The sequence below is a fragment of the Microcebus murinus genome, chromosome 24 (assembly GCF_040939455.1).
Source record: "Microcebus murinus isolate Inina chromosome 24, M.murinus_Inina_mat1.0, whole genome shotgun sequence".
Classification (NCBI taxonomy): domain Eukaryota; kingdom Metazoa; phylum Chordata; class Mammalia; order Primates; family Cheirogaleidae; genus Microcebus; species Microcebus murinus.
The window spans coordinates 25,564,975-25,635,334 of NC_134127.1; the positions used below are offsets into that span (position 1 = coordinate 25,564,975).

Sequence of the window (70,360 nt, forward strand, 5' to 3'; positions counted from 1 at the left end):
TCACACAGGAAAGCAAACTTGTACTTTGCATGGTGTTTCTGAACCTAATTTTTACTATAAAGCCCACTCTCCTGTTCCTTGAAACACAGTGTAGAAAATACTGTTATAACCCACTGGATCCAAAATCTCTCCAATATCCTGTGAATCTAGATGCTCCAGTCAGTGTGTGAGCATGTGCCTCTCTGCTGCCTATCTGTTCAGACCATATCCTGCAGCCAGCTGGCTTCAGCAACTCCTTACAGCACAGATTGTCCCATGTGTAATCTAAATCCTTTTCCCTTCCTTGTTATCTAAGTCATTTCTGCTTTCCTCATATTTATACATCTTACACTTAGATATGTACATTAGATATGTCTTGTACCTTAGATATCTCTTTTATGTGTAAAAAGGGCCAATTCTTTTGACCTTAGCCTATGTATTTGTCACCCTGGGCTGCCATAACAAAATACTACAGACTGAGTGGCTTCAACAACAGTTACTTTCTCACAGTTCTAAGGAGGCTGGAAGTCCAAGACGAAGGTGCTGGCAGGGTGGTTTTCTCCTGAGGCCTCCCTCCTTAGCTTGTAGACATCCATCTGCTTGCTGTGTCCTCACATAGTGTTATCTCTGTAAATCACACTCTGGTGTCTCTTCTTCTTATAGGGTCACTAATCTTACTGTGTCTCTATGACTTCATTTAACCTTAATGACTTCTTTAAAGGGCCTTTCTCTAAATATAGTCACACTGAGGGTTAGGGCTTCACATATGAATTTTATGGGGACACAATTCAGTCTGTGATAGGCTACAAAGGAGGTTTGAAGAAAATCTTGAACTTCTCAGAGGCCATCTCCCTCTACCCTTAAAAAAAAAACTTACATTAACTTATAATCCCACTTCCAGGCCAGGTGATGTGAAAATATTAATAGATTGTTATATTTAGAAGAGTATATTGTGCACACTTATGTATATATACGCATATATAAAATACATAATAGATAACAGTATGTGTGTATACGTGCATGTTCGATATGTATGTTCAAATTCATTGTTCTAACCCATCTGAGAGGATGTGAGAGTAAAATGCCAGGCATGAGCTGGGACAAAGCTGGTGCCAAGACCATTTTCCATGGGCCGATGTCTGCAGGACAGGGGGTCCACAGTCCCCAGACACTGGGGAGGCCTGGGTGCCCCAATCAGGATTGGTGGAGAGGAAAAGGCTGTTGCAGTGTCCAGAAAGTTGTCAGAAAAGAGTCTTGGAAGTGGAAAGCCGGCTGGGGGTGGGGGTGGGGGTATGTGAGGCCCTTGCTGTGATGGCTGTGATGGGGCCTGTGTGCTGTCAGCCCTGGAGGCCTGTGGAGCTCAGGAGCCTGGGCTGTGGGGATGACCTCATTAGGGAGCACCCTGGGCCCCAGAAGTACAGGCTGGGCTTAAGGCACAGGCCAGGCAGCTTTCCTCACCCCAGGAGGTTAACAGGGGTGGTCATGAAGCAGGATGAAGGCCACAAGGAAGCCCTGGAGAAAGTCTGTTTTAGCAGGGAGAGAAAGAGAAGCCAGTCAGTGCACAGAGCTCAGGTAAAAGTCCCTCCTCCAAGGGGTAGCGGGTGGCCCTTAAGGTGAGTCATGCAGAGAAGAAGGACATTGCAGAAGAGGCCCTTTGGATGTGGCAGGTGGCCACATCTGAGTTCATGATGACCTTCAAGAGAGCAGCGTTGTGGCAGTGAAAGGAGACTAATGCATGCCGAGGGGGTGGAGCCATGCAGGTGGCATTGGAGGAAATGAGGCAGAGAAGGCAAGGAGGAGATGCACCTTGAGGATCTGTGTCCCATTAGTTGAGGGGAAAAACCTGGAGGGCAGGAGATTCAGAGAAGAGAGATCGTGCTTACTGGTACCAGTGCTTACAGAAGACTGGGCTGGCCTGGGAGGAGAAAAAACAGATCCAGGGAAGATTTGCTGAAAGTGAACATTGTCATTGTTGAGTTTACATTCACTCTAGCAAGGGGAAAGAGATAAGTAAATTACTATTATATTAGAATGTGATAAATACTATTAAAAAGATTAAAGCAGGGCTGGGTGAGGTGGCTCTTGCCTGTAATCCTAGCACTCTGGGAGGCCGAGGCTGGCAGATTGTTTGAGCTCAAGAGTTTGAGACCAGCCTGAGCAAGAGCTAGACCCGTCTCTACTAAAAAATATATAGAAAGAAATTAATTGGATAACTAATATATATATTATAATATATATACATATATATATATATATATATATATAAAATTAGCCGGGCATGGCGCATGCCTGTAGTTCCAGCTACTCTGGAGGCTGAGGGGGGAAGACAGCTGAGGCCAGGAGTTTGAGGTTGCTGTGAGCTAGGCTGACGCCAAGGCACTTTACCTAGGGTGATGGAGTGAGACTCTGTCTCACAAAAAAAAAAAAAAAAAAAAGATTAAAGCAGGATGGTGGGATCAACAGTGTTGGATGTGGGGGAGGAGGTACACTGCAATATAAAATAAGGGTGATCAGGGTGGGCCTACAAGAGAAGGTAAGATGTGAGCACAGACTTGAAGGAGGTGAAGGAGTTAGACAAGCAGATATGGGGGGGGGCGGCAGTGAACTATTGCAGTGAAGAGCTAGACAAAAAGCCCCAAGGCCTGAGGAGAATGTCCTCAAAAAGACGGCCTGGCCAGTGTGGTGGCAATTTTGTGAGGTAAACTAAATATATATAGAAAAAATTAGCCGGGCATGGTGGCACATGGTTGTAGTCCCAGCTACTCGGGAGGCTGAGGCAGGAGGATAGCTTGAGCCCAGGAGTTGGAGGTTGCTGTGAGCTAGGCTGACGCCATGGCACTCTAGCCCGGGCAACAGAGTGAGATCTGTCTCAAAACAACCGATGGCCTGAGGAGAATGTCCTCAAAAAGATGGAGGTCAGAGAGGTAATGGGAGTGGAAAGCTACTCATGCCATTTTGGAGACCCTTGTAGGGACTTTGGCTTTTCTGTCAATCTGCTGAAGCAGAGGGGGAAACATTTCTTTTTTACCCTTTAAAAACTCCACAGCTTTTCCTGAATTGCCTGGCATTTCCACGCCCTCCTTTTCTCTCTTTTTCTATCCCTCCCTCTTTCCCTTCCCTCCCTCCCTCCCTTCTTTCCTCAGGAAGTAAATAAACGTGTTACTTTTATATACCCTAATCTCAGTGAGAAATCTCCCTCCAGCCAAGGCGGAGTCCCTACTGAGCTTCCTGGACTTTGGCTTTTGCTGAGTGAAGTAGAGAAGCTGTGGCGATTTTGTGAGGTAAACCCATTTAAAATTTTAAAAGGATTACTGGTTGCCGTTTTAAAATACACTGAGGGGGCCTGGCGTGGTGGCTCAGGCCTGTCATCCCAGCACTTTGGGAGGCCGAGGCGGGACGCTTGAGGTCAGGAGTTCAAGACCAGCCGGAGCAACAATACAGCAAGACCCCGTTTCTACAAATAAATAAAAAAGTAGCCGGGTGTGGTGGCCTGCTCTTGCACTCCCGGCTACTCGAGAGGCTGAGTCGGGAGGACGGCTTGAGGCCAGGAGTTTGAGGTTGCTGTGGTAAACTGACGCCGCTGCCCTCAGCCCCAGTACCAAAGCGAGACCCTGTCACACACACACACACAAAGGATTCGGTATTTCCGAGGCTTGAGAGAGCTAGGATGAGAGAAATTTCCAAACACGTCGTATTAGGGCTTCAAACCCTCACGCAGCGGGGGCCCCAGGAGCGCCGGCGCCGCCGGGGGACTTGCTTAGGGCGCTGTCGGCCACACAGACCCACAACTTAGCGGTGGGTCTGCCGGTCAAAGGTCTTCCGCTCCGGCTCTGAGCCGAGCGTGCCAGGGAGCAAACAAAGCTGAGCATGTGGGCAGCCTGTTGACGAAACCGCGGCGGACCCCTGAAAAAGCGGCCCCAGACAACGCTGGGGTCACGCCTGGGCCTCAGCGCCTCAGTGATCCCGGTTGCCAGACTGCGACCCCGCCGCGCGCGCGCTCCCAGTGAGGAGCAAGCCCAGGTAAACCCAGACGCGGCCCATTAGGTGACCAATCCCGCTCGTCGACCTCTTTCTCGCTCTCCAATGAGCTTCTAGGGTGGCATCACGCCAGGCCCATCCCACCGCCGATTGGCCGGTGTCTCCTGGTGAGAGCGGTCCTGGCCAATCGGCGCCCGTCAGTCCACCCCGCGAGCCCGCGAGCTGCGGCGCGAGCTCCTGAGGCCCGTTGTGGAGGCGGGGTGATGGGCGGGGACGACGCCGTGCCGGGTCCGCCTCTGCCCCCGCCCCGCTCGCCACGCTGCCCGTCCGCCCTCTCCTACCGGCCGGTGGGAACCGGAGGGACCGGAGAGGTTCGCTGCGAGGCCCCGCAGACCGCCGCCGCGATGGAGTTTGTGAAGTGCCTGGGGCACCCCGAAGAGTTCTACAACCTGCTGCGCTTCCGGATCGGGGGCCGGTGGAAGGTGATGCCCAAAGTAGATCAGGTGGGCCGAGCATCCTGCATCCCGGCGGGCGGCGAGCTGCGCGCGGCGGCGGCCTCCAGGGCCTGGGCGGCCGGGCCGGGCCGAGGGGCGTCCTGTGCCGTCGGGAGGGCCTCGCCCGCCCTGGGTCCTCAGCCCCAGCCGCTCCAGGCCCAGGTGGCGCGGCCCTCCCCACAGGCCTTCGCCCCTCAGGTGGTCTTGGTGCTTGACACGCTTCTGCTTCTTCCAGCCTTGGTTTTCAGGGGGTTTTGCTTCACATTTCATTGTCTCAGAGATTGTCGGTGTTTATCTGTGCTCCAGTCGGTCGGTTACAAAACTGAGATTATGGGAGAGGACGAGTGAGAGAATTTTTTTGTGAACATAATGAACACACGAATACCTTTTCTGGAATGAAACCCTACTCATCCGTCCAGTTTCCGCTTACACCACCGCCTCCCTAAGTTTCCCTCACCTTCTTGCTGTCAGTCGCCTCATCCTCCATGCTGCCTGCGTTTTTTGATAACATTCCAACTCTTCCACGAGCTTATTAGTTACCTGTATATGTCCATTAGCTGGATTGCTAGTTGCCTGAGGGCTAGGATTTGGTTTTATTTACCTTTCATCTGCCTCACTCCTGTACTTTTTATTAAAGGAATGCTTAGGAAGGTATTTATTCCAACAAGAAAATTGTTCTTACATAATTATTGAATGAATAGACACGTTCAGCTGAATTAGTAGGCTGCCTCAAAAGCTTTTGATATTTTTCTACAATGGAAATATCACAAATACTGTACTTTATTTAATGTACTCTTAATTGGTTTTCTTTATTAAAACACTTTAATTTTCCATCAGAAAAAAATTTTCCCCCATTATCTCATAACTCAGAATCCTCATCCTTCAAGCTCTAGCTGCAATGAGTGCCAACTCTATAGACCATTCAGCAGACGTTTATTGAACACCTGTTCCCACGCTAGGAAGTATATTGGGTGCAGCATGGCAGGATGGTATGTATAGACAAACAAGGCACTTGAAGAGCTCACCATCTTGTCAGGGCAATAAAATGTGATAAAATTTTTCATAGAATACTTAGGAAGGCATACTTTTCTTGTTACCTGTGAACCTCAACCATTTTCTCTTGCACTGTTTCGCCTTATAGCACCCCATAGGCTTGTGTTGTAGTTACTTGTATATTGATTTTATGGTCCCAAAGTCTCTTTCAGATTTAAGATTCTGTATTTGATTCTGGATTTTAAGCTATTTAAAAATAGGAATCTTATTTGATGTGACATTTCTTTAGTGCCTCAAACATAATAGTTTGTCAGTACATGTGGACATGAATTAATGCACAAAGGGTGAGTGCCCTGCCCTCAATTTTTTAAACAAGGTAAACTTAAGTAAATGTGGCAGAATATAGTAAATGCCATAGGAAATCACAGAAAGGGGCAGAATCACTTCTGGGATGGGGTTTAGTCTTTCAGGGATACTGAAAGGAAATATAGCTTTAAATTGCTCCTGTGCCTTGCTGAGATTCTTACTAAGATTTCTTACTTGGGACTCCTTTGAAATTATTTGAAAATATTTGTTATTGTGCACTTGTGCGTTTTGGGGATAGAGGGGAAATGGTCTCTAATGAGATTCTTCCAGGGGTCTCTGACCTAAAACAAAGAATTACTTTTTTATAATCCAGGTTGTACAGTTTCCTAAACACCTCCAGTGACAGGTAATTCATTACCTTTGGAGACTGCCTAGGCCTTTTCCAGAAGTTTCTGTGTTTTAGGAAGTATTACCTTACAGTGGGCTGACTTTCACTCTTTGTTTTCCCTCTAGAGCCACAGAGTCCAGTCGGTGTTTTGTAATGCAGCACTTGAATTATTTTAAGAGAACTCTCATATTCTCTCTAAGAATATTGACACAGAAGCCAAATGTTCTTCTGTATTCTTCCTTTAGTTATTCATCATATGTTACTTTTTCCAGAGACCAGATCTCTTTAAAGTCTAGCATCCATCACTGTGCAGTTGTTTAGGTGCTGTCTGGCCATTTGAGAACTTGAAATTCCTTTCTTATGGATGCTGCTATTTCAAATTGACGTAGTTTAAGGTTCTCTAACTTAAAAAGTGAATTTTTAATTACAAAATATTTCAAACAAATAATGGTACAGATAATATATTTGTGTCCATCTCCAAGATTAAATATAATTTTTTTGTTATATTTGCATCATTGTTTTTTTCTTAAGAGATAAAATGTCTTGCTACAACTAAAGCCCTTTTCCTCATCTCACCCCCCTCCCCCAGTCAGTGTTCATTGACTTTTTCAGTCAGTCTCACTGTGGACTAAGTCACACTGTGGATTTAGCATTGGGGACAGTTCAGATCCCTAACTGCATGTGTTTAGGACCTGTTCTTCCATCATGGTGCCCAGCTGAAAGACTTTTAAAACCTAGATTTTTATTTTTTATATGAAGGGTATCTATATGAAAGGTATTTTTATATGAAGGCCATAATAATAATGACTAACATTTATTTAGCTCTTATTATATGCCAGGCACTATTTTAAACACCTTACATCTATTATTTAAACCGTCAGTAACCCTAATAGGAAGTACTATTATTTTTCCTATTTTGTAGATGAGGAAACAGGCACAGAGCAATTAAGTAATTGCCTAAGGCTAAGCAGCTTTTAAGTGACTGAGCCAGGTGGGGGTTTTTTGTTGTTTTTTTTTTGAGACTGAGTCTCACTTTGTTGCCCAGGCTAGAGTGCCATGGCATCAGCTTAGCTCACAGCAACCTCAGAGTCCTGGGCTCAAGCAATCCTACTGCCTCAGCCTCCCGAGTAGCTGGGACTACAGGCACGCGCCACCATGCCCAGCTAATTTTTTCTATATATTTTTAGATGGCCAATTAATTTCTTTCTATTTTTAGTAGAGACGGGTCTCGGGTCTTGCTCTTGCTCCCGCTGATTTTGAACTCCTGACCTTGGGTATTCTGCCTCTGTCGGCCTCCCAGAGTGCTAGGGTTACAGGCATGAGCCACCACTTCCGGCCTCAGAGCCAGGTTTTGACCCTTGCAGTCTAACTCAAAGCCCCACTATGCTGCTTATAATTAAGATGATGGACCACAGAGATATATTAAGCAGAAGATTGTCAAGATACAGTTAGAAGTTGAACATTTTAGTATGAGGGACACAATGTGGAAAATACCTATCCTAAGCATGCTCACAGTCTAACAGGACAGTGTACAAAAGTAAGATGATCTAGGAACTGTCAAGTAATCTTAAGTAAGTTTTGATTGCAGGAAATTTTAGTGAAGTGGAAGTGTTTTAGAGGGAAAGGTTTTCAGAAAACATGAGAAAAGTACTTTGTAGGGCATTTGACCTTGAAGAGGCATTCGGTTGAGATTAGTGGGGAGGATACTCCATGCAAAAAGCCAAATCCTATAGAAAGGACTGAGTAGGAGTTGTGTGTGGAATGATAAGGGAGCCACGTGAAGAACGTAGGTTAGAAGCAGAAAGCTCAGTCAGTATGTTGGCTTTTGAAAACTGGGCTGTATTCAGTCAAGTAGGTTATAGTCAAAAGCAGAGCTATGACATGATGAAGGCAATATTTTTGGAACATTAACTTGGCAGGGGAGGGGGAAGAGATTATATTGAGGGCTAGAATAACTGAATTAATAATAATAATAGTATTTATTGAGTCCTTATTGCTTGTGAGGCACTGGGGTAAGCTCTGAGGCTATCTGAATGCATCAGTTAGCTTTTATTGAGTAACGAGCTGCCCCAAAACTTGGTGACATAATTCTGGAGATTGTGCAACAGTGTGAACGTACTTAACACAACTGAGCTGACTGAGGCTGTATACGCATTTTATTGCCTGCTTTCTGAAACACTAAAATTTCTAAATTCTGCTCCAGATCCAGCCACGGAGATTTCAGGTGGATTGTGGGTCTGTAAGACCTTTCTGAAAGATTAAAGGTAATGAGTATGTTGTGCTTGGCATGGAGTAGCTGCCTAATGAAGGGGTTTTTAATCTTGTTATTATGTAAGTTCACTTCTCAAAGTTTGTGGTTTTTGTTTTTTCCCCTCCTGAAGAGGCTCCAGGGAGGGCTGGTGTTCCCATGTGGAACTGCTGTTCACATGAGGCTGGAGCCTTCTGGCCACCCTACACCTTCCTCTAAATGCCCTTCATCCTTGTTTTCTCCTGGTGGAGAGTTCTTGGTAGTGCAGATCTCAGACAGCAACAGAAAACATTGAGAGCCTCAGGGGACAGGCAGCAGCAGCCTGAGCTCCCCCTCAGCTCCTGGGAATCAAGCAGTGGAAATTTTTACATTGAGTAGTGTTTTCCATAGCTTAATAGTTGCATCTTCCTGCATGATTCTCGGTAATTTGGGAGGGAAGTTACCTAGCATACTCCCTGTCTGTGTGGAGGGCTGTGTTGGGAAGGAGGGGTAGTGTTCTTGAAGATGATTGCTTTTCAAAGCCATTGGGGCTGTACCTTTGCATTTGTTGAAACTTCTGGGTAGACATCAGCCCCCAAAACCATTAGTTGGAGCTGAAGATGAAAACACTTTGCAGTGCAGTGTAAGGAAGAGTTGTGGCCTGATAGCAGCCAGGTTATGTGGAGAGCTGGTCTGCAGCTCAGTCCAGAGTTGTTATTTTCTTTTTTCTCTCCTCTCCTCTCCTCTCCTCTCTTCTCTTCTCCTCTCTCTCTCTCCCCTCCCTCCCTTCCTTCCTTCCTTCCTTCCTTCCTTCCTTCCTCCCTCCCTCCCTCCCTCCCTCCCTCCCTCCCTCCCTCCCTCCCTCCCTCCCTCCCTCCCTCCCTCCCTCCCTTCCTTCCTTCCTTCCTTCCTTCCTTCCTTCCTTCCTTCCTTCCTTCCTTCCTTCCTTCTTTCGTCTTGGTCTGTTCCTGGGCTAGAGTACAGTGGCGTCATCATAGCTCACCTCAACATCCAACTCCTGGGCTCAAGCCATCCTCCCACCTCCGCCTCCCAAGTAGCTCCTGTGTCCAGCTAACTTTTCTATTTTTTGTAGAGATGGGGTCTTGCTTGTTGCCCAGGCTGGTCTTGAACTCCTGGCTTCAAGTGATCCTCCCACCCTGGCCTCCCAAAGTGCTGGGATTACAGGTGTCTGCTATCGTACCCAGCTTCTTTACTGAATATTTTTGTGTGCTTGACACTGTATTTTGCTAATGTATGGTACTCAGTAAATATTAATATTAGCTTTTACTAATAATTTTCAATTGGAAATGGCAGTAAAATGAAATTCTCAGGATTATGTGATTTTTTTTATAAAAAGCTTTATTCTTTTGACAAAATAATGTGCATCTATGGTAAGAAATAAAGGAAATATATATAAATAGAAAGAACATAGTTCACCTGAACCCCCCACCAGGATCCAGGGTTCATTGTTAACATTCTGAGGTGGCTTTATGTAATTACCTACTAGTGGATATGTCATTTTTTTTTTAACCACTCATCTATTAGCTATTTCAAATGTTTCCCATTTCTCTCTTAAAAAGAATGTGGAGAGACTATGTGTGTGTGCGGGGAGAAGGAGGTACATGGGAGCTCTCTGTACTTGGTGCTCAATTTCCCTGTGAACCTAAAAGTGTTCTTAAAAAAAGTCTATATAAAATATACACAAACAGTAATTCTTTCTGAAATGCTTGCATTGAAAATAAGGCTTTTTTTAGGCCGGGCGCTGTGGCTCACGCCTGTAATCCTAGCTCTTGGGAGGCCGAGGCGGGCGGATTGCTCAAGGTCAGGAGTTCAAAACCAGCCTGAGCGAGACCCCGTCTCTACTATAAATAGAAAGAAATTAATTGGCCAACTGATATATATATAAAAAATTAGCCGGGCATGGTGGCGCATGCCTGTAGTCCCAGCTACTCGGGAGGCTGAGGCAGAAGGATCACTCGAGCCCAGGAGTTTGAGGTTGCTGTGAGCTAGGCTGACGCCACGGCACTCACTCTAGCCTGGGCAACAAAACGAGACTCTGTCTCAAAAAAAAAAAAAAAAAAAAAAAAAGAAAATAAGGCTTTTTCTCCCTCTGGACAAACACAGTCCTTACTTGTTTTCCTTAGGGATGAGTAAAGTTCATGAAACAGCTTCCCATGTTTCACTAATTTCAAAGGAAAAGATGAGGCGCTGGCTTTCCAGAGGACAGTAGAGGCTTAACAGGTGTTAAAAGAAAAACCAGAGCTGGATAGTAGTAGTCAAAGCAGTAAAAACAGAGTTTATTCAGAAAAATGATTGCAATGGGGGGAAAAGACCTTGGTATAGAACTGGGCTCAATTCCAAATACAAGGAAAAGTAGGAATTTATAGAGGGGGTGGGGCGGGTTGTGTGGATGGGAAATTATTAGGAGGAAACTTGGGCAAGGGGGGATTCCTGCTGAAGGTAGGCCAAGGTGACGTCATCACCGGGCGGTGATGGGGAGGAGGGACAGGGTCTGGTGATCCCATGAGGTTGGGATTCTGGTTAAACCACCTTAACAAGAGTCTGGCTAAAATTGGGCTATGCAAAGACAGCCGCGTTTAAGTACCCAAGTCCCGGCCTAGTTGGGAAGAGGACTGCCCGGAGCCCAACTGCAGTTGGTCTATGAGAGACTGTCATGAGGAGCAAGAGCAGCCTTCTCAAAGCGGCCTGGGCTTTGGTAGCAGCAGCCTGTTGGTGCCGGTGACAAGGGCCAGCCAGACCAGAAGGTGGGGAAGGGGTTCGGGGCGGGGGCGGGGCTTCCGGGGGCGGGGCCAGCTGCAGGGGGGCGGGGGCCTCCACATGTGTGGCCTGCGGGACGCTCCGCCCGCCCAGCGGGAGTTGGAGCCGAGGGGAGCCCGTCCCGCCCCTCTGTGGGCACCTCCCAGCTCTGCTCGGGTCTATGGAGGAAACACTCCGCTGGGTCTGCGGATTCCTATGGCCGCAGCAGCCGCCTGCGGCACCAAGGCCATGTCCTTCTTCAAGCGCACCTGGGTGCTGAGCCCCGCCGCAGCGCCCAGGGGCCCGGGTGCGGGCACCCCGCCGCGGGGCTGCCCCCTGATCCCCTCCGCCTGGCCCTGCAAGGACTGGCCTCGCGGGGAGGGCGGCTGCCCCAGGCTGTGGAGCTGCCTGCCCCACTCCCAGTCGCACTCCTGCTCCTCGACGTCTTCCACCGCCTTGTGTCTTCTCTGCCCCCAGGACTCGCTCAGCAGCAGCTTGAAAACTTGTTACAAGTATCTGAACCAGACCAGCCGCAGTTTCGCAGCAGTTATCGAGGCGCTGGATGGGGAAATGCGGTGAGTGGCAAGGCAGCGCCTCTGGCTTGGGGGAGGGAAGCTTTTCCAGGGGCCTTTGGGTCACTGCAAGCTACTTTTTTAACATTGCACTTAGCATTGAGTGAAAGCGATATTCAGGTTGCAAAGTCCATGTGTTTACTTTAGAATGCCTTTCCAGGCACTTTGCCATCTAATAATTTCCCTGCAGGCCCGGCTCTTTCAGAGAAGTATAGGGGGATGGTGATGTTTATTAACTTTTTTTAGTCATGGCAGCTGAGCCTGTCCGAGCAGGTTATGCATTTTCCTTGGCTTCCTTATACTACTTGGCTTTTCTGACATATTGACTTAATTCTTTTGAGGCTGTCCCTGCACATGAATTACACACACTTGCTTCTTTTTATTTTCCAAAATATTAAGGGAGTACAAATATTTTTGGTACATAGATACATTTATAGTGCCAGAGTCAGGGCTTTTAGTGTGCCCATCACCAGAAGAGTGTTCATTGTGCCAATAGGTAAGTTTTTATCCCTCACCCCACCCAACCCTTTCCCCTTCTTAGCTTCCAATTTCCTGTACATCTCTTTGTCCAATTGCCTTTATGTGTGGTAGTATTTATACTGAGAAGTTATTGTGTCTTTTGACTTTCTTTTCTAGTTGCTAAATATTAATTTGGGTGCTCATTTCAGCAGCACATATACTAAAATATTAATTTGGTCTTTTGGTCTCTGTGTAATTGTTCCACATTAGTTAAATGTAACTTACTAGCATAAGTTTCCTTAAGTATGAAGCACTTTGGATACCCTTATAGTTCTATAGAGTTAAGGCTTAGGCCTGACACAAATTAATATATGTTTCCTTTTGTAAAGGAATGCCGTATGCATATTTTATCTGGTTCTCCGAGCTCTGGACACTCTGGAAGATGACATGACCATCAGTGTGGAGAAGAAGGTCCCATTGTTACACAACTTTCACTCTTTTCTTTACGAACCCGACTGGCGGTTCATGGAGAGCAAGGAGAAGGATCGACAGGTGCTGGAGGATTTCCCAACGGTTAGTGCAATTACAAATCTCTTCTGCATACCTTTGTGTTTGTAATTGGCAAGTAGTTGTCAGCTAGCCCTCAGACTTGTAGAGAGAGTAAGATAAGCAGGCCAATGGTTAAGAACTCTGGTAGCCAAGACTGAAGCCAGACTGCCTGCTTAGTACCTAGTGGGCAGTTCCATAGCCTCTCTGCACCTCAGCCATGGGAATGTGTTTGCCCAGACCTTCTGCACCACCCCCTCTAGATTATGTTCTGGACATCTGGAATTCCTTACCCCTAATCCCCTGAGCTCATGTCCAGGGTCTGCACAGTCTATTTCCTTAGGTACATCTCCTCCAGGATGGATCATGCCATCGGTGATGTTGCCCTCAGGCCTGAGGGGTGGGGACCAAGGGCTGTGTTTGGAAGGGTAGTGGAAGAAACCTAGCCCAGTGGGCTGGGCATCCTTACGCACCAGCGTGAGATCCCTCCCAGTGCTGGACAGAGCAGGGAGCGGCAGAAGGGGAGGGGTGTGGGCTTGGAGCTGGGGGCCACAGTCTTTGGCCTACTTCATTTTGGAACAAAACTCTGAGGGACCAAGAATTTGAAATCAAACTGGAATCATCTAGATTATTATGAAGATATGATAGTCAAGACAGGAGGAAAGAATGTGTTTTATTTAACAAGTTATTAGCTCAATTGATAAGTTTTAAATTTTTAGCCACATATGGTATGTGGCCTCCATTTGTACTCTTGTCTCAGGCCCCACAGAATTTAGGAATAAGCCCAAGTGGAGTGTTCTAACCGAGTGAGCTCTACCTCAGTGTACCATCAGTGTGTGTTAATGATTGAGAAATGTTCTGAGAAATGTGTTGTCGGGTGATTTCCTCATGTGAACAATAGAGTGTCCTTACAGAAATCCATATGGGATAGCCTACTGCACAGCTAGACCATATGGTACTGCCTGTTGCTCCTGTCCTACAAACCTGTATAGCATGTACTGTACTGAATACTGTAGATAACTGTAACCCAGTGAAAGTATTTGTGTATCTAAAGGTACATTAAGAACACAGTATTAGAATCTTAGGGGACCACCATCGTGTGCACAGTCTGTTCTTGACTGAAACGTCATTATGTGGCACTTTGACTGTACATCTTTCTAATCTGGTGCTAGTGGAAAGCTAGAAGTCTTAGAGCTCTAGCTCTAAACATAGCTTAAGGAATAACACAGGGTTATTTTTAAATGATAATAGCAATAATGGAATACAGTTACTGAACAATTTACTATGAATCAGTTACTACATATATTTCCTTGTTAATTTACTGTTATTTGATCTATAATGTAGTTTAACAGGCAACTAGGGTATGTGATGTACTATTACTATCCACATTTCATATAGATGAGGAAACTGAGGCATGGAGAAATTAAGTGCCTTCCCTAAGATCACTTGTGAGGTTTAGTGGCAGAATCAGGATTCAGATCCAGAGGGTCTGGCCCCAGAATTCTTGTGCTTAATCACTGGCAAACTTTCCTGTCTCTTTAAAAAAATGCTTAAAAATAACAAAGCAAACAGAAAAAACTTTAAGTATAGATGAATGTAGACTCACCCAGTGTTTTGATCATAATATTCGTGAGGTTTATATGGTAATAATTAGGGGGATTTGTATTTACAAGGTAATGGAAGTACCCTGCCACCCTTGCCCATTGGGATCTGACCTTTCTCCATCATGCCGATGGACTCACCATGGGAGCCTTCCTTCATGTACTTGGCATCACCAGAAAGTGATCTGAGAAGCTAGAAATCCACCATGGTTGTGGAACAGAGTTAGTTGAAGGGGGGAGGTGAGCTCTGGCTCACTTTACGCAGCAGAGCTTGTGCCCAGAGAACATGCGAAACAGGGCTTGGGGTGTGGAGTTGGCAAAGCTCTTATTCCCCTGGGTTTCTGGGAAAACATAAGGTTCTTCATTGTCACCTATTTCTGGATATTTTTGTTTTCACTTTTTGAATTACATAATAATGTATTAAGTACAAAAAGCTGTTGAAGGGGATAGGTTAGATTCAGAAGTGAAAGTGTTTATTTTAGAGGGTTTGTTTTTCAGTCTAAGCTCCTCCTCCTCCCTGCCCTCATTCCCTCCCCTCTCTTATAAATAGAACTGGTCTGGCCAAGGATCTGTTGAAGGAACAGTTCGGGCGAGAGTCAGGGATTTTAATAACCCCTGGTAGAGTTGCTAGTTTGTTTCAATCCACAATAGGAATTACCTGTTGGCTTTGGGTTGAACCGTAGTTTTGGAAAGAATAGCCTTTTGGAAAGAACTGAGTTCCGGAAAGACAAAATTGATTTTATGGGTTTTTTTGGGTTTAAGAGTTGATGTGCATCAGAGAAGTCATAAATTATCTTAGGGTCCTGAATTCCTATTGTGCTCTGCATCCAGCTGGTTTCCTCTCAGGCCCTTAATTTTAGATATTTCCTGAGAAAGTTTTTCTAACCTTTCTGTAAGCACAAACCAAGTATATCTCACATTTAAAGTCTGTTCACTGTTTTCAGTAGTGTGTGTAGGCACTTTTAATGTTCTAACACTTTAAGAATTTTCATGGTGTTTTTATATTGTATTTTGATAACCTATAAAATTTTTTTTTTTTTTGAGACAGAGTCTCACTTTGTTGCCCAGGCTAGAGTGAGTGCTGTGGGGTCAGCCTAGCTCGCAGCAACCTCAAACTCCTGGGCTCAAGCAATCCTGCTGCCTCAGCCTCCCAAGTAGCTGGGACTACAGGCATGCGCCACCATGCCCGGCTAATTTTTTCTATATATATTAGCTGGCCAGTTAATTTCTTTCTATTTATAGTAGAGACGGGGTCTCGCTCTTGCTCAGGCTGGTTTCGAACTCCTGACCTCGAGTAATCCACCCGCCTCGGCCTCCTAGAGTGCTAGGATTACAGGTGTGAGCCACTGCACCCGGCCTATAATACTTCTTTCAATTGAAACAAGATATTTGTGCAATAATAATACATTTTAAAAACCTCAGTACTACTCTTCTGCATTAGGGCTTGGGCTGTGAAAAAATATTGGGCAGCATGCCTCAGATTGAGTTGAGTTGTTTAAGAAATTAAAAAGTATAGCCCTTACCATCAGAAGGATAGAAAAGAAAAAATAAAATAATAAAAAAAGTATAGCCTTACAGTGAGGGGAACACTACAGCTTCAGGATATAATTTGGGGAACTGATGGGAGAAAATGGTTGGCTAATCTCACTAGGATGTAAGTTCTTCAAGGGCGTGCATTTCTGTTGCCCTAATTTACCAGCCCTGGTGCCTAGCAATGCTTGCTACCTAGAAAGTACTTGATTCACGTTTGCACAAATGAGTATTTGCCTTAATAAGGTTTGTCTGAAACAAGCCATTTTCCCTAAAATTCTTACCCTTATGCTGAGCTTTATGTTGAAGCATCTCATTTATTATATATTAGAAAGATGAATGTATACTGAGACTTTGAATCTTCTTTTGAGTCTAGAAACATTGGCATTTTTAGACTCTTCTATCTTAATATTTATAAAATTTGCTGAGCCTATTATTCAATATGTAGAAAGCTAGCATGACCTAGATGAGGCTTGCAGATGAACCATTTGGAAGTCATAAATAATGAGTTCCACCATTGCCTTGCCATCTGGTCTTTGGTGTCATGCACAGTTTCATTTTTTATGGTCTCCGTTTCAGATCTCCGTCGAATTTAGAAACCTGGCAAAGAAATATCAAACGGTGATTGCTGACATTTGCCGGAAAATGGGAATTGGGATGGCAGAATTTTTGGATAAACACGTGACCTCTGAACAGGAGTGGAACAAGGTTAGTGTCTCTGTAAAACATTGTTCTAGTATGGTGAATACAGCAGAGCTGAGGTCCATCATAAAGTTTAGAATGAGGAAAAGTTGTCCACCAGTGCCAGGTTTTCTGGTTTTACAATTCATCCATTTAGGTTGAATGTCTCATCATAAACACTTTATAGGACTTAAAGTGTTTAATATTCCATGAATGAAATTACCCATGTCCTAGACAGCTTACCACTAAACGAGGCCAAAGTAGGTAGAACTTGTCTTAAAGGTCCCAGGCATTAAGTTTATAAAACTGTCTCTGACTGGCCATGAAATGTTAGGTAAATGGCCAAATTATTTTACATAATATAGAAATAGTAGTAGTTTTCAAATTTTAAAAAATGTTTATTTTCTTCTTTCCCATTACTGGGTATGTGTGGTACATGTACATACCTTAGTATCTGAGTTATTTCCAATCCCATCTTATTATAGATTACTTTTGAAGTCAGTGCCAGCTTGGCCTCATTTGTTTCTGAGATGTAGGTATCAGTTAAGCTGTTAAGTTATATTATTTATGGCCAGGCGCGGTGGCTCATGGCTATAATCCTAGTACTCTAGGAGGCCGAGGCGGGTGGATTGCTTGAGGTCAGGAGTTCGAAACCAGCCTGAGCAAGAGCGAGACCTTGTCTCTACTATAAATAGAAAGAAATTAACTGGCCAGCTAATATATATAGAAAAAATTAGCCGGGCATGGTGGTACATGCCTGTAGTCCCAGCTACTTGGGAGGCTGAGGCAGCAGGATTGCTTGAGCCCAGGAGTTTGAGGTTGCTGTGAGCTAGGCTGACGCCACGGCACTCACTCTAGCCTGGGCAATAAAGTGAGACTCTGTCTCAAAAATAAATAAATAAATTATATTATTTATCTGTTTCTTTAGAAACAAGACCTTTATAAGAATCCAAAGGTATTAATTTTGGATTGTGGGTACATTATGCTGAGGCATGAGTACTTCTCTAGTACCTTTATTTCTTTCTTTCTCATCATCTTCTTACATAAATAAGACACTTTGAGGTGCTTCCAAGTTTCTTCATGCCCTCCCCCCAGTTTGTGTGATCATTATTGTCTTAGTTCATTTTTGTTGCTACAACAGAATACCAGAGACTGTAATTTATAAAGAAAATAAATTTATTTTGTACATTTTTGGAGGCTGGTAAGTCCAATATCAAGGTGCTGACATCATGTGAGGGCCTTCTTGCTGTGTCATTCTTTGGCAAAAGGGCAAAGAAAGGGTGAGAGAGAGCAAGGGATCAAACTTGCAGGCTCACGCCCTTTATAATCGACATTAATCCACTCACTCAGGTGGAGCCCTCATGGCCTAATTATGTCTCAGAAGTCTCAACTCTTAGCACTGTTGCATTGGGGATGAACTTTCCAATACATGCTTTTTTGGAGACACATTCAAGCCATAGGTAGTTATAGATGAATATATGTCGGGATGAGCTTCAAGAGACCCCACATGGGTAAGGTGCCTCTTCCTCAGGACAGAAGAAACTAGAAAAGGCTCTGAGAGGAGACAATCTAATAAGTAATATTATAATGGCTTTTATTTGGTCAGAGTTTATACCAGAAGAGCTTATCTAGACAAAGGGACTTAATGAACTGTGGGAACTAAACTAAATGTAAAAATACAAGGTAGGAGGCCAGGCTCAGTGGCTCATGCCTATAATCCCAGCACTTTGGGAGGCTGAGGTGGGAGGATTGCTGGAGGCCAGGAGTTCAAGACCAGCCTGGGCAACCCCGTTTCTTTCTTTCTTTTTTTTTTAAAGCATGAAATGAAGTTTATTGAGGAAGGGCAAGATACATTTGCCACAGAACAGCAAACAGACGACCCCTCTGTTGTAATAAAAGGGCCAAGACCCCATTTCTTTAAAAAATAAATAAATAAAAAGAAGATGATTTACTGTACTAGTTTCTTTTTTAAATAACCTTTTATCATAGAAGCAATACATGTGCCTTGTAGACATTTAGAAAATACAAGTAAAAAATAAAGACATCACATTCCCATCAGCCAGAGATTACTGTTAAACATTTGTGCACATCCTTCTTGGTATTTTAAATCCTTGTATGTGCATGTTGGTATATTTGTTTTTTAATCGAAATGAGATCTTATGCATTCTATTTGGAACCTGCTTTTTTTTGTAGCTACTGATCTCTAGTGTGTCCATTTTAGTAGATTCCATTACTAAAGCGCTTTAAAAATTGTGTTTTACAGTACTGCCACTACGTTGCTGGGCTGGTGGGAATCGGCCTTTCCCGTCTTTTCTCGGCCTCAGAATTCGAAGACCCCTTAGTAGGTGAAGATGAAGAACGTGCCAACTCGATGGGCCTGTTTCTTCAGAAAACAAACATCATTCGGGATTATCTGGAAGACCAGCAAGAGGGAAGAGAGTTTTGGCCTCAAGAGGTAACAAATTCAGGGTGTTTGGGGGAAAATAATCTTAGACATGTGTACAAGAAAGGTTCCTTATCTTTGGGGAATTCAGAAGGAAGTATTTGTGGATGAAATGATACATCAAGGCTTTACTTTAAAGTAATCCAGGAGTAGGTGTAGCTGGAACAAGACTGGCCATGTGTCAGTGTTGAAGCTGGATAAGTGCATGGAGGTTCGTTAACTGTTTTCTCCAGGTTCTGCAGAACAATCTAGTACCATTAATTTGGGTGGGTTTAGGTGCAAATTAAGAATGGTTAACAAATTCAACTTTCATTAGAATCTTGTCCTTTTAGGCCTGGCCATTTATTTTGAGGAATGTGTAAAGTTACAATAGGCATTATTTTTTAGGAAACTTAAAAATTACCCGAGAATAAGTTATTTGCAAACTTCAGAGAATCCTCTAAATCAAGTGTCCTCAAACTACTGCCCGAGGGCCATATGCAGCCCGCCTAGGACATTTATCCAGCCCGCCAGGTGTTTTTGCTGCGGCTGCCTGTGACAGGTCCCGAGCCCACAGTGCGCACATGTGGAATGTGCGCTGCACTCTCCAACGGCCCTCCAACGGTCTGAGGGACAGTGAACTGGCCCCCTGTTAATCATCAAACAAAATCCCACTCTTGGAATTGAGGGTGTTATTTTATGTTTGTGTTACGAGGATCCAAGGAGGTAATGGACTCACAGGTTCGGCTCATTTTCCCAGATGTGCTTGCTCAGCAACATTCTTATCAGAATTGGGGATGTAATATTAATCATTAATTATTTTGAGACCTGGCCATTTTGAAAATATTTAATATTTAACCCGCAGTACTGTTGTGGCTGATTTTGTATATGGCTGGCTGTTTTTTCAGGTGTAGACTAATGCCTCTAACTAGCAGACCTCTTTTTTAAATTTTTATTTATTTATTTATTTATTTATTTGAGACAGAGTCTCACTCTCTTGCCTAGGCTATAGTGCCTTGGCTTCAGTCTAGCTCACAGCAACCTCACACTCCTGGGCTCAAGTGATCCTCCTGCCTTAGCCTCCCAGGTAGCTGGGACTACAGGCATGTGCCACCATGCCCAGCTAATTTTTTCTATTTTTAGTTGTTTGGTTAATTTCTTTCTATTTATAGTAGAGACAGGGTCTGGCTCTTGGTCAAGGCTGGTCTTGAACTTCTGAGCTCAAGCAATCCTTCTGCCTTGGCCTCCCAGAGTGCTAGGATTACAGGTGTGAGCCACCACGCCCAGCCTGCAAGAGACCTCTTTAGTCTGAGGTCATCAAAGTATTGCTTAGTACCTGCTACACTAATTGTCCCTCAGGGACACTTTCTCTAAATACTTAACTCACTCCTAGGTTGCTATTGGACCCTACTGGTAATCAAAATAGCTATTGCATGGAGCTTAAAATGGATGTAATCTTGGTGAAGGATGAGTCAGCAGCTAAGAGAGATGTTACTATATATCATAGTTCTTATCCACAACTATCCTTTAATATGTAAATTAAAGGATTAAAATGTAAATTCTCCCCCATGCACATGTTGACTTGTTCTTTAATCTTCTTATCTGTTTAGTTTTGGGGCAGGTATGTTAAGAAGTTGGGGGATTTTGCTAAACCAGAGAATATTGACTTGGCTGTCCAGTGCCTGAATGAACTTATCACCAATGCCCTACACCACATCCCAGATGTCATCACCTACCTTTCAAGGCTTAGAAACCAGAGCGTGTTTAACTTCTGTGCTATTCCACAGGTATGGTACGGGGCTCCTCTTGGTATATGTGTGAAATAGGGCCTAGGGAAACAAAGTGATGGTAAGGGAGAATTTTGCTCTGCTGTATTTGAGGATATGAGTTCTTAAAGAGATGATTCCAGTTTATCTTCCTGTGCTGGGGATTTTAGGACACACCCCTTCCCTCCCAGCCACCACACTCTGCTCAGCCTCAAGCTTAAGTCTGCTCCTTTCCAGAGCCTTCCTCCTCGATTTACTCTTCTTTCCACACTATTCTGAACTACTTAGATCCTTCCTGAATCATATCATGGTAAATAAATAAATAAATAAGTAAACTACTTAGATCCTTATCTTCACAATTAAGTTGAGGGCTTTGGGCCGGGCATGGTGGCTCATGCCTATAATCCTAGCACTCTGGGAGGCCAAGGCAGGAGGATCGCTCGAGGTCAGGAGTTCGAAACCAGCCTGAGCAAGAGCGAGACCCCATCTCTACTATAAATAGAAAGAAATTAATTGGCCAACTAATATATATAGAAAAAATTAGCCGGGCATGGTGGCGCATGCCTGTAGTCCCAGCCACTCAGGAGGCTGAGGCATAAGGATTGCTTGAGCCCAGGAGTTTGAGGTTGCTGTGAGCTAGGCTGACGCCACAGCACTCTAGCCCAGGCAACAAAGTGAGTGAGACTGTCTCAAAAAAAAAAAAAAAAAAAATTGAGCACTTTGGCCTAGATTTATGGGGAGCGCTGGGTAAAACTTAGGTGAAGCTGTTATCCTATAAAAGTCTAAGCACCCAATTATTGTTGTCTTTTTCATAAACTCAGGTAACAGAACCTGATCCTGTGAACCTAGCCCCTTGATATTCTAGGAGCTTACACTTTTAATCACCTTTACCAATTATTTCAGATATTAAATAAGTGAAGAAAATCACAGGGTTTAACTGATTTGGAAACTTGGTTCCATCTTGTTCTAGTGAACAATTTTGAATGATGATTGAAACTAAAATCTGTATGCCTGTCTTAGGTTTCCATTTATCCTAGAAATAATTTACCTTTGAACATAGGAAATCACCCCCCTGCTGGTGCCCCCTCCCCGCATTATTTTATTTTTTTTTTTTTTTGAGACAGTGTCTCACTTTGCCCAGGCTAGAATGAGTGCCATGGCATCAGCCTAGCTCACAGCAACCTCAAACTCCTGGGTTCAAGTGATCCTACTGCCTCAGCCTCCCGAGTAGCTGGGACTACAGGCATGCACCACCATCCCCGGCTAGTTTTTTCTATATATATATTAGTTGGCCAATTAATTTCTTTCTATTTATAGTAGAGACGGGGTCTTGCTCTTGCTCTTGCTCAGGCTGGTTTCGAACTCCTGACCTTGAGCAATCCGCCCGCCTCGGCCTCCCAGAGTGCTAGGATTACAGGCGTGAGCCACCGCGCCCGGCCCCCGCATTATTTTTTAATGTACAATGAATTACATTCATTGTAAAGAAAATAGAAAATTCTTTCCAGATGTTATTTTGAAATATGTTTTTCAGATCTAATCACCCATTGCTTTAGCATGGGAAATGTTGGATCTACTTGTGTTTGTTCTTTTTAAATAAAAAGGAACTTTTGTGGCTAAACTACAGAATTGTTTAAGGCTCTCTCCTTGTTACCTGTAGGTAATGGCCATTGCTACTCTGGCTGCCTGTTACAATAACCAGCAGGTGTTCAAAGGGGTGGTGAAGATTCGGAAAGGGCAAGCAGTGACTCTAATGATGGATGCCACCAATATGCCAGCTGTGAAAGCTATAATATACCAGTACATGGAAGAGGTGGGTTTTCATTTAACTACCTGGATAATTTGTAGCTGCCTTTATTCTTTAAAGAATGTCGGTATTTAAACATATCATATTTGGATATTAGGTATTTAAACATATATGGTATATATATGGTAAATATATACCATATATCCAAATATGGTATATATTTGGATATTAGGTGACCCTAAAAACTGGCTATGCTATGACCTAAACAGACAGGAATTGGTATCCTTTGTTAGGAAAAAGTGTGAGCACAGGAGCTGAGCCGATTTTCCAGAGCTGCATAGTGCATAGTACATAGTACATAGCACTAGAACAATCTCTGGTGAGAAGAGACAAGCAAGGCTATAGGGTGGAGCTTTTGATAAAATCATGTTTTTTGAGCTGGTAGATGATGTTAGAGGCCAGCCGAGCTTCTCGTTCACATGTGAGAAACATGGTGTTGAGGCTTACGTGTATTGATGCAGCACATGACCACGTGGGTCTCAGACTCCAATCTGGGGATCCTGACCCCTGGTCTAGTACTTTCCATCACACCACAGGCTGCCATTGAGAAACCACAATCGGGAATTTAGGCAAAGGAAAGCCATCAAGTTGTAATTATTTCTAAGCTTTTTTCTGCAAATTTCATTTCAAATGCCAGAGTGACCCTATAAAACAAAACATACCTGCTCAAGTTAAGTCTCCAAATGTGGAGGGGTTTGACTAGGTTCAAAAACTTATTTCTTAGAGGCTAGAACTCTCTCTAACCTGGCCCCAGAGCAGTGGTTCCCAAATGGAAGTGATTTGCCCACTCCCCACAAAGCACATTGGGCAATATCTGGAGACATTTTTGGTTGTCATAACTGGCAGGGGTGGTGGCTACTGTCATCAAGGGAGTGGAGGCTGGGATGGGCTGTGGCCCTCAAGTATGCTCTTGCTGGGATTGAGATACTACTGAGTCTATGAAAACATAAAAGGCCTTGTTCCTCTGCAGCCTGTGCTCCCTCCACAGAAGTGACCGCTGCCCATGGTTCTGTGTGTCCCTCCAGTCTCCTTGTCATATGTTTACAGGCATTTGATATGCAACAATGTTTTCCTCTAAACATAATTCTTCAAAACAACTATTTCTTCTAATTTTTCTTGCATATTGCATATTCTCCTTGTATTTGTTCCCTGCTTTCTATCTGACAACTTGTGGACATCAGCGTTTCTGTCAGAGGCACCTACAGAAGGTCTAAGAGAAGACCAAATCTTTAGAAAAATCCTAAAATTCATTTAATACTAGATGAAAGTGTTCATCCATCGACCAAAAGATTGCTACCAGTGAGACTCTCCAGGTCACCGTATAGCTGGCACTTTTGAGCTTACTGTGCCTGGCGTGGCAGGTGGGTGGGTTCCAGTAATCTCGGGGAGATGTGAGGCTCCAACCTCATGACTAGACCCATCATTTGGACCCTGGTTTGCCTGACATCAGAGCCTGTTCTGTTAACCTCTATTCCAAGGGGTTCAGCTACCCTTTCTAAATCGAATATGGAATAGTACCATTTAAGGCACTATTTCTTCATCTTACATAAATTAGAAACATTTTATATAGTATGTAATTCAGATAATGTTTTGGTTTTACAGTTTTATTCTGATCACTAGTTTTAGAAAACCATTTTTTTTTTTTTTTTTTTTTTGAGATAGAGTCTCACTCTGTCACCCAGGCTGGAGTGCAATGGCACAATCATAGCTCACTGCAGCCCCACACTCCTGGGCTCATGTGATCCTCCTGCCACAGCCTCCTGAGGAGCTGGGACTATAGACATGTGCCACCACGCCCAGCTAATTTTTTTTTTTTTTTTTTTTTTTTTTTTTTGGTAGAGACTGGGTCTGACTATGTTGCTCAGGCTTAGAAAACCATTTTTTTAAAAAATTTTGTGGTCAGTACCATATTAAAACTGAGGTTTTATTTGGCTTTTCCTTAACTATTGGAATTAAATCCTAGTTGTGATTCACAGTTTGATTGAGGGCAAGGGTGGGCAAAGCACAGTTGGCCGGCCTCCTGTGTATGTAAATACATTTTACTGGAATAGGCACAGCCATTTGTTTACGTGTTGTCTGTGGCTGCTTTGGTGATACAATGGCCAAGTTAAGTAGCTGCAACAGAGAGTGGCCTGTAAAGCTAAAAATATTTTTTGGCCCTTTAATAACAAGGGAGGAATGAAGGGCATCTGATTTAGGGCATCAGTTGTCTGAAGTTACACTAGTGAAATTCAAGGAAGGTATTTTGGAGGAAATGTTAATATTAAACTTACTTGATTTGATTCAGAAAAATCTCTGAAGATTTCTAAGTCTCAAGCAATAGAATCTGATACTAGTTTTAATGTCAACACTAAGGACATTTTGCAAATGAAGTTTTAAATAAAAACTTTTTGTATGAGGTCACAAGTGGTCTGGCCTTTTGCAGGGGTCCAGATATTAACACTGATCCTATTTCTCCTCCCTGACCAAGTCATTTGCAGTAAGAAAGGAAGACACATTCATTCTGTCCGGTTTCTGGACTGACTGGTTGTGGCAAGAATGCACCTAGAAGGGACTTATAAGAAGACCTCCTCCTGCACCCCCAGTGCTTAAATGAGGAGTGGGCCTACAGCCCCAAGCCCTCCTGAGCAGGTGGACACTGCTCTGTCCTTAGCTGCAAATCAGCCTGGATACCTGTCAGCTGGGAGAAGATCTACCTGCTATTTTGGGATAGAAATAAATGCTCAGGCAGACAGCCAGAAACCTTCATTCCTCCCTGCCAAAGATAATTCCTTGGAGAGGGCCTTCTTGTTTGTGTCTCTGAATGCTGCCTGCCCCCTCCCTCTGGTTAGGCTAGAGCATGGCCAGGCTCTGCCGGCCCTTTTTCCTCTGCACTGCCCAAGTGTGTGCCTCGGGCAGCAGCTGCCTTACCCTGGGAGTGCGTTAGAATCTTAGGCCCTGCTCAAACCTACTGAATCAGAATCTGCCTTTGGTTTTTTGGTTTTTTAATATTTTTGCTATAAAAGCCTCACAGATGAGACTTCTAAGTTATTATCAGCTGCTTCCATATTCCACTGTGGAACGTGACCTGCTGAGACCTGGAAGTGCTGCTGGGACTCAGAGGAGCTGCTGTAGAGCAGTGTTGCACAGGGCTTATCCCTGCCCAGGGAGACATTTACAGTAGCTTTGTGTCCTCTGTCTAACCAGCAGGTGTTTATTGGGCTTCGATGATATGCCAGGTATGTAGATGAAAATTCTGTCACAGCCTGCCCTTGAGAAGCAGATGTAATTTCTTGACCAAGACTGGCAGGTCCCTGAAAAACTGAATAATTTTATGATTTACGAGGGAATTAAGACCTGAATGATTCAGTTTGTAAAACCTACTGTGTGCCTTCAGCTTAATGGGGTGTGGGGATGGGGTGAAGCAAAGAAGCGCCTGAAAGGTCACTTGGCCCTTCTGGCTCTGCCTGAGGGAGTCCACCTTGGATGCGATGCTGTAGCTTCACAGTGACAAACACTGTCCTGCATGTGTGTTAGAGTTGGCCATCAGGAGGGCGCAAAGTGCCACTAATTGTATTACCAGGGATGGTCACAACTGTGATTTCTCTTCATTTGTTCACCTTATTTACCTCGTGGGAGGGAATATTAAAATGCTTTTAGAGTTTTCCAAAAAGGTTCTTTTTTTTTTTTTTAATTTACTGTGTTTATTCACTTGCGTACCAGTAATTGGTTCCAAATAAACCTTTATCCCAGAAAGATATAAGGTAGCTTATGGTTATACACGAAATACAAAAGGATAACAAACTGAAAGTAGGTGAGAAAGTAAAATGAAAAAACAAGGTTAGGAGATACAAAATAACCCAGGAATGGGGCTAGTACAGAAATTTCAACTTGGTACTGATCTTATCATCTGATGTTTGTACATTGCTTGTACAGTTGCTCTGAGAGGTTACATCGGATGTATTTTCAAATAATGATGTGAAGTTTGAGGGTGTTTCAAGTGTTCTGACTTAACAAATTAGGTTAGTAAGCTCCTGTTTGATGAGTAGGTTGTAACCTTACATTTTATGCTGTCACATATAAATTTACAGAAAAAGAAACGGTGCCCTAGTATTTACTGCCTCTTTCTTTTCCTTGGGCATCCAATCATTTCTCCTCTGTATTTCCTCTCTGTTATCTGGCCTTGTCCTTTCCCTCTCTGCTTTCTGCATTCCCACTACCTATACCAGTGGTTCTAAAACTTTAGGTTTTATGAGAATCACCTGGTGGATTGCTGGAAAATGCAGATTCCCAGCCCTTTCCCAGAGATTGATAAACACAGGCCAGGGGATGGGGCCAGAAGTCTGCATTTTTAACAAGGAGCCCAGGTGATTTTGATGCAAGTGGCCCAAAGTCCAGAGTTAGGGGAACGCTGGTTTAGCTTCTCTCCTGAAGCCTTGTTAAAACATCCCGGTTTAATTTGGAGTTCTTAATTAATCTCTAGTCACTTTTCATTGCTTACATTGCTTTTGGCTTCCTACCAAGTGGTAGTAGCTGCAGGAAATGCTTGGCACTTGGCACACACAATGGTACACGCAACACAGAAAGGGAGGTTGCCCCTCACCTCCTTACAGGCACATTGCATAAGGCTCCTTGGAGGCTCTTCAAGGTGGAGCCCCACTGCCTACGTGGGACTTTCCCTCCTCGTTTCGTCTCCACTCCTGCTTGCAAGGAAACTGCTGTGTGTAAGCCTAAGACAGGCAGTGACACTGACAGGTAGGGGGATGGCTTCTAAGATAATTCTCTCATCACCATGTCTCACTTTATGAACGCTTATGTGAAAAAAGTCTTTTTTGGCTTAAATCACTGCTGGCTAGAATAAAATAGACTAATTCTATTAAATATAAAACAACTGAAAACACATTCAGAATTGTGTTTTCTAAAAACTACAGAGTTATTTCACAGATTTAATTAATATTTTATGCAGCACTGTAGCCACGTAGACCTTTTAACATTCAGCCTCACTTTAAAAGGCTAAATCACATATATCACATGTACCAATAGGTCACCGGCCTCATCATAAAAATCTTTTCCATTAACTTTAATTCAAAATAAGGCTTTATCTTTCCATTCTGAATCTTAAATATACCAATTCTAAACTGTCCCACTAACTTTTCTCTTGCCCTTTGCAACTCATAGTTTTCTCACTTAAAGCTAGTTTGGTGGTTGTTTTGTTTTGTTTTGCTTTTTACTGGAGCAAATGATAGTCCCCCATGATACAATGTTTTCTGAGATAAATCTACCTGGGAATTTTGCTGCATACTTGGGTTGGTTTTGCTTCACAGATACGCAGCTGTCCTCACAGGTATTACCTCCCATAATACTGTTTTAATCGTGATCCCTTGGTAAGTTACAGCTACAAATGAAGTTCAGAGCAATCAAGTAATTTACCCAAGGCCCAACATATAATAAATACTGGAACTAGAACTTTAGTTATGTTCTGACAGGGTCGGTCTTTTACCAAGTGATTTTTACCAGGTGATTTCCTGAGAACACAAAGTTTGGAAAGCACCACTGTGTGTCCCCATTCTCTTCTGAGCATCCTAGCTGACTTTGCCTTCTGAACACAAGAGGAAGTAAGAGATTGTGTGCTTTGAGCCCCCTCTTCTCTGTCTCCCATGCAAGCGCAACCCCTGCATCTGCTGTACCTACCCCTGCTGCCTCCCCGAGATCCTTACCCCTCCCAGATCCAAAGCCGAGCTCCTCTTACTTTGTATACGTGCTCGAGCCATCACTTCAGAAAGTGATCATCACATCAGGACTCTTCCCTCCTCCTCTGCCTTCCCTTCACAGCTAAGTGTCTCGAAAGAGGAGATGAACTTGGTGTCATTTACTCCCACTTTTGTCTCAACCCACTTTATCTTAGCTTTTCTTCCTGCCTTGTCCATGGAACTTTTCTTAACAGTGATTTGATAATAACCTCCTACTTTACAAATCTGATGACCAAGTTTTTAATAATCTTCCTTGACCCCACTGTGTCATTTGGCACTTTGACTCTTTCTCTGCTTGAAGCCCTTTCCTCCCGTGGCTTCCATGGCACAGTGTCCACATAGTGACCCTCTGACCTCTCTGCCTGCTCCTGTGCCCTTCTGGCTTCTTTGCGGCCACCTGCTCCCTGCATGCTGGTATTTCCTGTAGTTCTTTCTTCATTTCACTTATTCTTTCTGCACCAGTGCTTCCTACTCTTGTCTTGGGTGCTTTCTTATTTTTCTGTTTTGTTAATGACATCACCACATACCTAATCATGGAATCCAGACAACCTGGGGACATCCCTGAGTTCTGCCTTCTCCATTGCTCTGAGTAGAGTGCCGTGGCATCAGCCTAGCTCACAGCAACCTCAAACTCCTGGGCTCCAGTGATTCTCCTGCCTCATCCTCTTAAGTAGCTGGGACTATAGGCAAGTGCCTCCTTGCCTGGCTAATTTTTGTATTTTTAGTAGAGATGGGGTCTTACTCTGGCTCAGGCTGGTCTTGAACTCCTGACCTCAAGCTTCTTCCTGCCTCAGTCTCCCAGAGTGCTAGGATTATAGGCCTTAGCTACAGCGCTGGGCCACATTCAGTAAACATTTATTGGGGGCCTTCTACGCAGGCAGTGCTAGGCTGGGGACAAAATGGGGAATGAGACAGGAGCGGTCTAGTTGGGGCAACAACTGGAAATGGGCCATTGTTACATAAGTGGTAAGATAGGAAGTATTCCCACAGGGTGGCTCCTGGCTCAACCTGGAGGTGCAGGCAGGTTTTCTAGAAAGCATAACACTGGAGTTGAGACTTGGGGACAGGTGAGATCCAGGTGAAGGAAGGAGCATTGCAGAGAGAGATGGTTAGGAAGAGAAAGGAACAGAAGCATGTAGTAGTGTGGCAGGAATGTAAAGAGGAGGTGGGTGGGGCTGGTGAGGCTGGAGGGGTGCACTGGGCCCTGCCCACACCAGCTTTGCCCACCAGCTCTGTGCCACCTCGTTCTGCACCCTGTGGAGGTCAGACTTTATTCTGCAGGTGACTGGTAGCCACGGGATATCAAGCAGAGGTTTTAGGTCTCTTTGGGGAGAGTATGAAGAATAGACGAGCAGATTTTGGGCTTCGAGGTTACACACGCAGGAACTCACTTTGGAGGCCGGGGTAGGTCAGATGAGAGGCATGGAGGCCCCGGCTCAGGCATAATTGTTGGGATGTAGAAGAAGACATGGAGTCTGCGTGTTTCGGAAGCTGTGGAGGATCAGGGAGGATGCCAGGGTCAAATGGCTGGTAGGAGTCGCTGCATCTGTGCTCCATCCTTCACGGAGCTGTGGCCCCACCACAGGCCCTGTTTTCCTAAGTTGCTTTTGTGCAGTCTTTCCAGTATCTCCCCTTGCTCCATGTCACTGCGCCAGCTGAAGTGAACTGTGCTGACATTTGTTGGGCACCTCCTGCCTGTCTGGCACTGAGATGTTGGGGACGTGAAGATCGTGTGGCGCAGCCACCGCTCTCAAGGGTCTCGGGAGCTCCTGGGTGCAATGCGCACCTCTGCCTCCTGGTTGCTCGGAGGGACAGGCTTTGTGGTTGGCAGGCCTGGGCTGACATCTTGGCCATGTCTGGGTGGCTCATCTGGGTGGCGTTGGGTTAGTTACTTTCATTTCTCTGAGCCTCAGTTTTCTCATTGGTAAAATAGGAGTAAAATACCCACCTGTTGAGGGTTGTTCTGAGAAGTAACCACAGAAAATATTTATAAAGCACCTAGAACTCAATATGTAGTACTTACCACTTTTTCTTCCTTCTTTAACAGATTTATCACAGAATCCCTGACTCAGACCCATCCTCTAGTAAAACAAGGCAGATCATCTCCACCATCAGGACGCAGAATCTTCCCAACTGTCAGCTCATCTCCCGAAGCCACTACTCCCCAATTTACCTGTCATTTGTCATGCTCTTGGCTGCCCTGAGCTGGCAGTACCTGAGCACACTCTCCCAGGTCACAGAAGACTATGTCCAGACTGGAGAACACTGATGTGGAATTGGTCTAGAAGCTGAGGTTCACCAGGAAATGGATTTACTTTTTCTTCAGGGATGGATGGTGGCTTCCTTTTATTTTTCTCCTCCTATTTTAATCCCTAAAAGAACTCTGTGTGGCTGCAACCTTTAGGACATTGAGAGGCAGTTGAGAAGAATATAAGATGAAAGCCTTCCTTGGTCTCAGCTGCCTGGTGCCAATGGCAGAGCGTTATGTGCTGCAGATTAGGTGAAATGGCTGCATATGGGACTTTCACGAGGTCTTAGTGTGACTCCTGGCTGGAGTTATAATTAAATATATTTAATTTGAAGAAACCTTTGAATATTCATCATAGTAGAAAATGAAATGAATTTTCTTTTTGTTGGTTCCTATTTTTCTCATCATTTTGTTTTCTTTAATTGGTCTGAGTGGAGTGGATGTGTTTCCAGTTCTAGGTAATACTTCCATGTTTCCAGGGAGTGCAGGCTGTCTTCTGCATGTGAAGGCTAGCAGTAAAATCTGGGTGTTATGGTATTATTTTCTCATCTGAAGGGAGTTTAGCTTTCAGAGTAAGATTTATCTTCAGCCCTGTCTTATATCGGCCTCAGTAAAGGCAGATATTTCTGAGGAGACCTTTTTCTTTTTTAAAAATTTTTATAGAGGCTGGGTCTTGCTCTGGTGCTCAGGCCAGAGCACAATAGATCACAGCTCACCGGGACTCTGTACTCATGGGCCCAAGCCGAGTGAACTTCCCACCTCAACCTCCCAAGTCGCTGGGACTACTGCCGTTGTGTGCCACTGCACCCAGCTCATTTTGTTTTTATTTTCTGGAGAGATGGTGTCTTGTTATGTTGCCCAGGCTGGTCTTGAACTCCTGGCCTCAAGAGATCCTCCTGCCTCACCCTCCCAAAATGCTGGATTACGGGCAAGAACCACAGTGCTCGCCCGAGGAAATTTTTATGATAAAGAATTCAGTTAGTCTGCATTGGTCAAGTGCAGTTGACTTGAAAGCCTGCATGGCCGTTGGACAGAGCTCAAGAATGGAGTGACTGAGGGATGAGTGGCCATCTGCAGCTGCCATGAAGCCAGCGAGGACAGTGCCAGGAAGGGGCACAGCTGGCTGGCCCCACAGGACTGCTGGTGAGGGAGCAGGCGGTGTCGCCTCACTGCAGTAGCCTGGCAACCACACGAGCCCTGCCAGCATGCTCTTCTACTTTGGGCGGATTCTCTTGCGCTGAAAATTTTTTTCCCCTAGCCTTTTTTCTTTTCTTAAATTACCAGTTTATACACTGAATTCTCAAGAAAGGCAAGAGATGCTTTCAGGTGATTGATTGTCTTGAAAGCGGAATGGCACTTAGGTTGATTCTGCCACAGGGGTTTTATCTTCCCCTCTGCCCTGGCACAGCTGGGTGTGTGTTAGCCTGTCACCGACGAGATTCCAGTGTGGGCCAGGGAGGACTTGGCCCGGTTGATTATCAATCCATGTCCGAGGGCATTAAAATGCTTTCTAGAAGCCGTTAATGCTCTAGATAAACACAGCATATAGTCTGCTCTTCTGCTGCAGGCACTGGGTGTGGAGACAGTGATTGGATTTGAGTCCCTTTGTGTCCCGCTGCCCCCCCCCCCCCCCCCCCCGTAATGTTGGGTTTGCATTGTTATAAACATCCTGATTTTCTTTCTGTGACAATGGTTCATTTAAGGCTCAGCACTGGACAAATGTGCCAACCATGCTGAAGCCAGTGTAACCTGCCACATGTAGTGCAGCCAGCTGTGAGGCAGACTCAACAGTATCTTCCCAGCAACTTAAGCATCAAAATTTGGTTGGGGGAAAAAAAACTCAAACTTGGAGGTTTCAAGGTAGGTTGTTACAAATTCATGTGTTGAAATCTAAGATTTAGTTCTGTTGAGGTTCATGTAAGACCCAGGACAACCTGGTGGGAAGAGCGTTGGTCTGAGGTGGACATACTGGAAGCTTCTCTCCTGACTCAGTCATTACCTGTGGGACTTCCTGAGCTGTGTAGTTAGGTGATCTGTTAGGTCTCTTCCAGCTATAAAAGTATGTCATTTTGTCTGTTATCACTGACTTGTACAAAAGTCTCAGCTCTCATGTCATTCTCAAGCTCTTTGAAAGATTGTTTTCCTTCTAAGTATCTTTTCTACTGAAGTTGCCAGGTACTACAGGATGCACAGTTAAACTTCAATTTCAGATTATTCTATTTTTTAGTAGAATTACCCCAAATATTGCATGAGACACATTAATACTAAAAATGTACTTATCCAAAATTCAAATTTATTTGGACATCCTACATTTATTTTGGGGGGGAGGGTTGGGCGGCGGACAGAATCTCGCTTTTTTCCCCAGGCTAGAGTGCAGTGGCATTGGCCTCAAACTCCTGGGCTCAAGCAATCAATCATCCTGCCTCAGCCTCCCAAGTAGCTGGGACTACAGGTGTGCGCCATCATGCCCAGCTAATTTTTTCTATTGTTAGTCACCATGCTAATTTTCCTATTTTTGGTAGAGATAGGGGTCTCACTCTTGCTCAGGTTGGTGTCAAACTCCTGACCTCAAGCAGTCCTCCCACCTGGGCCTCCCAGAGTGCTAGGATTATAGGCATGAGCCACCGTGCCCAGCCTAGCACCACTTCTTGAGTATGGCTCTATAAGGCAGGTTCGAGGGTGGCAAAGATTAAACTGCCAATCTTTGCAAAGGCAGAGATGCCTTTCTCTAAGTGAAGACTAGAAAGGCGTCGTCACCTCCATCTGCCACCTGGCCTGAAAGGCATTCAAACTACTGAATTGAACTGGTAACAGAGTGATGAACAGGTTATTTGAGGTTTATTAAATGTATTGAGACCCAGCCCAGCCATAAACACTGCAAGGCAGGTTTCTCTAACAGTCTCCTTAAGCCAAGTGTGAAGATGCCCCACGTTCGTTCTGTCACTTCATTTAGCACATCCTGGCTTGCTCCAGCCAGAGATAGGGTTGGAGCTGTAGGTGGGTATACTAGTGGGGGGGGGCAGGGATGGACAGGATGGAAATGGAATTATTGGACTGGGTTTGGGAGGAGGTAGAGCTATTTCAGAACTTTACTGAATGTATTCTAATTAAAATTGTAAGAATAAAAAGATTATGAATTTATGGCTTTGGTAACCCTCATTAATTTTTAAGTACAATGAAGAGTAAGTATCAGAAACTTTTCCTACAACGCTAACCAGGGGTTTTGAATCTATTTGATGTAGTTTTTGACTCCTAACTTCTGAGTACATCGGAAGCTAAACTTCCCATGCCTCTGCCAGCCCGACTCCCATGCTGGGCTGGGGAAGGGAATACCGAGTTACCTGGACAGGCCAGTGGAATCAAGGCTGACTCTTCTAGTTTCCTCTGTTCCCTCAAGAATTGGTGTACTAAACTGTGACTCTTAACCAGGGCCATCTATGCCAAGGAACAGTTCTTAAACAGCAACCAGTGGCATAGGGAACTCTCAAAATATGGTATATGAGTTCTGGCTGCAGCCTGTACCAACACTGGAGGGCTCCTAGGGAGAGGTGGTCCTGCAGTAGCGTGGCATCGTGGTCATGTGAGATCCCCATGACGCCACGCCTGTGTTCTGTGAGCAGCACCCTCAGGCTGCTGCTAGTTAGTGGCTAACAGGATGGAGCACAGCGCTGCTCTTAGGTCCCTAGGCAGGGCAAGCTCATCGGGGGGCTCAGGATGGATTTACAGAGAAGGGCTGATGAGGATGATGACGGGAACTATGAAGAAGCAGATGTTGCAGCTGGAAAACACAGTTGGAGCAGGGAGAAGTTAAAATGAGGCTGCAAGAGTTGGGAAGGCATGTGGTTCTGGGACATGATTCTTTCCGGGGACAAGGAGCTGCAAGTTCACAAGCAGTGACACATGATCTCTCAGACACATCAGAGCAGACTTCAAGGTGAAGGAGAAACCTTTTATTGGCACAGACATTCCTTGTTAATTTGACAGGGTGAAGCAGTGATTTTGAAAGAACAGTAAAAGCTGGTTTCTCCCTAACTAGTTCTGTTGTGGTAGTGGAGGTTGGTGGGTCAGAAGCGAGTCATCAGTGCCGTAGTGCTTCAAGTTGCACCCTCAGGAGGTCTGTAAAGCAGCACAGCTCTTCCAACTGTTGGACTTGTTTGTTCACATGATCAGCTTGAGGTGCACAAAAAATAAAATTTCTATTAAAAAAGAATCATGCCAAGGACAAGACCAGAGAGGGTTTGTGACATTGCACAGCTTCATAGATGCAGGGCCCCAGGAAGGGCTGCCATAACCACCTCTCTGAACCTGTCACAAATCGAGAAAGCTGCGTGCTCAGAGGTACTTCTGACAGGCGGCAACTGGCTGTGTCGTTAGGAACTCCGCCGGCCATTCCCAGGTGTCCGCCTTGCTTCCTGGAGATGCGCAGGTGGCGAGGGCCACAGCAAGCGCTACTGCAGCACTAGTCTCGGGGAGGGGTGCACTGTGTGCTCAGCAGTGGCTTCCGTGGTCTGATGCCTGCACGGGGACCATCAATCAGTCCACTGAACAGGCTGGGAGGCAGCTGGGACTTGGTTGCGTCTCCTTGGAAGGCAGCTCCAACGGCAGATGCGAGGTTTGGCCCAATCCGGTCCTTCAGGCCCCAGTCTTATGTGAACTCAAAGAATGAAAGATATTTCTACCCCATCTCATCCCCAGGCCAACTGGCTAAATTTAGGGAGCAACTCGCCTAGGGCTGGCCAGACAGGCCCCGGCAGGTTAGATCTTTCCCCAGTACTGGTCAGAGCGTGGGATTCCCGCCACCACTTCTGATTCGATTCCACAGTGGTCCTGTCCTCTGAGGATTTTAAAGAAGCCTGGGAAAGAAAAGAAGGTGCTTTAAAGTGTGACGTGGGCTTCACCCTTGTCAATATACTCACACCCATCCCTAAAACACCGAGGACTAAGTCACCAAGCCCTGGCGGCTGCTAAGGTTTGCCCGGTAGTCAGCCCTTAGCACCATGAGGACCCCTGAGGCAGCACCTCCATGGACCCCATGTCACCCTTCAAGTCATGGCGGGGGGGGGGGGGCAGTGAGAGCTGTGGCAGGCACCACCTGCTCTGGGGCTCAGATCTGCCCTTGTGGAGAGGTCACAGGCCAGCCAGAGTCTGGCTCACACGTCCCTCTTCTTGGCAGGAAGGGGGTTGGCACTCACCATTGTCACCCCAGTCAGTGTTCCAGGAGTTGGCAACCAGCCAGTAGGGGACACCATTCTCCTTCCCCCAGCCCAGGATGCGGATGGCATGGCCGCCCATCATGTCTCCAGTCATGTGCTGGTACACCCCTGAGGGAGGGAAATCTGGGTAAACTGAGGCCAGGCCACAGACCCCCTCCCAGGGTACCCCCAACTCCACGGCTCACCCCTAGCCAGAAGAGACAGGTTCCATGAGGGACCAGCAGGTCCCCAGGGAGAAGTGCTGTAACCCCACTGTCCCACGAGAAGGCTCCGGGGCCTCCCGTGACAACATTGGGGAATTAAATTTATTTTTGAAATCCCAACACACAAAGTATGTTGAGTAAATATTAAAATGAAATCCAAAAAATGTGCATATTGGTTGACTTTAAAAATAAAAGTTCTAATAAATACATTCTAATTTATGGAACAAATTTAATACTAAATGACCAATGATCTGTTTTACATACTGGGATGCTACCTAAGGGTTTGTTAAAAGGGTTGTGCGACTTATGGAGTCGTAACCCTGCTGCTCCGGGAGCACCCTGCAGAGGTGGGGAAGGAAAGGTGGTTCTGGCTGCTCAGAGGCTGCCCACCTGGCCTCCCAGGGGCATCACTGCCAAACTGGACATGCAGCTTTTAACAGAGGTGGGGACCGTGCTGAGAACCACCAGCTTTATGGTATTTGTTTCCTGCCAGATCACCTTCCTTTGTCCAATTCTTGTTTTACAAGGTTCAGAGCTTTGGGGTTTTCAATCTAGCGGGAGGCAGTAGGACAGAGGCAGTCGGCAAAGACAGTTCACCTGGAACCCGGGGCTGCTAGGGGCACTGGGGGATGGGGCTTCCTTCCTTGGTGTGGGACCCACAGTACTGCCCAGCCCCGGATATTAGGCATGAGGCTGGGCCTTTGCAAAGACAGAGCTGAATAAAACATGTCATTTGGTCCAGACACAAAAGACCCGCCACTATAAGGTGCCATGTGGGCAAAGCAGGCATGCCCCGCTGCCAGGGAGAGGCAGGCTCCACGGAGGAGATGTGCGAGCCGAGCTCCAGACATCAGAAGGAACTAGCCACAGAGAAATCCCTGGAGCAGGCCTGGCTGGGAAAGCTGCGTGCAGAGACCCAGGGAGCATGGCAGGTGGGAAGGGCTGGGCTGCAGTTACACGGAGTCTCAGGGCCCTGACGCCTGCGGGGGCCAGGGGATGAAGGGAGCCCGCTGCCCTCCCCAGCCCCCCTCACCTTCCTGCCCAGTCAGGCCCTGCTGGCCACCTGCACTGCGCTGGCACCTGAGCTCAGACCCCACCCAACCTCCAGCCCCTGCTGCTGCCAGACATGGGCACACACCTTTCTTGTACATCAGGAAGTCCGAGTACACAGAGAACGCTGCCTCCACCGGGCCGTTTTTGTAGATCTCGGCCATAATCTCCTCCTCACTGTTGGGGACGCTGTAGGAACTGTATCCTGGAAGATGAGCCAAGGCAGGGTTGGGGTGGTGACAGGGCCTCCTGCAGCTCCACCTCCCCGGGCACTGATTTGGGGGAGGACTGTGTGTCTAGGGGACTTCCCCAGCACGGGGAGCTCCAAGAAGGCATGCATCCCTGAGGGCATAAGGACGGGGCTGGGGCTGAGAGCGAGGAAGGTAGGGAGCAGCAACCGTGAGCCCCCGGTAGAGGCCAGGGTACCCCAGGGCTCCAGGGCATGTCACTTGCTTGTAAAATGAGGGGTCTGGTCTCTTCCTGGGAGCTCTCAGGCCAAGTTACGGTGGAACAGGCAGAGAATGGGGGGGTGCTGCTCCCTTTGGAGAGACAGGAGTGCGTCCTCCTTCCAGTCTCCACCCTGGGACTCCTGGACTTGGGTTCATGTGAGGGAGGCAGCCAGAGACGCCTGGACCCCGGCACATTCCTTACCGTAGTGCTTGTCTTCTTTGTAGGTCGGGCTGTAGCCGGGCTCACAAGTCTTGCTGCACCTGGGAGTGTCTCCCTCCCCTGTGCACGCAGGCCGGGTGCCGTTGACGTGGTGCTCGCAGGGAGGGATGGAGTACGGCCTGCAGCCTAAGGGGACCGAGGCAGGGCAGGGAGGGCATCAGCCTACGGCTCCCACCAAGGCCCTTCTAGGCACCTGCAGGTCCTGCCGCAGAGAACTGGCTGGTCTGTCCACTCTCGGCCCAGCCCTCTGCCCCCAACCCTCACTTTATAATGGAGCACGAAGCCATCACGACTCACTGCTTGTACAACCCACCTGGCCAGACAGGGGCCAAGGGTGCACTCACCTACGTGGGAGTCATAGAGGCCGCCGGAAACCAGGCCCTTTCTTGTCCAGAAGTTCCAAGCTTCGGAGGGATAGCCGCCGTTGCAGCTAAGAGAGATTAAGCTCACTGTGAGGGAGGCTCTAGCTGCTTCCCAGACCTCTGCCTGGTCCCCAGGTGCCCAGGGTCACTCCTGGACCCACCACTGCCTCCAACGACTGGCACCACAGTCCTCCAGGTCCCAAATCCCCCAATTCATCTTCCCTAGATGCTCTTCTGCCAGCAGATCATCCACGCCCTTGAGACGACAGACTCTCATATTCATGCCTGTGCCAAACTAGGCCACAAGTGCCCTTCTTTCTAGAACAGAGATTCTCAACCGCAGCACGTTAAAATTCTCTAAGATATTACAAAAAACCACCAATGCCAGTGGCTGTGACTTAACTGGTTTGGGGTTAGACCCCAGGCCCCCCCCCCTTTTTTTGAAACAGGGTCTTACTCTGTCACCCAGGCTGGAGTACAGTGGTGTCATCAGAGCCCATTGCAGCCCTGAACTCCTGGGCTCAAGGGATCCTCTTGCCTCAGCCTTCTGAGTAGCTGGGACTACAGGTGCGCACCACCATGCCCAGCTGATTTTTTTGTACTACATGTTTTGTAGAGCTGGCATCTTGCTATGTTGCTCAGGCTAGTCTCAAACGCAAGCAATCCTCCTGCCTTGGCCTCCCAAAGTGCTAGGATTACAGGATCAAGTCACTGTGCCCAGCCTCCAGGCACATTTTTTTTTCGAGACAGAGTCTCACTCTGTTGCCCAGGCTAGAGTGAGTGCCGTGGCGTCAGCCTTGCTCACAGCAACCTCAAACTCCTGGGCTCAAGCAATCCTCCTGCCTCAGCCTCCTGAGTAGCTGGGACTACAGGCATGCGCCACCACGCCCGGCTAATTTTTTCTATATATTAGTTGGCCAATTAATTTCTTTCTATTTATAGTAGAGATGGGGTCTCGCTCTTGCTCAGGCTGGTTTCAAACTCCTGACCTCAAGCAATTCGCCCGTCTCGGCCTCCCAGAGTGCTAGGATTACAGGCGTGAGCCACTGCGCCCAGCCTGTCCAGGCACATTTTAAAAAGCTCCCAGGTATTTCCATAATTTGCAGCCACAGCTGACCGCTGACCACCACTACTATAGAACCAAGGCCAGACTTTGGCCCTGGGCAGGCACCAGAGGGAGAGATTTAGTTCTGCGCAACCAACCTGAGGACCCTCAGGTCATCCTTCATTGCAGGTAAGGAAACAGTCCCCACTGTGCTCACGTTTCCCGGAGCAGGAAAAGAAGCAGGCGAGACAAAAGCCAGGCCTGGCGTTCCCTGCCCCCCCCACCGCCCCCCGCCCCCACGCGGCTGGCACAGATCTGTGGGGCCAGCCGGGTGCAGACACCTCCCAGAAGGTGGCAGCCAGGCTAGGCCCCCCTTCCAGACTCCCCAAGTCCCCAACGCTGTCTCAGCAAAGCAAACACCTCCTGACTCTACCACTCCCCTCCCCCAGGGAGTCCTCCAAGTCATTCCCCCTGAGCGGCCTGGGCTGAGGGTCTCAGGTGCAAACCTGCAGCGGGAGGCACAGCCCCCAACTCACCCGTCCCCGCACTGGCCACCGCAGCAGGTGAGCATGTCCTCTGCAGACACCTCCACGCTGACGTGGCCGTTGGTGTGGATGCAGATCCGGTCAGAAATGGACTCCACAGCCCCGAAGGCCTGCAGGAGCAAGCCCCCCACAGGTGAGGAGGCCACCCCTCTGGGACTGTGGCCCTCCCTCCCCTGGGAGGACCACAGTGAGCACACCCCAGACTAGTCTCTCCCAACATCAGGGCAGGCTCCCGGGAGCCAGTTCAGATTTACAGCGAGAGACCCATCTACCCTGAACCTCTCCACATAGGAACTCAGTTCAGTCCTGAAATATGTCATTTGGGTGTTTTTTTTAAAAAATATAAATACACAGCTTGTTCAGAAGACAAACACTGTAAGACTCTACTTACACACAGTCCCTGGAGGAATCAAATTCATAGAGACAGAGAGTAGAATGGGGGTGCCAGGGGCTGGGGACTGGGGAGTCAATGTTAATGGGGACGGAGTTTCAGTCTGAGGAGCTGGGAAGTTTTCTGTGGATGGATGGGGGTCACGGCTGCACGACAGGAATGTACTTAATGTCACGGAACCGTCAGAGAAGGGAAACGGCTCCGCCACCTGAGTGCGGGGGCTTCCGATCTGCAGGACACGGCACCACTGTCACTCTGCCTCGTCCCTGCAATAACGCTTGGCCGCAGGGAGCAGCATCATTTCTATATCGATGGAAACCGGGACTCGGACAGTTTATGTAACTTGCCTCGTCACCATGGGTCCCACCCCAAGCTCCCCGACTGCTCCCCGGGCCTGTGACCCCTGGCCACCAGCAGGGCCTTACCCAGCAAGAGCCACAGGAGCCCTGGTCTCGGATTTCTTTGATGGTCGGACAGTTGGGCCACTGCTCCCGAGAATCGAAGCTCTCTGGCAGCTTCATGTCCTCAGCAAACTTCACTCTGGAGAAAGGAAGGTCTTCGTTACAAGCGCTCACCCTTTGACTCACTCTCCCACCCCTGCAAAGGCCTCCTGGGTAAGAGCAGCCGACTCTGGACGGGGTTACACTCCCCTCCAAAGGGGTGAGCACAACACATATGGGAGCAGCTTGCACGGAGGTTTCCCTTGGAGTTTTACAAAGCAAAACCTAATTCTGTTGCACAATGCAAATTACCATTTTGCATGCTTCTTTCTTGGCTTATTTAGTGGATATGCTTTCAAGAGTTTTATCCATGGGGTCCAGATAGTGTTTCTGGCTTCCCCCTCCCCACTTGCCAATCATAAACATCTGCCCGGGCTCCTCATGTCACCTGTAGTAACGTCGCCACTGTGCAGCAGATGGTGTGTGCCTATAACTTACCCATCCCATCCTCACACAGACATTTCCACTGCTTTGTTAAAAGAGTATTATCTGAATGAAAATGTCCACTGCAGAGTTTTCTAAAAATAAAACACTAACCACAGATCATATGGCTTTTCTTGAGGCTCTGCAGCTCTGGGTGAAGTGAGACCTGGAGGCCAGGGAGGCCTTTCTTCCTTCCCGCTGCACCGAACAAAACACCCACTGTTCACGTGACCACGGTGCGAGGGAGCAGGCACTCACCTCTGGGGCAGCTTGGGCCCGCCCAGGAAGGTGCCACACAGCCTCTTCAGGTAGCTCATGTCCACGTTGTGGAAGTTGTGTCCAGCCTGGAAGAGAGCCATGCCCCAGAAGTCACCCACCAACAGAAGGGTTTGCAGGTGAGGGGTGGATGGCACGCTGCCCACACGCAGCCCTGACTGCGGAAGGCCGGGGTCCTGCCTAACTCAGGGGAGACGTGAGGGTTGGGGCACTCCCCAGACAGGCTGGGATGGGAGTTAGGGGACAGCCTGGAGTGACATCTGGGCACAGCACAGCTCTCAGACCTGTGGGTGTCTTTCTGACCTGCTGACAACAAGAGACCCTTCCCGGCCCTGAACATGGCTCGTTCCTCACTTCTTGCTTCCCCCAGTCAGGGCTGGGCAGAAATCAGAAGGGTACCAAGACCCCAACGAGCCATCACTGCTAGCACAGCAGGGCAGCACGGGGTTTGCCTGGCATGTGTATGGGACACGGAGGAGGGGGCGTGGCTCTGGAGCTACCTCGACTCTGGGTAACTTCATTCTTCAACCGCCCAGGACAGAATGTCCCGTGGGCCACAAGTGGAGCCACCACCCCATCCCTGGAGTTGGTGTGCACAGACCGGCCGGCAGAGAGGAAATCCAAAGGAAGCAGCCCCACAACCCACCTGCCACGTAGTGTTCTGCTTGTTGACATAGTTGACCAGCTCGTCTGACAGGGGGTGGAAATAGGGCCTGCTCTGGGCGCTGGTCAGCGCCAGCAGACAGCAGAGGGAGGCCAAGAGCTGCCACATGTTGGAAGCTGGATCCTGAAGCCACCTGGAAAGGACGGGAGACGTCAGGATGCTTCTCCCGCATGCGGCCCAGTGCTCAACCCACACAAGGGCGCAGTCTCGGGCATAGTCCTGGCTCCAGCAGAGAACCCCCAATACCTCCGAGTCCCAACTGCGCCCACAGCACACATGAACGTGTGCACGTCTGACAGAGGAAGCCAGGGGCTGTGCTGGGCTGCACCCGGCCCAGGGCCCTCAGCTATTTTAAACTGCTTTTCCTGGATTTGTGGGACAGTTTGGCAGGACGTTTCCTGAGTTAGACATCTGCGTGCCCATGCCCGTGTCCTGAGTGGAGGACCAGGGGGACAGGACAAGTGGGTGAGAAAGAACAACCACTGGCCCATCCGACAAACACAGCAAGCACAAGCCCAGCACGGTGGCCGAGTGGAGACTGAGGAAGTGCAGCTGGCTTGGCCTGTGGCACCAGCCTTCTGGAATCCCCTGGTTTATCCAGTCAGCCCAGGGCTCTGCTTCCGGCTCCGCAGACGGAGCTTTCGGAGAAGGGAGCCAATCGCGTCCATCCCTCGGCCCTTTGATCCTGGACTGCCCGCGAGTCAGAAGACTGGCTATTTCCAGCTCAAACTATGAGTCCCTGTTCCAAGCAGGCGGCTCTAACAGAAGCAAGAAGCGTTTCCTGGGCCCCGTGAGAGCCACACACAGGAGGTGGGTGAGGCGGGGTGGGGTGGTGTCCCACCCCCGACCTCCAGGGGCTTAAGCTTGAGCAACAGTCCTGTCTGCAGGATAAAGGTGTGAGGATGGGGAGATGTTCTGGAAGAACTCTGACCGAAGCCAGCCCTCTGGGGCAGCAAAACATATTTTAAACCTCGGGGCAATGCTGGCTCAGGAGCAAAGCACAAACCAGCCAGCACAGCCCCTACGCGTGGATCAGCGCGCAACCCCCCCCCCACCAGCCCAGTGAGGCCAGAGGAAGTGAACACGCCCAAGGGGTGGTGCACAACAAAGAGCTGGCTGGATGCAGGGCCACATCTCTCTCTGTGACTCCTTACTCACAAAGATCTTAATTAAGGACAATCTAAAAGTCTTATGAAGAAAATCAATGCACTTTAAAAACGCAATACTAAAGGAAAGCCTACGGCTGGCATAAAACCCCACCTTAAAGGAGAAATGTTCGCATGAAAATAAAAAGTTTCTCTCTAAAACAAGACCAAAAAAATAGCACTAACCTATACTTAAGGCTTCATTTCTTTGATGTACAAAATGGCTCTTAAAAACCAGAAAACCAGAAACAGCATAACTGAAAAATGGCAAAGGGATACACAATGACCACACAGAAAAAATTGTAGAACACCTTCAGCGAGACGCAGAGGTAATCAAGGTGATATTGATCTCATGGGGTTGGCAAAGGCTGGACAGCTTGGTGCTTCTCGGCGGGGCTCAGGACATGGGGAAAGAGGCCAGCGTCAACAGTGAGCACACAAGGGTGGCTACCACCACGGAGAGGCCACCCGGGTGACACCTGTCAATTTCTAAATCTGCACGCCCTCTGACTCAGCAATATGACCTTAGAAATTTATCCTGCATATATATATACTAGCCCCCAAATGCCAAGATCCAGGTACACGGAGGTTCACTAACTATCCTGTCTTAGCAAAAGACCAGAAACAAAGCAAGTGTCTAATAACAGAGAATAACTGTGAAATCATGGTAAATGGCTACACAGCACACAAAGCAGCCGCTAAGAAGGGAACCAGCTGCAGTGAAGGTGCTGCACCGATACAGTAAAAACGCCCAAGTCACACTGTTAAATGGGAAAACAGCAAGTTGCAGACGATTGACTGACGTGAGCACATGAGCCTCTTAAACCAAGCACACGGGCAGACAGGTGCTCCTGCCGCTGCGTGCGGAATGTCACGGAGGGTGCAGGAGCCGTCAAGAACTGCAGCAGGGAGACTGTTCTTTCCGCTGTCTACCTTGCTTTTTTTTCTTCTTTCTCTTTCATTATTTTTCCTTTTCTTCTTTTTACCAAGACGTTGGTAGTTGCAGCTTTTTTTTTTAATGAGTATGTTCCTGTTATTTCAAGGTTTTTGTTTCTTTTAGGAAGAAGTCAGTAGCAGTGTTATGAAAGGCATTGAGCCACACCAAATTGATAAAAGGATGTTTCTTCTAACGATCCCTATCTCCCATGCACCAACGAGGCTTCCTCCCTACTGGCTTTCTGCTCAAAACACTTAGCCCTCCCTCTCTCAGTGACTCAGGGGCAGGCAGGGCCCACGTGGCCCCATGTGTCAGCGACCCATGTGGCCTCCAAACCCCAAGGGAGATGTGTCTCCTGGACAATGAAGCAGCCGGGTTCTTTCCTCGTTAGTGACACCTTCTGACTTACACGTGGCATTTTAACCTTCTTCCAAGATAAGAGGAGCTGGTGCAGAAAAAACGGGTGTCCCCTCCCTGCAGGTGGGAGCTCATGTTAATGGTGGGCGGACCCTAGAATTCCGTTTGAAGGGTCGCCAGCCCTGCTATGGGGATGGACGTGGCCGCATCTTCAGGAAGCACCCTCTGAGAGGCAGGATGCTCCCCATACATCAAACAGGGGTGTCCTCGGGTGCCCCCCCTAGGGGGGGCTTGGCATCTGTTGAGATGTTAAATAACAAGCCAAGCGCAGAATGGGAGGTTTCCACGGTAACTTGAATTTTTAAAAAGGTTTCTTTGGTTTCTGTGCTGGCAGGGAACACAGGCACCTCCCATGTTGCAAAGGGTCCTCAGCTCCTGTACACCCACTTGCCATGGCCATTCCTGTGGCCCGAGGGGCCCCCTTGCCACTTGGTAGCAGTGGGACGTCCCTGCACTTACTCACCCTTCTTTTCCTCTGGTTCTGCAGGTCCTGCCCATGTCCACCATCACTTGCATGCTCCCTACTTGTCACCCTACAGGCTCCCCGTGACTAGGGACTGTGAGCTGCAGGCAACCCTAACCCTAACCATCCACCTCCCAGCCCCAGCCCACTCTGAGCGCTGGGAAGCAGCTGTCCTTTCGGCCCAGCCCCAGCTCAAGGCTGGGCACTTCGGGCTCTTCCGCTCCTCCCCTGCAGCAGCACCTGGGCTGGGGTTCCCGGGCCACCGGGCGCTGTGGCCGGGCTTAGGACGAGCTTGGGGCTGGTGGTCGGGAGGCTGAGTTTGGTCTCGGCTCTGCCGCTTACCGGCTGGCACTCTTGGGCACTGCCCCTGGCTGAGCCACGCTCTCACCACCTGTAGAATGGAGCTAATGACCACCGCTCCTCCAGGTGGAAGTTGAGTGTGAACCAAGGGGTCCAGAGCGCCTGCGCCGGTGCCTGGCGTGCAATGATAAGGCATCGAGGGCTGCCCTGCTCCCGTCCTCTCTTCACCCCTTACCCCCACTTGGAGCCCCCAAGTAATGTCAGTTCACCCCACACCTATTCCAACACCTCCACATCCCCAAGAAGAGTCTGAATTAAAATAAGCTTTTTAACCTCTGGTAACCTCCACATTTAACATCCAAAAGGGCTTCTGACTGCTGAGAGCCCAGACAGTATGAAGCCAAACTGGACCATCCTAGAGTAGACAGACAGATGCCCTGAGAGTGGCGACAATTTCACTCCACTGAGCACCTGATGCCCTTCTCTCTCTCCACAGCCCCACAAATCTTGAAAGCCTTGGACGAACACAGATGGTGAAAACTGTGCTGCTGACAAGCTAGGTCACGGGACACGCCAATCACGGGGGCTTAGCATGCAACAGCAACCCGCTTTCGTTTCCCCTGTGTAGGCAAACACTCCCCTTTTATTTCTCAATTCTGTGGTCTTTGTTTTTTTTTTTTTCAATCTGTGTCTCTAATTACAGGAAATGATGAACAGAAAGTCCTTATTTCACAAGGGAAAGGGGCCCAAATGGGAGAACACTTGCATGCCACTCCCTACCACCACCCCCGCTTCAGGACGTGGCTGGTGGAAGAACAGTGCAGACAGATGTCATTTCTAGTCCTTAGTCAGCTGGGCTGCTTGGGCAGACCTGGGTTCCACTGCCCCTATCTGTCCCTCTTCCAAGGTAATCTCTGGCTTAACCTGTAGAGCACTTAACAGTTTATATGAAAGCATGTTCCATTGACATTCTGTAGAATGCTGACATTTGCAAAAAAGAACGTGTGGCCAGGTGATCCTATCAACCAAAACACTCCCTTCTTGTGGCAAAACTATTCCCCCCGACTACCTTGAAGCCATTTCCAGGACAAACACAGAGCTCAGGACTACGGAGGGAGGGAGAGAAAACGGACATTGAAGGAGGGGAGTTGATGCCAAGTCACAGGTTTTAAATCCTGACATCCTTAAAGAATCGGTTTTGGGCCGGGCGCGGTGGCTCACGCCTGTAATCCTAGCTCTCTGGGAGGCCGAGGCGGGCGGATTGCTCGAGGTCAGGAGTTCGAAACCAGCCTGAGCAAGAGCAAGACCCCGTCTCTACTATAAATAGAAAGAAATTAATTGGCCAACTGATATATATAGAAAAAAATTAGCCGGGCATGGTGGCGCATGCCTGTAGTCCCAGCTACTTGGGAGGCTGAGGCAGAAGGATTGCTTGAGCCAGGAGTTTGAGGTTGCTGTGAGCTAGGCTGACGCCACGGCACTCACTCTAGCCTAGGCAACAAAGTGAGACTCTGTCTCAAAAAAAAAAATCGGTTTTGGCTGCTCCAAGCTTGCTCAAGAAAGCTTTCTTACATGGTTAAAAAGCCCTCAGGCAGACTGGACTCTATCTGTAAAGGATTTAAGGAGACTAGAGACATAAACCTACAATTTCCAAATAAGCCAGTTGCAATCTGCTGGCTAACACAGGAAAAAAAAAGTGAGTGAATTTCCAATAGTCTTCCATCCAGTATCTGTCTCTTCCCTGCCCATCCGTACTGTGAACCTACCACTAGCCTCTTTCACAGTTGGCTCTAAAGAATCAGACAGAATTGGGCATCTATGTTCTGCTAGTAGCCACCAGATGACAATTTTGCCTCACAGATCAGCAGAGTGGCTCTGGGCCAAGGGAAAGGTGGGAGGATCTTCATGAAGAAAGACCCTGCCGGAGAACTTTACGAGTTTCTTTCTCTTCCATAAAAACTTCTCTTCCCTCTCTCACTGCCATTAAAGGCAGATGCTGCCCAACTTTCGACCACTTCAGTACACCCACAAAACAAGACCGTGCAGATCCTCCGGTCCCCCCAACTTCAGCTGGCCAGTGACACCATAACGCCAGGGCAGCCCTGTGGTGGGCAGGAGTGTGTTGATCTCAAATATGCTCCCGACAGACCTGAAGGAGACCCGAGACTTCTCCTTTTTGAGTTTGAATCACACAAAGCCTTGATGTGGTATTTCATGTTTTGTTTTTGTTCCTAATGAAAAAGTGTTCAACAGCTTGGCTTCTTGGTTTAATATGTTTAAATTCAGAACCAAAACAGGCCAGGGCCAGGTGCGGTGGCTCACGTCTATAACCCTAGCACTTTGGGAGGCTGAGGTGGGAGGATTGCTTGAGGTCAGGAGTTCAAGACCAGCCTGAGCAAGAACGAGACCCCTGTCTCTACAAAAAAATAGAAAAATTAGCTGGGTGCAGTGGCACATGCCTGTAGTCCCAGCCACTAGGGAGGATGGTTTGAGCCCAGGAGTCTGAGGTTGCAATGAGCTATGATGACACCAATGCATGTTAGCCTGGGCAACAGAGCAAGACCCTGTCTCAAAAACGAACAAAAAGAAAATAAAGGGCTCCCAGGCCTCAGTCTCATCTGTCTTCTTATGAACAGGTACCAGCTGCCTCTCTGTCCCGAGCAGGGCTCCCTGCAGCCATGGCCCCCATGCAACTGCCGTGTGATACAGAAGAGGCAGCAGCCCTGCCGACCAGCCCTGGAGGCTCCTGGGGAACCAGGAGGAGAGGGAAGGTCCTGTACCAGTTATCCTTTAGCCATTCACGTCTTTCCTCTGCTGGCCGCCTACCAGCCAGCATCTAAAGCCAGTCACTGCTTTGCACCAGGTGCAGCAGGGCCGGCCCAGCTCGGCATGCACGGAAAGCACCCGCCATGCCCACGAGTGGAAAGCCGCTTCAGATCAGCCGTGGCAACCCCACATCCTGCGTGTAGGTGAAAATCACTACTGTGGGCTTAAAACAGTGGGCACTACGAAGGCCTTTAGCAACTGAAAATATTTTTTTAATTGCTGCTGGGAAACAAGACAATTTGGGGAGTCTACATTCTGAAACGTTCTGGAAGCTTTTGCTTTCTGCTCTAATGTTACTGACTTACTGAGATGCTGCTTCCCCATGTCTCTGTCTGATAATGAAGGACTCTGGGCCTGCTTTTATAAAAGCATTTAGAGATCCTTTGGATTTCAGTGAGATTGGTGCTCACTACAGGAGCACTAAGCCAGCCTGCGGGAGCACGGCTATGCCTAGCTCCACCACAGGCCAGAGTACACTGGGCACGGACGGCCTGGCAGACAGGAGAGCGGGCAATGGGAAGGCCTTGCCTCATCAGCTTGGTCCTGTTTTCCTCTTGGGGCCCCAGGAACAGACACTCATCTCATGAGGCTGACGGAAGACAGAAGGAGATGCTCTTTTGAAAGTGCCTCCCACGCACCTGGCTGCGAAACCTTCCCTTCCTCCCCATCCCTGTAGGGCAAACAGACATCTCCCACCGCACAGGACAGCTAACGCTTGCTGTCCCAGAGTGATCATTTTTATTTTCAAAAGTATCCCACTCTGGATGAAAAAATTACGTACCATTAGTGACAAGGCCTTAAATGTTGATAGGTTCTGCTATCTTGACTGCCACACTAAAGCACACCCCAGACACCAGCAGGGTTTAAGTGGACTGAGAATGGGTGGCAGATGGCTCCTGGCACTCTGATGTGGTTTGACAAGAAGCCTCAAACCCTCAAATGGCAGAAGCCCTCAACTGGCACCACCCTCCCAGGATTTACGCAAGCCAGGAAGCCATGTGACTATGTGTGTGTGTGTGTGTGTGTGTGTGTGTGTGTGTGTGTGTGTGTGTGCGTGTGTGTGTACACGTCCTGCCCAAGTCCAGGTTAGCAGGTCAGAGGGTCACGGAGCGGCCCAGCCTCACTGGGTCCCATCGGGCGGGGCATCTAGATGTCTCCGATGGTGCTGTCTGCTGGGTTGGTTCACTATCTTGGTGGTGCAGGTCCCATCCTCCTCCATCTGTGCTTGCTGGTGACACTAGATTATCTTGAAATGATCAGACCAAAGGAGTTACTGGCCTGGTCAAGACTGCCGACCACACGCCCTTCCCAGTATGCAGCATTCACAACGCTGGAAAAGGACCTCAATCTTCTAGAAGGTTAAGGAAATTGAGGCTTGAGAAAAGACCAGGTGCAAGCCCTGAATGTGTGCCCCTAAGCAGGGAACGATAGCTGTCAGGAGATCGAGTTCTACATGAAATTCCACCACTGTGATCTGGGTGGTCCCAACTACGTTGCAAACTTCTAGATGCCTCAGTTTTCTCATCTGTAAAGTGGAAGAATAAGTCAACCAGCGCTTATATCTCACACAGCTTCTGAAGTTTCACTGACCAACAACAAAAACAGAAGAAACTTTACTAATCAGTGCATTCCTAGGGCAAAGAATTAAATTTTGAATTTCTAGTCATGAAAACTAAAAGAGGTGTACCATTTCAAACCCAACAGACTGGCAAAAACGTAAAGTCTGGTAATGTCAAGTATTGGTAAATATGAGTAACAGGAAATCTCGACACTGCTGGGGGTGTAAACTGACACAACCACACCAAACAGCACTCAGCCAGTATCTCGTACAACGGAAGATGCACACAACTTATGACACAGCAATTAATTCCACTTCTCCTGCCTTTTCTCTAGAGAATCTCTGGGAAGCGTCTGAGAGATACAAGGATATTTACTGTAACAGTGTAAGCAACAGTGAAAAAATGTAAATACTCTGTACCTCAGTAAATAAATACTACTGTTGTACATTTAAGATGAATGAATTAAATCTGTATGTATCAGCTTAGAGAAATCGCTCAAACATGAGTGAGAAATACAAGCAGTTTAAACAAAGTTATTTAAATTTTAATAACATTGTTTACAGATTGATACAGAGTTTGAAAATGACATGGCTGGGTGTGGTGGCTCACGCCTGTAATCCTAGCACTCTGGGAGGCCGAGACGGGTGGATTGCTCGAGGTCAGAAGTTCAAAACCAGCCTGAGCGAGATCCCACCTCTACTAAAAATAGAAAGAAATTAATTGATCAACTAAAAATATATAGAAAAAATGAGCCAGGCATGGTGGCACATGTCTGTAGTCCCAGCTACTCGGGAGGCTGAGGCAGCAGGATTGCTTGAGCCCAGGAGTTTGAGGTTGCTGTGAGCTAGGCTGATGCCACGGCACTTACTCTAGCCTGGGCGACAAAGTGAGACTGTCTCAAAAAAAAGAAAAGAAAAGAAAAAGACAAAAGAAAAGTGTAGGAGAATCATAAGGAGAGAAACAGCAGACAGAGGGTACAAAGCCCCTCTGGAAGAGGCGGGCACAGGAGTGGAAACTGACATGGCACCAGAGATGGAACCTCCCCACCCTGACCTCAGATGAGCCTGAGACTGGGGTCCCAGGTCTGTAGAAGGGGAGGATAAGGTTTAAGTTTAAAAAATGAGAGGATCAGTTAAAAGTCTAAACATGTAGTGAGGCTGGAGCCCTCTACCTCCTACCCCACACAGACCAGGGTGGACATATAAACACTAACAGCCACGCAAGGACTCAAGGTTTACCTCCCACACAGCCATTCTCAGGCAGCTCCTGGAATGTATGCTGAGATGCCAGGTGTAGGCTGCACCTCTCACCCCAATGCCCAGGAAGCACAATACACACCTGAATACACAATACACACCTCACAATACACACCACAACACACACCTCACTAGCATTCAGCAGCCAACCCCCACCATCTCCATTTACATGAATCATAAGAAAGTGTCCATTTCCACTTTCCATAGGAAAGTGACCCTTTCCAATCTACAAAAATTCCTGTTTCACATAGTTCAACATACTTCTAATACTTTCCTTGTGCTAGACCATTGGGCAGCAGACCTGTAACTCTCCTCCTCTAAATATTTCAAGTGCTTAGCTCCTAAGGATGGGATAGTCTACACAATCATAACACATGACCGCATTAAAAAAAAAATTACCCAACAGACACCCAAGGTGCCTGTGAAAAGTGATCTCTCTTCACTTCTCAATCCAACCACCAAGGGCAATCAATACAAAAATATCTTTTACCCCTAAAATGAGTGCAACTTCCTCTTCCAACTCCCAGGCCCAGTGATTAGGAAAAGAAAAGAATGAACCGGTCTTCAAGGACCTCAGCCCAAACTGCTGAATTAGCACCACATGGGTGGTTTCCACCTGGAGCCAAAGGACTTCTACCCCTGCCCCTGACCAGTTTGGAAACAGGGTTGTCCTGAGCCAACATCAGAAAGAGTTATTGGAGCCAGGGCTGTGTCTGGCTTGTGTCACCACCGGGACCTGCAGGACCTTCACCTTCCACCAGGCAACACCCCCAGCTCTGGGACTACTGACTCTAAGAGAGTAGAAGCCACTTTTTTCCAGGGCACCTCTCCTTTCCGAAAGCCACAGGGTGGGCGGCCCAGCCCCTTTCCCTGTGAAACTCAAGGGTTCTAGGCCGGGTGCCGTGGGTCACTCCTGTAATCCTAGCACTGTGGAAGGCCAAGGCGGTAAAGATCTCTCAAGGTCAGGAGTTCGAAACCAGCCTGAGCAAGAGCGGAGACCCCCATTTCTACTAAAAATAGAAAAAAATTAATTGGACAACTAATATATATATAGAAAAACTTAGCCGGGCGTGGTGGTGCATGCCTGTAGTCCCAGCTACTCGGAAGACTGAGGCAGGAGGATCGCTTGAGCCCAGGAGTTTGAGGTTGCTGTGAGCTAGGCTGACGCCACGGCACTCTAGCCTGGATGACAGAGTGAGACTCTGTTTCAAAATAAAAGGGGTTTTGTCTAAAAAAAAAAAAAAAAAAAAAGGGTTCTAGGTCACCATCGTCATCACTATAGCAACAGGAAGTAACCCTCACTAAGGAGAGGACATCATGGAAGGAAAGCAGAGCAGCCTCTATGAAGCCAGCAGCCTTCTAAGCCTCCTCACCTTACCTCTGGAGGCGTCAGGGTGAGTGGCCTCGGCTAGTTCTCTGCTGGAAGGCACTAGGGTCAGCTTTTCCAGGATACCAAAAGGTGCTAGATCTCCCTTTGAACCCCTCCTCCGCTTCTCAGCCAGGTGTATGGGGAGTCTCCACCGTGTCAGGTGGAGGAAAGGTGAGGCCCAGGCTATAATCCTTTTCCCTGCTCCAGCCTGTTGGCCTCCTTGGTGCCTGGGGAAAGGGCCAACCTAGGCCCACTAAGAAGCCAAGTGCAATTCATTTCCCCGGGCCCACCAGGCCAGCCCGGCTAGCCTCCCACACTCTGGGGCCTCCAGGGCCTCTAACTGAGGCAGGTGGCACTGCCCCAGGGACGCACCTTGCTTCCCCCTCCCCCACAGAAGAGCATGTGTGGGGAGGGACCTCCTCCCCGCTTCTCCCAGGGAGGGGACCGGGCAAGCCTGATCCAACCTCCTACTATACGCTCTGCCTGTGTCTCTTCCTGTTTATGGATTTAACTCTTCCTGCTGTTCCACAGCACCGCATGTTCCTGTTTGCAAGAGGACCTGGCCTGTGGGGTCCCCGGAAGTGTGTGGGGTTATGTGCAGAAAGTTGCCCAGACAAACCCTTTGGAATAAGAAAAAAAACAAAAAACAAAAAACAAAATAGATGCCGTGGGGCACCGAGGCCCAGGGGCTGACCAGGGGCTGTGAGCGAGATGTCAGCCCGGGTCGCTGGGCCCGGGCCGAGCTTCTCGCTCCCTCGGGGCTCTCCAGCAAGTCCCCGGCTCCAGGTACCGGCCGCCCGGGCCCAGGGTCACCCAGCGCAGTCCCAGCAGAAGGCGGCCAGGGGTTGGTTTGTTTTTGCTTTTCTCATCACGGCGACTCTAAGGAGCGCGCGCCCTGCTACGCCGGCGCACCGGGCAGGGACAGGACGGAGGGTCCCCGGCTCGCCTCGGGCCGCGACCCCCGCCCCCGCCAGCTCCCAGGGACGCCGCGGGACCGCGCCCAGGCCCGGCTGGTGACGCACAGGGGCCGTCCGGGTGCCGGCGCCAGGCCGCCTCCCCACCCTCGCGGCCAAGGTCACTTTCGTCGCGCTGGCGCTGCGCCCCCGCCCCGACGCGTCGCCCGCCCGCACTCACCGAGCGTAGCCGCCGATACCCGGGCCCGCAGCCTCTGAGCGCGCGCCGCTGGTGCCGGTCCGGTCCCGGTGTCCAGCAGCAGCGGTGGCTTCCGAGCCCCGCCGGCCCTATTTACCCCCGGCCTCGCCCCGCCCGCTGACTCCCCACGTGACCGCGGCGCCCGCGCGCCCCCGCCCCGCCTCCTCCCGCCTCCCGCTCGTCGAGTCCCCGCCCCGCGTCCGGGTGGGCCCTGTGCAGCCCCTTCGCGACCCCAGCCCCACCGGCCACCCAGCCCCCGCCTGGGCTCCTGGACAGCCGCGGCGCAGACAGGAGGCCGGCGCGCGCCTGCCGGGGAAGAGGGGCTCCAAGCCCCGCCGGCCTCCAGGGTGGGGAAGGCCTGCGGAGGACTGGGGTTTGGGGGGTGGGGGAAAGTCGCTCAGGGTGGCCCTGAGGGCCTCCACCCAGCCTAGAGAAACCCTGGGGGGCCACCTCCGCCGGGACGCAGCGCCCCATCCCTGCCTGCGGGAGGGGCTCGCTGTCGCCTCTCATTCATTCAGAGACCGCGGCTGGGGTTGGGGCTGTGAGCTTTGGGCCCCACAGGTTAGCCTTTGAAGGCCGTTTTAGCGGTAGCCTTCTTGAGAACGTTTCCAGATACGCAGTAATGACAAAAACGGGTAATTACGACCACTAAGTACCCATCTAGGGGCTGCGTCAGAATTTCTGTAGAGGAGAAGGAGAAAGACCTTAGGGGCAGGAATCTGGCCGATGGGTACCCGGGGACCTATTCAGAAGGAGACACAACAGCAAACAGTTTTTGTAATACTTTGAATTCTTTGGGGGGAGTGCTTAAGAGGACTGAACTCTGATCTTTTTATTTTGCTCAAAACTCCTTCCTAAGGAGGCCAGCTGAGTCAGGTTCACAAATGGTAAATTCCCACTAAGCAGCTTTTGTTAACCAAATAAAGAGTGGTTTACTTCCCAACCTGATTCCCGTATGGGGTTAACATCACCTAAAAGATAGAAAGCCCCCATCTTAACTCAAGCATCCTAGCAGATGCTTATCTTAAACTGGAAACATTCTCTCCTCTGGACCTCCCAGAGTGCTCAGACCTTTATCTTAAATTAAGCATATCCTTTCTGGTCTTTTAAATAAAGCCTAACTCTCTCAGCCAATTGCCAGCCAAAGAATCTTTAAACCCAGTTATAACCTGTAAGCCCCCCCAACCTCGAGATGCCCCACCTTTTGGGGCCCAAACCAATGTATGCCTCTCATGTATTGATTTATAACTTTACCTGTAACCCTCGTCTCTCTGAAATGTATAAAACCCAACTGTAGGCCGGGGGCTGTGGCTCACGCCTGTAATCCTAGCACTCTGGGAGGCCAAGGCGGGAGGATTGCTTGAGGTCAGGAATTTGAAATCAGCCTGAGCAATAGAAAGAAATTAATTGGCCAACCAATATATATAGAAAAAATTAGCTGGGCATGGTGGCACATACCTGTAGTCCCAGCTACTCGGGAGGCTGAGGCAGGAGGCTCGCTTGAGCCCAGGAGTTTGAGGTTGCTGTGAGCTAGGCTGACGCCACGGCACTTACTCTAGCGTGGGCAACAAAGCAACACTCTGTCTCAAAAAAACCCAAAAAAACAAAAAACTGTAACCCAGACACAGTGAGCCCACTTGCTCAAGGTTTCTTGGGATTGTCTCTGGGCCATGGTCCTCAAATTTGGCTCAGAATAAACTTCTTTCAAATATTTAAGGGCTTGGATTTTTTCCGTCCACACTAGAGAGGCTGCAGGAGATGGTGGGGTGGCTCAGGACCCCTCCACTCCAAACACCCCTGAGCCTCTCTAATCTTTCATCTTGCAAAGCGGGTATGACCCTGGCAGACTCCGAGCACCCCTGGCTCTCCACTGCAGCCCGCAGATGCCTGGAGCTGGCCAGGGTCCATCAGAGAGCTATTTGGACACAGGAACCCTCACCTGGAAGGTACCAAATTAAGGATAAGAGTGGGGAAAAAAAATCTCTGGAGTCCAAACATGGTTACTAAACCCCAACTGAGTGGGACACCCAAGGCACTTAGGACACCAGTGGAGAAGGTGGCTCTGGGTCAAGGTGGTCCCAATGGCCTGGTTACCCCAGCTCTATCCTGAGAGGCAGGGACTCTGGCCTGCAAGTCAGTGCTCAGATGCGCCACCTTCCATGCGGGCATCAGATCATGTTAGACCTCCGTAAAGAGCTTATAAGGCGGCACAGATGGGGAGGACACAGATATGAGCACGATAAATCCCTCCCTCCCTCTCTCATCCTCACAGCACGGCCGGGGTGTGCTGAGTGCTTTACATGCATTATTTCAGTTTTATGGCATTTTGGATCAGTGTCATTACAGAGGTAAGAACTGCTTTACTGACACAGGCTACAATATAGACAAACCTTTGTAACATTGTGCTGAGTAAAATAAGTCAGCCCCAAAGGGCCAGGCATTGCATGCTTCCATTTACAGGAAACTTCGAGACTAGGGGGATAGCGAGTAGATTATAGTGATTGCCTCAGGCTGGCGGGAGAGATGGGAGGCCTGGGAGGTGGTAGCTAAACAGTGTGGGGTTTCTTTGGCGGGGTAATAAGAATGCTCCAAAATTGATCGTGGTGATGGTTGCACAACCCTGTGAAAATACTAAAAACTATTATTGCATTGCACACTTTAAATGTGTGAATGTTATAGTGTGTCAGTTATATGTCAGTATAGCTGCTACAAAACCAAAAGTCAATTAGGGAAGTACTGGGAAAAGATAGAAGTAGAAACAAACCTTCCTCATCTTTTTTTGGCTGTCCTTTAAGAGGTCTCTTCTGAAGAAATGCCTGATTTTTCTCTTTTATTTTACAAACCCTTGTAAATCTGGTTGTGTCTGACCTCTTCTGATGGTTTCTAAATCTCAAGAAGTGAGACTCTACAGTGAAATGATTTTTGTTTATTTATTTGAAACAGGGTGTCACTCTGTTGCCCGGGCTAGAGTGCAGTGGTGTCATTGTAGCTCACAGTAACCTCAAACTCCCGGGCTAAGGCAATCCTCCCGCCTCAACCTCCCGAGTATCTGGGACTACAGGGGCACACATGACTAATTTTTGACCCTCTCCCAGCCCAGTGCCAATCTTGTCTTCCAGGAAGTAGACAAAGCTTGGAACCTGCCCTGTGGAGCCGTGTGACTTCTGCGAAGTGACTAACCCCTCTGTTCTTCAGACTCATTATCTGGCTGGTGAGGATGGTGGTATCTACCCCATAGGTTGTGTTTAATTCACACGTGAGCATTAAATGGATGGGGCCCCATCCATTTCATTTCCTCCTGTATCCCAAATCCCAGCACTGAACACAATCCCTCAAGTAAACCTGGGTGCTCCCCAGGGACAGAATTGGCTCCCATGGAGTTCACAGCCCATTTGTGAATATTATTTAAGCCCACTGGGACTGTGCTTGGGGTTTGAGTGTCAACCAGCACCTGTTGGTCCCATAAGTTACCTTGGCTCAGAAAGTTAGAGCAGCAAATAAGATCTTTTGAAGGTCTCTATGAGGATAGCATCTTCCTTGAGGCCTTTTAGGAGCCTGAGGGTTGACCTCCTGAGACCTCCACCAGGTGGAAGGAATGTATCTTTGGAGGAGGATGTCTCCTCCCTTATCTCAGCCCCTGAGTCATCCAAACCCTCAGGGCCAGAAAAATCACATTCTACCATGAACCAGAGTCTCCTGACTTCCTGTGGGGCTCTGGGAAAAGGCTTGCAACACTCCCTTGCACAGGGGTCTCCCTTCTCAATGATCTTGTTTTGCTAGTCCCAGCCAGGATGACAAAAAAAAAGTGTATATATATATATATATATATATATATATATATATATATATAGAGAGAGAGAGAGAGAGAGAGAGAGAGAGAGAGAGAGAGCGCGAGAGAGAGAGCCAGGGCCCGGCGCAGTGGCTCATACTTGTAATCCTAGCACTCTGGGAGGCCAAGGGGGGGAGGATCGCTCAAGGTCAGGAGTTTGAAACCAGCCTCAGCAAAAGTGAGACCCCGTCTCTACTAAAAATAGAAAGAAATTAATTGGCCAACTAAAAATATATAGAAAAAACATTAGCCGGGCATGGTGGTGCATGCCTGTAGTTTCAGCTACTCGGGAGGCTGAGGCAGGAGAATTGCTTGAGCCCAGGAGTTTGAGGTTGCTGTGAGCTAGGCTGACGCCACGGCACTCTATCCCAGGCAACAGAGTCTGTCTCAAAAAAAAAAAAAAAAAAAAGCCAGAAAAACCTGGGTTTGAATCCTAGTCCCACAATTACCTCCCTTCTCTGAGCCTCTAGACAGGTTGTCAGGATTACATTTAAATCGGAGTCTGTGCTACGCACCAACCACATGCCCACAGATGCAGAGTGTCGTGGTGACAGTGCCCCTCCATTGCTAACGCCTGCGGCCAGATTTTCTGAGCGTCCCAGGCTCACAAGAAACACCGATGTCAGCAAGGGCGTGGAGCGACGGGGCTTCTCACATGCTATTGGTGGAAATGAAACTATCCAGCTACTTCATTGCTAAAAACATTCTGGAAGTTTTCTTTTTAAAAAAACAAAACAAAACAAAACCATAAAACTAAATATGCCATGACCCAGCAATTTCATTTTTATTTATTTACTCCAGAAAAATGACAATATATGGCCATAAAAAGACTTGTACAAGAATGTTCAATAGCAGCTTTCTTCATAATAGCCAAAAACTAGAAACAGACCAGGTGCTCATCTAGCCATAGTACATTTATATTTGCCAAATACAACATTGGGTTAACTTACTGTCACACAGAATCACACAGATCACTCTCAAAAACATGCTGAGTGAAAGAAATCTTACATAAAAGAGTACATACCACACGATTCCTTTTAAAGCTCTTGAATAGGCAAAACTCATCTGTGGTGGAACAAATATCGTAAGAGCAGTTGCCTCTGGGTATGGTGGGGGTGAGAATTGACTGGGAAGGACCTGAGAGAACTTTCGATTATGTTCTGTATCTTGACAGAGGCTTGGGTTACACAGGTGTGTGTATTTGCCAACCCTTGGGGAACAGACCCTTCAGATCTGTGCATTTTGTCATTGTAGGCACATTTTACATGAAAAGAAATCACAGTAAGCAAACACCAGACCAAGGTAAATGATATAGATGCTGAAAGGGAAGCTTCAGATACCTGCAATTTACTTCGAAATGCATTAAGGTGATGGGTGGGCGAATGGATGGGGGCACAGACAGACAGATAGATCTGGGACGGAGCAAACACAGTAAAAGTTTTGTGGTAGAATCTAGGTGCTAGGCATAACAGTATTCATTGTAAAATTCACTATAAAAGTTTTTCAGCTTCATTGTACCTTGAAAATTTTCATAACAACACATTGGAATAGAGTTCAGGTCTTATAAGCATATGACACACAAACAAAATCTAAAATAAAAATGACTTCACAAAAACCATCCTTCTGGCTGGGCGAGGTGGCTCATGCCTACAATCCCAGCACGGTGGGAGGCAGAAGTGGGAGGATCACTTGAGGCTGGGAGTTTGAGACCAGCCTGAGAAACACAGCAAGACCCCATCTTAAAAAAACAAAAACAAAAATCCCCAAAACCAAAACTCGAAGCTGGTCTGGGACAGGGCATTGCCTTACACATTTGTGTTTCTCCTTTCCCCTCTCTTTTTACTTTCATCTCCTTCATCCCCTCCTTCCAGCAAGGAGCCATGGGCTGTACACCCAGGCACCTCCTTCCTCCTCCCGACAGCTCCCTTTCTTTGGTGTCACTGTCGCCAGAGAGAGGCAAAAATCACAGCGCCTTGACTCCAGTCAACCTCTAAGTTCCTGGTTATAGTCTCATTAGGCTGACTGCATTGTTTTCTGTTGGCTTCTGGAAGGTACCTCTTTATTCTCATACAGCGTCACCTTTGTGGTGTATCCTGGTCAGAGCGCAGTTGTGTAACTGCAAGCAAAAGGGAGGGTGGCCCAAGCTGGGTGCGCTAGCTCATGCCTGTAATGCCAGCTATTTGGGAGGCTGAAGAAGGAGGATCACTGGAGCCCAGGAATTTGAGGCCAGCCTGGGCAAGGTAGCAAAATCCACTTCTAAAAAAAAGAAAAAAAAGAAAAAGAGATGATAGTCCCTCTGGTACTACAGGGGCCACAGCATGCACATGGGTTTTTCTGGGCACAAAGCAAAGTGCATGGTCAGGGGCTGAGCGGACGCCCTAGTCCCTAAAGCTTGTGGCCACCCCTCACAACCATTTCTGCTTAACCCCAACTGTGGACTCCTCACCACGGAAGAGTCAGGATTGCTCACTCATCATCCTCCATGTGGAATAAATGTATCACCTCACTCAGTTTTTCAATTAGTCTCGCTCGAAACTTTAAATAATATATTCAAGTCTCTATTTCTCGTTTTCACAACTTGGGACAATTTGGCCCTGAAGAACTTTGCATTTTTAAAAAGTCCCTCTTTGAGGCCAGGCCCCGGTGGCTCACGCCTGTAATTCTAGCAATTTAGGAGGCCGAGGCAGGAGGATTGCTTGAGCTCAGGAGTTCGAGACCAGGCTGAGCAAGAGGGAAACCCCGTCTCTACTATAAATAGAAAGAAATAGCCAAACAACTAAAAATAGAAAAAGTAGCTGGGCATGGTGGCGCATGCCTGTAGTCTCAGCTACTCGGGAGGCTGAGGCAGGAGGATCGCTTGAGCCCAGGAGTTGGAGGTTGCTGTGAGCTAGGCTGACCCCACGGCACTCTAGCCCGGGCAACAAAGTGAGACTCTGTCTCAAAAAAAAAAAAAAAAAAAAAGTCCCTCTTTGGGTGATTGTCATGTCTGTCCAGGGTTGGGGATTGCTATTCCAGAGTGGTGTGTGGGGTGATGTGGTCAGGAGTGTAGGCTCTGGTTGGAGAGGCCCTCCCAGGCTCCCCGGCTGGGCTGGCTGCGAACTTGGTCTTGAATCCAGCACTGGCTTCCTTGCCCAAAGGCATCAGGGGCCTCGTTCTGTTGACACCGCGGCTTGTCAGGGGTCGGTGTGGGGCCAGAGCCTCCAGGCCACGGAGAGGAGAAGCAATGCTGATGCACAATTAGGGCCATCTCGAGGCCCTGCAGAGTCAGCTCCTGCTCACCCAGAGGGTGGCCCTGGCGCTGAGTCCATGCCCAAGGAACTCCCGTTTCCAGTGGCTACAAAGTGACTCAGTGAGGGTTGCTTTTAGTGCAAGAAAAACACTAAGGATTGAGTAGCCCCAGGAAGGCACGGCGCTCTGGCTTTGCTCCCAGAGGATGTGGGTCATAGACTGCACATCCATTATCTTGGGTGAGTTATGAAGATGCCAGCAGTGGTGGCATGGGAACTCACTGGGAGACCCCAAGCAGTAACGTCATCCTTTCTGTGCATCTGGTGGACAGTGTGATCTACCAGAATGACTAGGACTGGAGTGCAAATTTCCCTTCCTGGTGACATCCTTCTTTGTGGATGCCATCGAAGCCAAGACTCCATCAGGGAAGGGAAGAGGGAGAGCAGCCTGGGTGTACCTGCACCTGCTCTGTCTCAGTGAGTCCTCCCCATCGTGGGGTGCAGTGGCTTCTGTTACCCTCATTTGTGAATCGGCTCTGACAGTCCCGTAGCAACTTCCAGTCTGAGGAACCCCGTGAGTTAGAGGCCGATGGCGTGGATGAGCGTTCTCATGACCCGGATGGGTGCTCCTTCCATACCTGTTCACAGCAGCTTGCACGCTTCGTCTAAGGTGGGTGTGGGGAGAAGTTTTTCTAGGAAATGCTGGGTGTGGACAACTGCTCATTGCGGAGTGCGGAGGGGGCGGCTGCTCCGGAAGCAGAACCGTAAAGCAAGGCTCTTGTCTGGCCTGCCGTGAGGTAGTTTGCTGGTGCCATAGCAAAGCTCTGTGGGCTGGGCGGCTTGGGCAGCAAACAGTTACTGTCTAACGGCTCTGGACGCTGGAAGTCCGAGATCAAGGTGTCGGGGGATTGGCTTCTCCTGTGGTCTCCGACCTTGGCTTTTATTTTTATTTATTTATTGAGACAGAGTCTCACTCTGTTGCCCAGGCTAGAGTGCCGTGGCGTCAGCCTAGCTCACAGCAACCTCAAACTCCTGGGCTCAAGCAATCCTCCTGCCTCAGCCTCCCACGTTGCTGGGACTACAGGCATGGGCCACCATGCCTGGCTAATTTTTTCTATATATTTTTTTTAGTTGTCCAATTAATTTCTTTCTATTTTTAGTCAAGATGGGGTCTCGCTCTTGCTCAGTGCTGGTTTTGAACTCCTGACCTTGAGCGATCCTCCCGCCTGGGCCTCCCAGAGTGCTAGGATTACAGGCGTGAGCCACCGTGCCCGGCCCTGTTGTTGGTTTTTAGATGCAGTGTCCTCACAGGGTCATCCCTCTGTGTGTGTGTGTGTCTGGGTCCTATCTTCAATCCTTAGACCAGGCATCCTCAAACTACAGCCCACAGGGCACATGTGGCCCGCCGAGGACATTTATCCGGCTGGCTGGATGTTTTTGCCACCGCTGCCTGTCCTGCTTAGCTGCCTGCTCATCCCGAGCCCACAGCGCACACATGTGGAATGTGCGCCGCATTGTGCAACGGCCCTCCAATGGTCTGAGGGACAGTGAACTGGCCCCCTGTTTAAAACGTTTGAGGACCCCTGCCTTAGACGGACACCAGTTGATTGGATTGGAGCCCACTCTGATGACCCACTTTAATTTAATTACCTTTTTAAAGGCCCTACCTCCAAAGATAGTCACGTTCTGAGGTCCTGGGGTTAGGGCTTTAACATATGAAGTTTGGGGAGGGGGTTGGGTGGGGAACAATTTAGCCCGTAATACTATGCCAGTAGAGAGGGCTGCTTTGGACCCTTCCAGAAGAGGCAGGCTGTTTGGAGACCCTGGAGGAAAAACTGGCTGGAGACATTTTTATCTCAACAGAGCGGTGCTGAGTCTCAATGGGGTGGTACGCACAAAACAGCGGAGGGGCAAAGGCCGATCTGTACTCAACAAACTTGAGCTGAGAATCTGTCATGTGACAGGCACGACACAGGGAACTGAAAGTTAAAGGGGAACTGTGCTATATATAAACTGCATACGATTAGGTGGCATATCTGTTAGTAACGAAAGTAAATTTCCTTGAAGATAAGTGCAATAGCAAGCAATCGTTCTTATATTCAAAAATATCTTTGTGTTGTTTCCTAATACTATAGTCAGAGATAGCATTCATTCAGATTTTTATATTGCCATCAGGTATCTTCACTGGTTTTATATATAATACTGGTCAAGCTGCCCTCCTGATACTTAATGTCTAACTTTATACCATTAAGCCATCCTAAATGGTAGTACTTGCTGCTTGTGGCTGTAGTCAAAAGAGGGTTCAATCGTCCCCATTAAGGACTCTTTTTTTTTTTTTTTTGAGACAGAGTCTCTGTCTGTCACCTTGGGTAGATTGCAATGACATCATCATAGCTCACTGCTACCTCCTACTCCTGGGCTCAAGTGATGCTCTCACCTTGGTCCCCCAAAGTGCTGGGATTACAGGCTTCAGCCATTTCAGCCAGCCAATTAATTTCTTTCTTTTCTTTTCTTTTTTTTTTTTCTGAGACAGAGTCTCACTCTGTTGCGTAAGCTAGAGTGCTGTGGCATCAGCCTAGCTCACAGCAACCTCAACCTCCTGGGCTCAAGCGATCCTCCTGCCTCAGCCTCCTGAGTAGCTGGGACTACAGGCATGCGCCACCATGCCCGGCTAATTTTTTTTCTATATATTTTTAGCTGTCTAATTACCTTCTTTCTATTTTTGGTAGAGATGGGGTCTCGCTCTCAGGCTGGTCTCAAACTCCTGAGCTCAAACGATTCACCCGCCTCGGCCTCCCAGAGTGCTAGGATCACAGGCGTGAGCCACCTCGCTGACCTTAATTTCTTATTCAAGCTGGAGACCATGAGGGTTGGCTAGGGGGCAGGTGGTCTGCTCTGCTATGTCCCTGAGGGACTTGGGCTGCTTCATGAGTCCTTCTTGCACTACCATCTCCTACACGTGGACTCCAAGTTCCCTGCTCAGGGGAAGGGAGAGAATGGGGAAAACTCTCATGTCCTCAAAACCGCCCTAGCCTGCAAGCGGTACGTATGTTCCATTGATGAAAACTGTCTGGATGTCACAGAGTTGGTTTACTGTGTGCCCAGAAAAGGACACGGTTTTGGTGAGCTCTAGCTGGTCCGGGCCACAGCTTCCTGACCCTGGCCCCAACACCTTGGTGCCTTGTGTAAGTTCGTTGAACTCTCTACGTCCTTCTTCCTCACCTGCAGAATGGTAGCGACAACAGGGCTGGCCTCATGTGGCTGTTGTGAGATTAAGAAAGTTAATACGCACAAGGGACTCAGCGTCCGGCCCAGAGCTAACTCAGCAAACGTTAGCTGCCATCCCTCTGCTCCAGATCACGGCACTGAAAATACATGTGACTGTGTTTACATTGCCGGAGCTCCCTGCAGTTTACGATGCATTGTCATCTTCATAAACTTTTTTTCTGCTTGGAGCTTCTTAGCAACCTGTGGGGTAGGCATTTCACAGATGAGAACACCGAAGAAGGCTGGGAGATGTGCCAAAGTCACAGGACACTTGCGCGGCTCAGCCTCCTGACTCAGCCCAGCACTTTTCCTGCCTCTTCGCTGAGATCACAGTCACCACCTTTGGCACAATGTTGGCCTGGGACTCACCCCAAGGCTGCCGAGAAGCTTGCAAAGAGGTCTGAGAAACAGAGAATTGAAGTGTCTACTTTGAGTCCCATACCTTGGGGTTTCATGGAATGTTTCAGAGCATTTTTGTCCGAGACACTACATTTCCCCTACGGACAGACATATCAACTCAGCTGTCGGTGAAAAACAGCTCTGTGCTGTCAGCAGCGAGAACCAGTGGTCTGCTTGGCAAAGCACAGCTTCTGTGGCTAAGGTGGGGTAACAGCTGGGAAGTCCCCCAATGCAGCATTCCTCAGTCATCCTTGGTCCAGCCCACGATCCGAATGGGAGCATTTCATGAGCACAGGCCAGCAGGAGGAGTTTCTCAATGAGATTCCTTTCGCTATGGGAAGGTAAAGAGAAAACTGGTCCCATTTCAATGCATCGTCATTGCTCATTTAGATACCAGTGAGATTGGGAATGGAGAATGGTCCACAGATTTTAGAAACATTGGCGTGTTTGCTGTAGATGGCCAATAAATAATTTTCAAAAGTTTACTGATCTTTGGCTGGGTGCGGTGGCTCACACTTGGAATCTTAGCACTTTGGGAGACCAAGGCAAGAGTGTCGCTTGAAGCCAGGAGTTGGAGACCAGCCTGAACAACATAGTGAGACCCCTTCTCTACAAAACATAGAAAAATTAGCCAGGCATGGTGGCGCCCACCTGTAGTCCCAGGCCCTCAGGAGACTGAGGCAGGAGAATCGCTTGAGCCCAGGAGTTTGAGGTTGCAGTGAGCTATGATGGCACCAGCGCACTTCAGCACGGGCAACCAAAGCAAGACTCTGTCTTCACACACACACACACACACACACACACACACACACACACACACAAGAACAAAAACATTACTAATCTTTGAAGAAGTGTTTTTATTATCTGTGAATTCTGCTTTGGCTTAAGGATGGTCTTCAGATTTTAGAAATCCGTGTTGACACACAAACCCATCCATTTGCTTTTCCAGATGTTTACCTGCCCAGGGTGTCCGACCTTGCTTGTTTGTCCAGGGCAGGTGTAGGTGAGAGGAGGTAATTGGCGTGTGTCTGTGACGGGACACATGAAGCATTTTTTTGTTGTTAGCCATCTGGTCTGTGTGTGTGGCTGGAGGCGGTGGATCAGTCATCAGCGAGCACGTGGGAAGTTGGGGAGTTTTGCAAGAAGAGCTGGGAAGGGCTTGAACATTCCATGGGGGCAGGGCACATCCTTAATCCCAGTCCAGTGCACTTAATGTCAGCTTGGGTTTATGGCCTTTCAACCAGAAGTGTCCTTCAGAGCTGGAACGGGGGCTTCAGGGAAGGTGGGGTTTGCAGAGTGGACCCACCAAGGAGTGGAGCCTGCTGCCAACAGCGGGAAGCCGGCTGCGGAGGCGAGTTCTGCAGGACCTGGCCTGTCCTGTCGTCAGAGTGGCTGGTAGCACTGGCCAGAGTGGGGGAGGAAGGAGGCTGAGCTTGCCGGAGCCTTCCTGATGAGTCAGCACAAGGCCAGGGCAGTAAGGGAACCAGGGTCTGTGCGACTAAGATGAACTCAAGTGAACCAAGGCAAAAATATCTGGGCTCTGTTAACCCTTTGCACTCGGATGTTGAGTGTGACTCAACATAGTTAGCAAAAGTTATAGAGATTAAAATTGCTCTTTGAATGTATCAATAATTTGAAATATAAAAAAATCTAAATAAATACATTTGTATGAAAAGAAACTCCAGTTTTTTATTCTACTGCCGCGCTTTGTAAAATCTGGGGTATTTAAAAAATTAAATTCCGAGTAGAATAAAGGAATTGAGAAAACAGCAAGTGAGTGCAAAGGGTTAATGCACCGCTTTTATTCTTTTCTATTTGCTTGGGTTTTAGGTTTTCAGCTGGGGCCTCTCCTCCCTTTAGATCTAGGAGAAGTGGACAGAAACCCCCCATTTTCATGCCTTCGGTTGCTGAAAGCTGTCCCTAAGGTGTGAACCTCCAGGTGAAGAGGAAGGGCTGGGCGCTGGCGGTGGGAGGCTGAGGTTGTCCCTCTCCCGCCTGGAGCACTCTTGCCACATGTTCTGCCCGAGGAACACGCTTTGATCCAGCTGTCAAAACTCAGCCTCTTGCCCAATTTCCACACGTATCAGAATCACGGTGAGCCGAGTAGACCTTCCTGGAGGTTGGAGGGGGGACACTGGGGACAAGACAGCTCTACCCTGCAGCTGCACCCAGAATGCTGGTAGCTCTGTTTCAGGAAATGTTCTTTGGTGACTGCGCTGGGTTTCATTTGGTCCCGACCTCTTCATCTTTCTGGTGCTTTCTCTTCCTCATTCATAGATGTCTCCCCTTCCTCTTTTTTTTTTTTTTTTTTTTTTTTTTTGAGACACAGTCTCACTCTGTTGCCCAGGCTAGTGTCAGTGCGTCAGCCTAGCTCACAGCAACCTCCAACTCCTGGGCTCAAGCGATCCTCCTGCCTCAGCCTCACGAGTAGCTGGGACTACAGGCATGCGCCACCATTCCTGGCTAATTTTTTCTCTATATATCAGTTGGCCAATTAATTTCTTTCTATTTATAGTAGAGACGGGGTCTCGCTCTTGCTCAGGTTGGTTTCGAACTCCCGACCTCGAGCAAGCCACCCGCCTCGGCCTCCCAGAGTGCTAGGATTACAGGCGTGAGCCTCCGCGCCCGGCCTCCCCTTCCTTTTTGTGGCAGAACAACCCATTTCTTCCCTGTCACCCCCTGGAAAGCCTCCCCCACTCTCTCAGGCACAGTCTTCGCCAACTTTCATGCCATGAGATCTCATCTGCCCAACCTGGTTCCTTGAGGCTAGCAACATTTCCCGTGCCCATTCCTATTCTGGGACTGTCCTCTCTCTTTTAATTTCACTTCTCTAGAACAGTCTCTTTAGGAGGTGCCAACATTGCTCGGCCCCAGCCAAGGAGGCTGGGGCAGGACTGCAGGTGCCTACAGACCCGACCCTGCGCTGGCCTGCCTGGCTCTGGCGTGCCCACAGGCTCTCTCAGGACAGTGACTGTGTTCTAAAGACATACTCACCTTGAGAGCAAATGTGAAGTTTTCATCTTAAAAAGGCATGTGGAATTTGACTCCCACTCCATGATACATCCATGTCTGCATGAATGTGAAAATGTGTCCTTCTCTAGGCTTGCAGTGTTTGTGGCTGTGTGCCAGGCGCCGTACAAGGCAGTGTCCGAATGCAGTGGAACTCAGGCTTCAGGTGGGGAGGCAGACGTTGATCAGCCGGCCCCGGCAGCTGCCGTGGTGTTCATCTCCGGGCCGCAGACCTTCAAGGGGTCTGGTAAACTGGTTTATCAAGTGCTGTCTCATTCTTTTCCAAGGCCTTTCCATAGCCGTTCCTACATTTGGCTCACAGGAGCACCTAGTAGACATCGGCGATCGATAGATACAGAGACACATGCATGATTTATAAAGTTCGGCTCCAAGTCTCATCTGGAAGCCTGGTACAGCTGCTCTTCGTTAGGGTAGAACCCAGGGAACGGAATCCACAAACACTGGGGCTTCTGTGGTCTTCAGCGCCAATATGGCTCACCCCTTCATAGGGAGTGGGGGAGGATCAAGCTCAGAGAAGTAGCATGGACACACAGCTCACTTGAGCTAGAATGCCATGGAGCTGACCCCCAGGTGAAGCAGGTGCCCCGAGCCCCCCGACCCACTGCCTGTCCAGAGGCACAGCCAGATGAGTGATGTCACTTCTCGATAGTGATGTCAACAGACTGGACCTAGGCACTCACCTGAGGGGTCACCCTCACACCACGGTCACAGTGCTGATGCCCCTTCCCCAGGCCCCTGCTGTCTTGGGGGGCAGGTCATGGGTGTGGGGCAGAGGCACGGGGCGGGGGGGAGTGCTAGGGGCGCTGATGGCTTGGCAGGATTGTGCTCTCCCTGAGTCAAATTTGGCCCGTTTCTGCCGGACCCTTGTTTTAACTGGGTGGAGGACATCCCTGCAGAACCCTGGCTCCTGAAGAGTCTTCCGTGGCCTCCTGGGGGTCTTGGAAAGCAGCCGCCCGAGCTGTGCAGGTACGTCTCTGGCGCCCTGTGATTCCCCCAGGGTGCGGCAGGGCGATACAGGGGAGAGAGGCCACGGGGCCAGCACAGGTGAGCTTGAATCCAGGGCCACCAACCCTTTGGTCCCTCCTCGGACAACTGTCTCTGATGTTCAGCCTCAGTTTCACCTAATGCGTCATCTGTGGTATAGGGATGGTATTTACCTCGCAAAGTGGAGGTAAAGATTAGAAATAACACACATCACGTCCCGGGCATGGTACGCAGGAGAGTGCAGGGCCTACGCTGCAGGTAACAGCCACTGTGGTAATCACCATCATTAGGTATTGGGCCTCACTCTCTGCCCCCAGGAGGAAAGGGGCTGAGTTCGGAGAAATGGAGAATGCCTCCAGCACACCCTGCGAGCCCCGACTGTCTCTAAAGCCCCGACTGTGGCTCTAAAACGTGAGTGCTGAGGGCTCTCAGGAGTGCCCCTCTCCGGCCGGCAGTCTCCAGGCCCACGTGACATTGCTGTGGGTGGTGCTCAGCCGTGCCAGGCCTTAAATGAGTGTCGCTCAGCCTCCCCGTGGCACCAGCCAGAAATCCCTGCCACTGGAAGATCTGCAGATGACTGGCCCAGGACCGAACAGCTTCTACAGCATCTTCAGCGAAACGTTTGTTTTACTAGGCAGCTCGATATGGTAGAAAGAAGGTGGGTCTTGCAACAATACAAACCTGATTTCAAATCCTGGCTCTGGCATTGGCTGTGAGAACTGAGATGCAGTAACTGATTTTTCTGAGCCTTGATTTCTTCTGCAAAATAGCGTCACGCGTACTCAGGATAGTGATAAGGACGCACTGAAATGTCCCAGGCGTGTTACTTGGCTTGGGCCGCTGTAGCACGCACTGCAGACAGGGCTGCTCACGTGGCAGACACTTATCTTCTCTTCCTGTGTTTCCCTGAAAATAAGCCCTAGCAGGATTTCTAAGCATTCGTGCAATAGAAGCCCTACCCCGAAAATAAGCCCTAGTGCTGGGCGTGGCTACGCAGCGCATCTGCACAACCCATGCGTTTCCTCTTGGAGCGGTAAAGAAGACGAGCAGCCCTTCTCATCTGCCCCATCATGACAGCTGCCATCCCAGAGGTGACCGGAAAGGTGCGGGCAGCCCCACCAACAAGGTCGGCTCCCCTGTCAGGTCCCGGCCATCCTGTGCGTGCTGCAAGCTGAGGCTTTGAGGGGAAAATAACACATCCCTGAAAATAAGCCCTGGGTGTCTTCTTGAGGAAAAATAAATATAAGACCCTGTCTTATTTTCGGGGAAACATGGTCCAAGATCCGGGTGTCAGCAGGTTTCATTTCTCCTGGGGCCTTTCTCCTTGGCTTGTAGATGGCAGCTTCTGCCTGTGTCCTCATGTGGTCGTCCTCTGTGTGTCTGTGTCCCCATCTCCTTTTTTTATAAGCACACCAGGCATCTAGAATTAGGGCCCATACACATAACCTCAGTGTGTCTTAGTCACTTATTTAAATACCCCACCTCTAAATACAGTCACATTCTGAGGGACTGGGGGTTAGGGCTTGAGTTTTTTTTCTTTTTCTTTTTCTTTTTTTTTGAGACAGAGTCTCACTTTGTTGCCCAGGCTAGAGTGAGTGCCGTGGCGTCAGCCTAGCTCACAGCAACCTCAAGCTCCTGGGCTCCAGCGATCCTCCTGCCTCAGCCTCCCGAGTAGCTGGGACTACAGACATGCACCACCATGCCTGGCTAATTTTTTGTATATATATTTTTAGTTGGTCAATTAATTTCTTTCTATTTTTGGTAGAAACGGGGTCTTGCTCAGGTTGGTTTCAAACTCCTGACCTCAAGCAATCTACCTGCCTCGGCCTCCCAGAGTGCTAGGATTACAGGTGTGAGCCAGCGTGCCCGGCCTATTTATTTATTTATTTATTTTTATTTAAACATATTATGGGGGTACAAATGTTAAGGTTATGTATATTGCCCATGCCCCCCTCGGTGTGTCTTAATCCCCTATTTAAAGAGCCCATCTCCAAATACAGTCACATTCTGAGGGACCGGGGGTTAGGACTTCAATACTTGAGTTTTGGGGGAACACAACTCAGCCTGTACCCCCACATCAAGCTTCCGCTGTGTAGCAGCCCCCACGGTGCTCGTTAAATCACGAGCTCCTGTGACTTCTTCCCTCTTGACTCTGGAATGTATCCTTGGTTTGGGAGTTGGTAATTCCACCAGGGGGAGAAGGGAAAAGATAGTAATAGTTTTCAGCATTTCATCGTAATAGCACACTAATGTCAGGAAAAGAAAAACAGGGAATGCCTGTTAGCGTTGCTCTATATGCAGGGTCTGCCCTCGGATACTTTTTCTGAGCTAGCAGTTCTGAGAAATTGTTTGCTGTTCTGGAATATGCAGAAATGTGTT

At 48.3% G+C, this 70,360-nt stretch overlaps 2 protein-coding genes across 2 annotated transcripts; one reads left to right on the plus strand and one right to left on the minus strand.

The window, feature by feature from the left end:
- The first annotated feature begins 4,197 nt into the window (after positions 1-4,197).
- Positions 4,198-33,621, plus strand: FDFT1 (farnesyl-diphosphate farnesyltransferase 1). Its single transcript, XM_012752953.3, has 8 exons — positions 4,198-4,460; positions 11,600-11,697; positions 12,543-12,726; positions 16,410-16,538; positions 18,775-18,966; positions 20,544-20,720; positions 22,357-22,509; positions 30,280-33,621. The coding sequence occupies exons 1-8, from the start codon at positions 4,221-4,223 to the stop codon at positions 30,499-30,501; spliced, it is 1,395 nt and encodes a 464-aa protein (XP_012608407.2). The 5' UTR covers positions 4,198-4,220; the 3' UTR covers positions 30,502-33,621.
- A 787-nt stretch (positions 33,622-34,408) lies between these two features.
- Positions 34,409-53,380, minus strand: CTSB (cathepsin B). Its single transcript, XM_012752954.3, has 10 exons — positions 53,228-53,380; positions 41,804-41,954; positions 41,140-41,225; positions 40,384-40,498; positions 39,559-39,677; positions 37,960-38,045; positions 37,598-37,741; positions 37,035-37,151; positions 35,673-35,801; positions 34,409-35,333 (listed from the first exon to the last, which is right to left on the minus strand). The coding sequence occupies exons 2-10, from the start codon at positions 41,927-41,929 to the stop codon at positions 35,236-35,238; spliced, it is 1,020 nt and encodes a 339-aa protein (XP_012608408.1). The 5' UTR covers positions 41,930-41,954; positions 53,228-53,380; the 3' UTR covers positions 34,409-35,235.
- Positions 53,381-70,360: the final 16,980 nt, after the last annotated feature.

What these genes read in the sequence shown, in the direction of transcription:
- FDFT1 (XM_012752953.3), top strand. Translation starts at nt 4,221, where the DNA reads ATGGGCGGGGACGACGCCGTGCCGGGTCCGCCTCTGCCCCCGCCCCGC. An exon ending in GCGCTGGATGGGGAAATGCG is followed by an intron (nt 11,698 to 12,542) that starts GTGAGTGGCAAG and finishes CCTTTTGTAAAG; the next exon opens with GAATGCCGTATGCATATTTT. An exon ending in TGCTGGAGGATTTCCCAACG is followed by an intron (nt 12,727 to 16,409) that starts GTTAGTGCAATT and finishes TCTCCGTTTCAG; the next exon opens with ATCTCCGTCGAATTTAGAAA.
- CTSB (XM_012752954.3), bottom strand. Translation starts at nt 41,929, where the DNA reads ATGTGGCAGCTCTTGGCCTCCCTCTGCTGTCTGCTGGCGCTGACCAGC. An exon ending in GCTCCTGTGGCTCTTGCTGG is followed by an intron (nt 39,678 to 40,383) that starts GTAAGGCCCTGC and finishes TTGCTCCTGCAG; the next exon opens with GCCTTCGGGGCTGTGGAGTC. An exon ending in GGTGGCCAGTGCGGGGACGG is followed by an intron (nt 38,046 to 39,558) that starts GTGAGTTGGGGG and finishes AATCTCTCTTAG; the next exon opens with CTGCAACGGCGGCTATCCCT.